This window comes from Papaver somniferum, chromosome 6, assembly GCF_003573695.1.
Source record: "Papaver somniferum cultivar HN1 chromosome 6, ASM357369v1, whole genome shotgun sequence".
In the NCBI taxonomy this organism is placed as follows: domain Eukaryota; kingdom Viridiplantae; phylum Streptophyta; class Magnoliopsida; order Ranunculales; family Papaveraceae; genus Papaver; species Papaver somniferum.
In genome coordinates this window covers 153,641,079-153,713,167 of record NC_039363.1, presented here as the reverse complement: position 1 = coordinate 153,713,167, position 72,089 = coordinate 153,641,079, and the positions used below count along the sequence as shown (strand labels likewise).

The window sequence follows — 72,089 nt, the reverse complement described above, 5'->3', positions numbered from 1 at the left end:
TGATTACCCTGGACTTGACTGGACGTGGACTGTTAGTTGACCCCTTAGACCGTCAGTGACTGTTAGATTGACTCAGTTGGGCCAGGCTCTGTGTAATGGGTTCGTTTAAGTGGACTTGGGCTTCAGACTAGTTATCTTATATTGATGTTTTGGACCACTTATGGTCCGAATTGACCTTTGCTTCTTCTACAAAGTTGTAGACATTCATAAGACTTAGCTAATAGACTATAGAACCAACCTAATGGAATTAGTAAATCTTTAGATATGCAGGAGATGGATAATGAAGATGTGTTAAACCAAAAATGGGCTTAGAAACATTAGACATACTTGTATGATTCTTGTATGAACCTTTTGGCTAGATTATTAATTTTCTTGTGTGATTAACAGTTAGTCTATATTAACAACGATCGATTCAAGGACGAACCAGCGGATCGTGGATCTCGAGGTAGGCGTGGCTTGTCATCAAAAGAGGTGGGAATACATTTGAATCTTTTGTAACCATTGTTGTTTCTTTTACAAAAGTTTATATTAACAAATCATGCATTGTCTGTCTATGCATTCCATGCTTTATTTAAATTGCATTATGATAATTCTGTTAATTTTTCCATGGTTTGGAAAGGACTTAAATTGTTTGTTTGTTATATGAATTGTTATGGGAAATGGAAATTTCCACGTGTGGTATATAGGATACTCTCCTTCATATTTATATCTACATGAATTCAACTTTTATGCTTAGAGTGGGTCATCATGGTCTTGGTGATATCAATAGCTAATAAGTGTGGTTAGCACGAATACTATACATTGTTTGAAGAAGGAGTTTATCCATATACATGTTTTTTTTACTTCTGTGAGGATATGCTCTTTCATATTTATACCTACATGAATTCAGCTTTTATGCTTATTATGGGTCATCATGGTCTTGGTGATATCAATAGCTAATGAGTGTGGTTAGCATGAATATTATACACTGTTTGAAGAAAGAGCTTGTCCATGTTCGAGTTTGTGTATCTCAGTGACTTGGTCACTATTTAATGTCTGGGAAAACATTATTGTTTTTCTTAATATTGCTTATGACTACTTAGAAGTTAAATGTTAATTATTCCCACTTTCAGTTTTCAGAGACAGAACATAGGTGCGCAGCGAAAGACACAAGTGTTGACTCCGTTAATTAGTTAACTTCTGCTATGTTTATTATGTTACTTATTGTATTTGTAAACCAATTGACTATTGTATATGTATCATTTGAGAGAATTTCATGTATATATATTCTGAGCAGGGTTAGTTTTGGGATAAGTTTTGTAGCAAATTTTTGAATTGAATGTTTAAGTATTTGAATTAGATTCGTAGTGCCTCTTGGATTAATCAGCTGCTAGCTTAGGAGGCGCTACAGTGTTGGTATCAGAGCTCACTATTAGATCTTACATGGGAATAAGATAGAAATAGCCAGTGGCAGTTAGTGAAATAAATTAGTTTATAATTGGGTTGGGTTTGTGAGATAAATCTTAATCTCTAAAAGCAATCAATAACTGAAATAATTTTTGAAATGATTGATTGATTTGTTCAGCATATTGATTGCTTGCTTCTTGTTTTTGTGTATATATCTATGAAGTAAAAATTGTAATCTGAAACCAATTGTGGTATAAGTTAGAAATTTTAATAGATAACTAGAAAAAATTTCAATAGATAACTAGAAAATTAGTTAGACGCAATTATTTGATACTTACATAATCTAGCACTGAAGAATAGTGAGGTTTGGAATTCTTGTGTGTTTGTGTTGTCTTTGTTCGTAGGAAACCATCGTCGTGTCTTGCTAACCTGGATAGGCCAACTACAAGCTTGGATTACCATTCATATTAGGAAGACTTGCTTCTATTAGTGAACTGTTGGATCCCAAATTTTGTTTTGAAACTAATAGAGTGCTTTTTCTTGTAATTGGAACCATTAATTTATTAAATTAGAAATGAAGTTAAATTGTGAGGTTAAATTGTAAAGGTAATTAAGATAATAGTTCGACCATTAGTGTTAATAATAATAATAAATGATAATAACATCACTAGTGATCACAATAGAAGTAATATTAACACTTATTAAAAATAATATTCTATTGAACCTTGTCTAATTAAAATCTTATTAGTAAATATATGACGATAAAAATAATAGTTAGGATCAAATCTTTACGTGAATGTAGAGTTAAATTCAAAAATAAAATAAAATAATAATTAATTAGGACTTAGTGTACCGATTGGACTATCGACACACGAATAACGATAATAATAACGATGTAGGAAATAGTTATACTACTGATAATAGTATTTCAATAATTCTGTTAATAGAAAATTTAAAATAGATAATATTTGGAAAATTTATATATAGTATAACGGTAAGTTAAAACATCAGATATTATAGATCTACGTGAAATCAAATTTGAATTAGCTATACGAAAAAATGCATAACAAATATAAAATTACATCAAATTAATAAACTACTAAGTATTAGACTATAAATTTCATCACAAAAAACTTAGATACTTATCTGTTAGAATCAAATTCACCATAGTGAGCATAGAGACAATCTTATTGTGAAATATAAATTAGTCTACTGAACCTAGAGTCACAAATTTTAGTTGTAGAAAGTCATATAGGTTTGTGCCTTGTTTTATGTTGGTTGCGCTTAGACAAGAGATGAAATTATTTAATAAGGTGGGGAGTTTTTGAACACCAGAAGGATAGTTGATTTTCGAGGACGAAAATGAATAAGGTGGGGAGAATGTAAGGACCCTCAAGCTCGTCAACGTTGTTAGACTAGTCAAGAGACGTCTTAGTCGATAACCACTCGTTTAGTTTAACATGAACGTTAAATAATAGAAATTAATCTAACAACTATCTATATACGAAACTAGTATTTTTAGATAGGTCTCGAAAAGTTACGCGGAATGGACTACTCGAACGTGTCAATCAGATACCAGACGAAGAGGTACTCATCAGATTGGTTTGAAGGGCAAAATAGTCTTTTCACAAATATTCAGACCTGGAGTTCCCTTAGCGATGAGAGCGGATGCAATAGCATTATCCTAGATCTTATCTTAGACGGGGTCGAGAGGATAAACTCTTTTTCTTTTCTTTTCTCTTCATTCTTCTTTTCTCTTCTTTTTTCTTCCTCTCTGCCTCATGTTCTTCTCTGCTCGTGTTCTGAGAGAAGAGTTTGTGAAATAGAAGAGAAACTTAAGGGAAAACATGGCGAGTTGGTCGTTGGTGATGATGTTATGTTTTTTTGAGAACGGGATGAAGATGGTAGAGTTGTTACTGTCAATTGAAGATGTGATTCCTAAAGTTAGGGTTTGAGTGGAATTGAGATGTAAATCGTGTTGCTGATAGATAAATAGGAAGAGGATTGTTGTTAATTGCTGCTATTGAGTGGTTTCGATGGTTGAATCAAAGTTAGGGTTCTGTGAGTTGAAGATGATGATTTGATTGAATGAAATAACAGGAAATTAAAGGACGAGTTTGATAGTTTTGAAGAGTCTGATTGAAGTTGGAGTTTGAATCAGAGAAAATAAGATTTAGGAATTGAATTAGGGTTCAGTTGAAGACTAGTGGCGATGGATGAACTGAACTGTAGAGGTTTGGGAATTATTCAAGAGTTTACTGTGTATGGATGAGAGCGAAGAAGATTGTTGAGGGTTGGTTGAACAGAACTTGTGGGGTGGTGATAGTTTTGAGAAGATTTTTTGGATGGATTCAAAACAAAGAAGAATTGATTCAACTATTTGGGGAGAAACTATTTTGAGGTAATTGTTCTTTTAGTTCAGTTAGTAATGTTTTGTTTGTCTTCATTTTGGGTTCATGAGCTATGAGATGTAGATATGAAGATGAATCTGAATCAGTTTGTGATGAATGTTGAATTGGTGAAGAGGTTAAACCTTATAAGAATAATGGTAGCCATATTGGGTTGTGTTGGTGCTTGTAGTTCTGAAGTGTCAATATTAGGTTGGAGTGATGAACTGTAGATGAATTTGATGGTGGAAGAGCAATAGTTGCTGAGATTAATATCGCAAAGATGTTTGTAGGATAGAGGTTCCAGTGCAGGCTTGCAACTGCTCTTATAGGTAAGATAAATCTTGTAATTGCTTTTGTGTATAAGTTTGATTTAAGTGATTATATAAAAGTTTGATAGAATTTAAATGTTAATGAAATAGAGTTGAAATGAAGCCTTGGCAGGGAGAAATAGTTGCTTAGCTTGAGCCTAGCTTAGTGTGTTGATTCTAGTGATGCAACGTTATGGTGCAATTCAGTTTCTGTCTTGTGCAGTGGCTCATGTTTGAACCTTTGGCCTGTCTGATTGAAGTTATTCAGTATGACTCAGATTAATTCTTAGCTGACTCAGTTAGTCTGACTGAGTCGAATCGTATTGAACCACTGAGTTACCTGTCTTGACCCGACTTGACTCTGTTTGACCGATTGATTACCCTAGACTTGACTGGACGTGGACTGTTAGTTGACCCCTTATACCGTCAGTGACTGTTAGATTGACTCAATTGGGCCAGGCTCTGTGTAATGGGTTCGTTTAAGTGGACTTGGGCTTCAGACTAGTTATCTTATATTGATGTTTTGGACCACTTATGGTCCGAATTGACCTTTGCTTCTTCTACAAAGTTGTAGACATTCATAAGACTTAGCTAATAGACTATAGAACCAACTTAATGGAATTAGTAAATCTTTAGATATCCAAGAGATGGATAATGAAGATGTGTTAAACCACAAATGGGCTTAGAAACATTAGATAGACTTGTATGATTCTTGTATGAGCCTTTTGGCTAGATTCTTAGTTTTCTTGTGTGATTAACAGTTAGTTTATATTAACAACGATCGATTCAAGGACGAACCAGCGGATCGTGGATCTCGAGGTAGGCGTGGCTTGTCATCAAAAGAGGTGGGAATATTTTTGACTCTTTTGTAACCATTATTGTTTCTTTTACAAAAGTTTATATTTAACAAATCATGCATTGTCTGTCTATGCACTCCATGCTTTATTTAAATTGCATTATGATAATTCTGTTAATCTTTCCATGGTTTGGAAAGGACTTGAATTGCTTGTTTTTTATATGAATTGTTATGGGAAATGGGAATTTCCACGTGTGGTATATAGGATACGCTCCTTCATATTTATATCTACATGAATTCAGCTTTTATACTTAGAGTGGGTCATCATGGTCTTGGTGATATCAATAGCTAATGAGTGTGGTTAGCACGAATATTATACATTGTTTGAAGAAAGATATTGTCCATATTCGAGTTTGTGTATCTCAGTGACTTGGTCACTATTTAATGTCTGGGAAAACATTATTGTTTTTCTTAATTTTGCTTATGATTACTTAGAAGTTAAATGTTAATTATTCCCACTTTCAGTTTTCAGAGACAGAACAGAGGTGCGCAGCGAAAGTCACAAGTGTTGACTCCGTTAATTAGTTAACTTCCGCTATGTTTATTATGTTACTTATTGTATCTGTAAACCAATTGACTATTGTATATGTATCATTTGAGAGAAGTTCATGTATATATATTCTGAGCGAGGTTAGTTTTGGGATAAGTTTTGTAGCAAATTTCTGAATTGAATGTTTAAGTATTTGAATTAGATTCGTAGTGCCTCTTTATTTAGTTAATCTCTTGGATTAGTCAGCTGCTAGCTTAGGGGGCTCTACAATATCTCTCCACCATGAGATGGTTTTAGCTTGTTACACACAAATGAAATATATCTTCATTTAGATATGGGCAGCCGTACCTAAACGTGTATATTGAGTTGGCTCAACAATAGTTAACCAAAGTTAGACATATGAATACTTTTCTATTAAACACATTCATCTAACACTTCTAGATCAAATGATAATCAAATGAATCTAATTGTGTTACTTATAAAGTTGTTCAATTGTTTATATTCTCATAGAAGTATACAAGACACAATTGAAACAAAATCTGATTTGATTCAAGAGAATCAATTCATGAACATTAAGCCACGGTTTGCAAAGATTTCAATCGTTAATTTATATATATGTATTTTTTCATGAGTATGAAATCATACTCAACCGATTTTAGAACATAAACCAACTTAGTTTGCAAACGGGTACGCAAACTTAAGTTCCGGACATTGGTCACATTCGATAGTTCGTAAACGGGCATGCATATTGTCGTTCCGGACCGCAACTAAGGTGAAACTGTTTGCTAACGGGTATGCAAACTTAGTTCCCGGACTTTGACAGTAAAAACCATCCGCATACTGGTATGCATACTGTGTTATATCCAGACAATGGTTATTTGTTCTAAACTCCCATTTCAGTGATTGAAACATCTTTAGAAGACGACAATAGCTATCTCACACAAACTCTTAACTTATAAGTAATTTTCAAGTGATCGAATGATCAATACGAAACATTCTGAGTTTATATCAAAAGACTGTCTCACACAAATCATGTAAGATGTTTCAAGGAAATTTTCACATGATCATCTTTTGACTCATTGTTTAGTTTCCAACAAATACTAAACTTGTCAAGAATAATGATGAACGTAGTTAAAGAAAAAAGCTTTCCAATACGTATTTCGAGAAAGATATAAGCCAGTTAAACTCGGCTCGAAATATCAATCAAATGTGTATAATGTAAAGTCTATATAGCTATACGACACAGTCTCAATAGGAGATAGAATAGAATAGACTTCTGAGTGATAGATAAGTTTTAGTCTCCACATACCTTTTGTTGATGAATTTCCTCCAAGCTCTCCTCAGTAGATCTTCTTCTTCAATCGATGAACGCGGTGAAGTCTAAAGCTCAACTACACATTCGGTCCTAGTCCGAGACATAGTTATAAGTAGAATAGAAATCAAGACTTATAGTTTTGATCACCTAAACTTGACAAACAAGCTTGAGACAACAACGCTTGCGAATTCGACCGAGTAGTGCTCTAAAAAATACATCATTAAAGAAGAATGCCACATGGGATTTGGTACCAAATGATCCAAGCTACAATGTATTGGGAAATAAGTGCATATATAAGATAAAGTTGAATGTTGATGGTTCAGTAGAGAGATATGAAGCCAGACTTGTGGAAAAATGATATAATCAGTTGGATGATGTAGATTTTTTTGAACATTTAGTCTTGTGGTGAAAGCTACAGCTATAAGAGTTGTTTTAACACTTGCAATCTCAAGACATTGGTCCATCAAGCAGTTAGACATTAATAATGCTTTTTTACATGGTTTTCTTGAGGAGGGTGTTTACATGGTACATCCTAAAGGGTTTGAAGATGTTGATCATCTAGACTATGTATGTAAACTAAAGAGAAGTTTGTATGGACTCAAACATGCACCAAGTGCATGGTTTGAGAGATTCTGGGAGTCTTTGATTGATTTTGGATTCTTCAGATCAACATGTGATCATTCTATGTTCATCTATCAATATGCTGATACAACGACAATAATTCTACTATATGTTGATGACATTATTTTGGCATGTTCTTCTACTGCTCCCAGTGAGAAATTTATTGAATATATTATGAAGATTCATCCAGCAAGGGTCTAAGATTGTTTACCTATACTGGTGTACCTATGGAGGATCCTACTATGTACATAAGTTTGGTGGGTGGATTACAATACATTACTATGACAAGACCAGATATCTGCTTCAGTGTGAATTATTGTTTCACATTTTATGCAATCCCCTACGGATGAACATCTTCTATTAGATAAAAGAATCTTAAGGTACTTGAAAGGTACACTTGGTTATGCAGGATATATTAGTTCAATTACTGCACACTCTGACTGGGCAGGATGCCCTAACACTAGAAGATCTACTTCAGGTATGTGTGTGTTCTTAGGTTCTTATTTACTGTCATGGTTTCCAAAGAAACTACCTACAATAGAAAAATCATCAGTAGAAGCAGAGTATAAGTCCTTGACAGTTGCTGCTGCAAAGGTGGTATGGATATCTTTCTTATTACCAGAGTTGGATGTTTATTTCAATTCTCCTTTCAAGCTTATGTATGATAATATTTCTACAAATGGTCTAGCTAAAAATCCAGTTTTTCTTGCAAGAACTAAACATGTAGAGATTGACTACGATTTCATACGAGAATTGGTCAATTCTGGATTCTTGAAGTGAGTTATGTACCTTCTGCAGATCAGCTAGCATATTTGTTTTCAAAAGGATTGTTTCATTCTATTTTTCTATCCTTAGCTGGCAAGTTTTTTTGTTTACACCAGTATCAGTTTGAGGGGGACTTTAAGGATTAATCTTAGTTGTATGTGTGTGTTACACACTAGTCATATATGTTTGTAAGTGTTGTTATACACACGCAAATTGTAACTGTCTCTTACAACTGTTATAACATAACGTTTATTTTGTTATGTCTGAAACATCTCTGCATAAATACAGAGTTTGTAACTATGTATTGTTTTCTTCTGATGAAAAAAACTTAATAAAAATCGAAAATGATACCTTACAGCGGGTTCTCCACCGAGGGTTGTGCCGACTAGAGTTGCACAAGACCCGACCCTCTTATCCGAACCTGTCCGTACTCGATGAACCAGTAGATTTTTAAACCGAACCCGCCTGTAGCGGGTTGGTAGTTGGTTATGAATATAAAAACCTGATATAAATGGGTTTGTACTTGGTTATGATTCTAAACCCACCCGAAAAACACGATAGTTGGTTTAAACCCGTTATAGATGGAATCTCATCCATCTCTTTTAACTAACTAACTAACTAAATCTACTTCTAACCTGAAAATAGCAGTACAAGTTGTGAGAGTGATCAATGATGATCAGGGTAAGAGACGAGCTCCAACCATGTCCAACTATCGAATTTATGCTAAAGATGTACAAGTTTCAGAACAGAAAAACAAATCCAAGGTTCAATGATAATCAAGGGCTTCCTTTCAATCCCATATTATCTAAGAGAGCTAATTTATACATGTTCTATTGGCTTATCATGAACTATGAATTATGCTCATAAACTGTTTGATCAAATTACTGAACCGGATCTTTTTATACATATACAATTGATTTGAGGTTCAGCTGAGAGTTTTAAGTCATTCAAGTCTCTATTTATTTATAAAAAACTTATTCAAAAAGACATTCAACCAGATAATTACACTTACCAGATTTTTCATGTGATTTGAGTAACCTTAGAAAACTAAAAGCTAATTCAAACGAAAATGCATATGAACCGGGTTAAAGCAGGTTTAAACCAGACACCGACCGGTCCGTAACGGGCGGGTTAAAACCCGAACCGAAAATTAGGCGGGCGGCGTTGGTTATGAGAATAAAAATACGCTATAATTAGGTTGGTATTAGATGAAACCCGACCCACCCAACCCATATGCAACTCTAATCCCGATAGAGAAAAACTGGTGGACCCACGGATCCGCCAAACCAGCACCCCTTGCCTTTCTCTGGTAACAGCTCCGTAGGTCCCACAAGTTTTTCTCTGTCGGGACAACCCTCGATGGGGAACCCGCGGTATGTGTATCAATGCGGAAAATTATTTATAGCCCAAATTAAAAAATGTGTATTTAAAACCCATCACTATGATTCTATATATGAAGAACCCAAAATTAGTTATAATAATTTATGATTACTAAAATACCCTTTTTACTTTAAGAAATTAAATAGATTTATTGGTGAGAAAACGTGATAAAAATCAGATAATAAACCCCTAAAATTACTCTCCAAGAAAATCTCTGCTAATATAACGAGTCATTGATTAATCCCTAAGATTACTCCAAGATAAACTCCCATGAAATACCAATTGATCCTACAAATAATATATTAGAGAGAGTCTAGTCCAATTGACCTAGTCAATTGTCTGTTTGGTCCTATGTGGTAATATAAAATATAGTTTGGTCCTAGGGTGATGTCATGGATGATGTAAATTTCATCTTGTAGTGGCAGAAATACCCTTTTGGATAAGGACCATATATATAGTCAAAAAGTAAGAGAGAATAAATCGTTCTCAGATTTACTTTCTCTCTCTTATATTTTCAGATCTAGAATTTCTTTTTTCTTTTTCTTGTTTTTTTCTTCCTGCTAGAAGCTAACAATGGCGTCTCCACTTTCTTTTCTTTCTTTTTCTTCCTGTTGCTATAACAATGGTGATTCGAAGGTGAAAATCATGTTTATTTGTTGCTGCTGCGGTTGTATATGATGAAAACGATTTACAACGAACTCATCTGCTGTTGTTGTTGAAGAAGATGAGTTTTAAGATTTTTTTCTTCTCTACTGATGATGTAAACAATGAAGATGAGTGTTGTTGATGATGAAGAAGATGAAGATGACGGTTGTATATGTTTTTTCGTCTGTTTTATTGGTGCCGATTTTTGATTTTTTGATGTTTGCTGCTCGTGTTGAAGATCTTGAATTTGATGTTTTTCTTCTGGTGTTGAAGAATGATGAAGACGAAGATGAAGTTAGGTTTTTATATGGAGTTCATTTCTGGAATGAACTCTGCTTTTTTAGGGTTTTATATGGAGTTCATTTCTGGAATGAACTCTGTTTTTTTAGGTTTTTATATGGAGTTTATTTCTGGAATGAACTCTGTTTTTTTTAGGTTTTTATATGGAGTTCATTTCTGGAATGAACTCTGTTTTTTTAGGTTTTTATATGGAGTTCATTTCTGGAATGAACTCTGTTTTTTTAGGTTTTTATATGGAGTTCATTTCTGGAATGAACTCTGGTTTTTTTAGGTTTTTATATGGAGTTCATTTTCTGGAATGAACTCTGTTTTTTTTAGGTTTTTATATGGAGTTCATTTCTGGAATGAACTCTGGTTTTTTTAGGTTTTATATGGAGTTCATTTCTGGAATGAACTCTGTTTTTTTAAGTTTTTATATGGAGTTCATTTCTGGAATGAACTCTGTTTTTTTAGGTTTTTATATGGAGTTCATTTCTGGAATGAACTCTGTATTTTTTATGTTTTTATATGGAGTTCATTTTCTGGAATGAACTCTGGTTTATATAGGTGATTTCTGGAAAAAAAAAGTAGAAATGAACAGGAGTTCATTTTGACGAATGAACTGCTACAAAAAAATAAGTAGAAATTAACACGAAAAGGTATTTTTGTCCATTTAATATTTTTAAATAATTATTGGCCAAACAGTAAAAGCGTTTGACCAAAGGGCTAAACTGACATGGGCCCACCTAAAAAAAGGACCAAACGATATTTTTCCCATGAAATAACTCCCCTAATAATTTTCCTATAATAATTCCCCTCTAGATTCCAACAAAAAAATAACTCAAATTATCATGCATGAGGATTTGGAAATTTTCAAGAATTTTGTGAAAATTTTGATTTTCATTGCCTTGTTAAAATTCCAGTTTCCATAAGTTAGGGATTGCTGATAATCTCAATTTTTAACTTCTACTTATCACTTCTAATGAAAATCGCAACTATTATTAATTGCAGTTGTCGATGAAAATTCCAATTTTCACTTGTAATTTTGCGAAGTTAGTGAAAATTCCATTTTATTAAGGATGAATGATGAAAACCCAAATTTTCACTTATATAACACATAAGTGAAAAATCGGATTTACCTAATAGACAGGTAGAGATTAACAAAAAAATGCATTTGATAGCCGTATTTAATATACAGTAAAAATTAAAAATCTTATCACCTGAGTGTAAACCTTAGCATATCAGTTTACATTGCCAAGCACTTATTAGAAGCTTAGTCCCCAAACGGTGAGTTTATGGATTTTAATTTTAATTTACGAAAGGTGTTCCTGGAGGGAACTATTACTATTTCACATCAAAATTATAAACAAAGAAATTAATGAAATCAAACCAATAACAGATCAATCAAGAGCATTTGATTAAACAGGTCTTAAGAAGGAGAAAGAAGGAGTAACTACAAGAAATTAAGAGCATATTCTGCTTTTAAAATGCGTTGATAGTGCTAAATAGTAGATAAGGAGAGACTTAACTATTCCGGAAATAATGGAAATTTAATCAATTGACGAGTATAAAGGATAAAAACTGAAATTTATGAAAGCGTCTCCAATAGAGGGTGGAAGTTTTATTTTCTTTTGACACATAGGAGTTTAGACCCTCGTTTAAATTAAATCCATCTCCAACAGTAGGTCCGATAAAATAGGAAGGGTGTCAAAATAAATATGAAGGTCTTATTTAGACCCTGGGAATGACCTCCATGTCATCTATTTGACTACTTTTTTAATTATTATTTTTAAAAACGGACGCCTAACTCAGATGGTCATCCCCATTTCCCAAAGTTTCATGAGTTCCAGGAGGTCCCAGGTTCGACCCCCCCTCCCCCCGGCCCGGTGTAGGTTACCCGTGAGGCTCGCTGGAAGGCTGACACAAAAACTTGTTCAATTAATGTTGTGGTACGTTGTTGGAGCTTTACCTGTGAGGCTTCCAACTAGTTAATGTAATACTCTTTATCTAATAATAATAATAATTTTAATAAGAATAATTGTTTGCAAAAGGCTTCCAACTTGTTAAGCTTGAAGGCTTCCTGTTACCGGCGTGTAAAAAGACCTTATTTGCAAGGTTTTATTTTCTTCTTCATCTCGTGTGGATTCTCACCACCAATTTTTTTTCCCTTCTATGTGAGCAATTGAAGCTTCAGATTTAACGTTGTCGCTGTTCGAATTAATTCTGATTCAGATTTTCCTTTTCTTAATCTCTGTGTAATTTTCGAGTTTTCTTTGCTAAGGTTTTTTTTTCTCTGAAATTGAAGAATCGGTTTTAGGGGTTTTTCCTTAAGCAATTTTTGTAGATTTCGAATTAGGGTTCTTGGCGTTGTAGCAAAAGAGGGAATTGGGTTTCTTTCTTATTGGATTAGAGTTTTTGACGAAGTGATTTATTCGATTGAAGATTGGATTATGGGTCCTTTTTTTACGATTGTGTATTTCGTCATCTGCGGAAGTAGGTTAGCATTTTGTGTATCGTTTTTTTCCGAATTATTCTTCATCGTTTCCCTGAGGTGAAACTCTGTGTATGCAGTAGTTTGAGGGTTCTAATTGCGTCTTTTTTTAGAGCTTTCTATTGAATTAGTGATTTGAGGATTTAGCTTCTTCGATTGAAGGTTTCTATGAGTAGTGGTGAAGTTTTTTGGAGCATCAAGTTTGTATTTTTGGCATGTTCCCCTTGTTTGTTTAATTAGAGTTTCAACGAATGGTATTTTAGGTTTTCAATTGGATGTTTTCCTAATTTGAACTCTTAAATTCTCATTCCTTGATTCCTAATTGGTTCTTTGGGTTTCTCTCTTTTGTGCTCACTATGCCTAGAGTTACTTGGTCTAACCAGGGGTAAGTCCCATATCTCATTATACTGATTCACAGAATGCTAGTAAGTTTCTCCAATGTCCTTTTAAGGGGTTTCATGGCTGCAAGAATGGTGTGAGAGGCAGGGGTTTAGTGAGAATCTATTTTTTCAAACATCTTAATGATATGCATCTAGTGAATGGGGAAAAACATGATAGATGCAGGGACATAATTCAGAATAATGGTGTAGTCTATGCTCTATGGGAACAAACTCTTTCACAACTGAAGATGTGGTTGTGCAAGTGTATGCATCTCCAAGCTTGGAAGAAGTGTTGCAGGTCACATGCCAGAGATGTAATTTCAGCTCCTTTCAATGGAGTGGATGTTGATTTTCTTATTCATTGGATAACAAAACCTGAAGAGAAAAGTCCTTATGTTCCTATTTCTAATGTTGATAATGTTGTGCTTAATAATTATGTTCAAGTCCTTGGTGTAGAGTTGTTCGATAAAGTTTTTCAACCTCAGTTGCATACAGTTCGGCATATACCCACTAAATGTATACTTAGTTTCTCTCGAACATTCAAACACGCTCTGGACAAGGTTATACCTAGTCCCTTGGATATTTCATCTTGGATTCAACTGCTCCTGATTCCTATATGTGTTTTGCGTAATTATACTCCCAAGTGTAGTGCAGAAATTCGATCTGGTATGCGAAAGAAACTTCAAGTTTCTTCTATTAATTACGCTTTAGCAAATTGGAGGCATTTTGATGGTTGTGTCTCTTTGATTGTGAGTTTTTTATCTGATAATGATCTTCTATCTAAACATAAGGTTTTGTCTACGAATACTAATCAAGATGATATTGATTTACGACTTTGTAGACGAAAGCTTAGTCAGGGTTGTTATACCGTTTCTATTCGTGTTCTTACATCCAATGGCGTTGCACCTTCTACTGGTGTTACTTTATCTGATTTACAGCTCAAACATCCTTCGGCACCTCCACCAGTATTTCCCATTACACCGATTGAAGTTAATGCTTCTACGGCTAGTATCGATATGGTTTTAAATAGAATTAGAAGTTTTTCTAAAGGTACATCATGTGGCAGGGATGGTCTTCATGCTCAACACTTGCTTGATGCCCTCAGTGGTCATGTGGCAGTTGTGGCGGATGAGCTCCTTGCGTCCATTACTACAGTTGTTAATCTTTTTTTAGATGGTAACTGCCCTCCGTAGTTAGGTAAGTTCATTGCAAGGCTCCACTTACTCCTTTACTTAAACCTGGAGGGGGTACTAGACCTATTGATGTTGGTACTATATGGAGATGGTTAGTTTCTAAGGTTGCCGCATCTCTTGTGAGCAAGGATATGTCTAGATATTTAAGTGATTTCCAATTTGGGGTTAGAGTACCTTGTGGAGGGAAGCTATTTTACATTCAGTAAATCGTATTTTGGAGGAGAAAGGTAGTCTTAACTCCATGTATATGCTTCTAGTATATTTTAGTAATGCCTTTAACCTTGTGGATAGGACTGGTATGTTGCGAGAAGTGAGACTTAAATGCCCTAGTATATCTAAATGGGTTGAATTTTGTTATGCTTTTCCTGCCCAACTTTATTATGGTGCTTCTACTCTTTCTTCTGCACAAGGTGTACAGCAAGGAGATCCTCTAGGTCCTTTACTTTTCTCGCTGATTTTGCACCCTCTTGTTTTAAAGATCTCGCAACAGCGTCATCTTGATTTGCAGGCATGGTACTTAGATGATGATACCGCTATTGGTGATACTTTGCAGGTTTCTAAAGCATTTCATATTATTCAGAGTGAAGGTGCATTTGTTGGGATTCATCTCAATGTGCAGAAAACTGAACTGTTTTGGATTTCTACGGATACAAGGAGTCTGCAAGATAGTATTTTTCCTACTGGTATTGGTAGATCCTCTATAGGAGTTAAAATACTTGGTGGTCCTGCGAGTTTGAATGCTAATTTTTGTAGTCATTTGGTTCTTGGTAGAGTTCAATACAGTTGATGGCGGCAGTTCGTAGGCTCGAAGACCCTCAAAGTGAATTGCTTCTTCTGTGGAACTGTACATGTGTTTCTAAACTTTACTTTACTTTGCGTACCACTGCACCTAAGTATGTGAAAGAAGCGCAGGTTGTATTTGATGATCACCTTTTCAAATATATGAGGAATTTAGTGACTGGTGATGGTCCAGGTTTCAGTTTATTACAGCAGAGACTAGTGTCGTTACCCATCAGAGATGGTGGTCTTGGTATCTACTCTATGTTTGATACAATTCAATACTGTTTTTTATCTTCTCATTCTCAGACCCTGCATCTACAAGGGAATATTTTACACACTATATCTTCAATCTCTACATCTTCAGGATTTTCTGTTAAGGGTCCTACTTATCAACATGCTTTTGATCATTTTGTTCGAGTGGGTGGTAGTGATTCTTCCCAAATTAGCAATCTCATAGTTGTCCCACATCCCATGCATTCACTGGTGGTTCAATATTTTGCAGGAGTGACAGAAAACATGCCTTCCCTTTTCAATATGTCAAGACGTGACTCAGTACTTTGGCAGTGCAATAAAACTAAGCATGCTCAAGATTACTTACTTGCTATTCCTGTTGATGGGCTTGGAAAAAAGTTAGGGCCACGTCAGTTTTGTGCTATTCTTAGCTATAGACTTGGTATTCCCCTATTTGCGGAAAAAAGTATTAGTTTGTATTGTAACAAGGCTATGGATGTATATGGTGACCATGCGTTGTGTGCAAACGAAGTTGGAGTCAAGTTTCGACATGATCTTTTTCGTGACACATTTGCGGATTTTTGTTATAGGGCAGGTGTGCACGCTAAAGTTGAAGCGCCTTTGGGTTTCTTATCTTGTGATGGTGGTGATTTCAGAGCAGCGGATATTCTTGTTTACAATTGGGAGGAGGGCCGAGATACTTGTTTGGATGTGATGGGAGTTTCTCCTTTCGCTGGGGTTGGCGTAGACGCGTTCACACCGGGTCTTTCTTTGTTTAAAGCGGTTGCACGTAAAATATATAAATACCTTGATGTATGTAGAGCCAATGGTTATAGTTTTGGTACCTTGGATTTTAATACCTTAGAGCATCCACAGTGGGCGAGTATAACCAAAAATTTGGGATGAGATCGTAACACAGTGGGACGGAGTAAAGATCAAATCCCAACCAAAGATCAAATTCCAGACCAAATATGGTCGCGACCAAATCCCAAATTCTAATATAGTCGGGCGTAAATTTAAAGTACGCTTGTTGCTGGGCGTAAATTTAAAGTACGCTTGTTAACGGGCGGAGATTTAAATTACGCCCGATGAAAATTCAAATTAAATAAAAAAGAAAAAGAATGAGGCGGACTTTTAAAGTCCGCCTAATGAATGTTACGAAAAAAAAAGGTCCGCCTGATGAAAGTTACAAAAAATAAATAAATGGGGCGGACTTTTAAGGTCCGCCTGATGAAAGTGTAAAATGGGGCGCAGCCATAACAGTCCGCCTGACGAAATTTTAATCATGTACCGTTGCGTCACAACACAGACTAAACCCAAAATTTGGTATTTTTTTTGATCTTTGATCTTTGGTTTTGATCGCACCACTGCAGTTGCTCTTAGGTAATCTTGATTTTGAAATTATAGAGTTTTTGTTGAGGTTGAAAAATTACAAAGCTAGACATGATGCTAATATTAAAGTTCGCAATTTCCTTTTTATTAGATTAAGTTTAGCTATCCAAAAAGGGGTTGGGGCAAAACTTGTTGCGCGGCTACCAACAAGTTTCTTGTAAAATAAAAATAATATTAATAATAACGAACTTCTTTCCTTTAAAAAAAATAAGAAAAAATGAATCACTTTTATCTTTATCCAAATAAACAAATCCTAAAACTAAGACCCCGCACAACTGGAGATGGTTCATGAGAAAAACAATATTCTTTTTGCTACATATATATAACCCCACAAATAAGGACCTAAATAAAAACTCCACATAGGATTTGTAGAATCCACTGTTGGAAATGCTCTTAGGTAGCCGTAAAATATGGAATTTTTTATTTAACAACAATGTCGTCGTACATCATGCAATCAATTTATTGGCCAAAAAAAATAAGTAAATAAATTTATTAGTAACGCTTAATAGATAAAGGTTAACTTGGACTTGTTAAAAATCTAAAAATCTAAATTCGACCTAAACTAGTAATCTTAACCGTAGATTTTACGTTTTGGGCTATAAATATATATCATCCTATTGATGGGCTTAGAAGAGAGAGAGAGAGAGTTCAAATTCGGATTCCTCGGAAATTTCCACGTGTATCAATACCCAATAGAAATTCTTTGATTAAATCTTTCACAACTAACATAAGGAACACAATCTGAGACGAGCGCATTGGTATGGTAGGTTGTAAGGAAGCTAAAACACGTAAGATTTAACAACAATAATTCTATTCAGCCCACCAAGTCAATCCCACTGCCGATGTGGTTGACTTCTTTGTTTTCTTGAGGTTTTTTTTGTAGGTTTTCCTCTGACGTCATGGATCGGTTTGTCTGGGAAAACAAAGTAGTTAGTGTTTTCTCCGTTACCCTATTTTTGGTACCAACTACTTAGAAGAAGTAGACGTAGCGGTACCAGCAACTCCATGTTTAATTACTACTATGAGGCATGGGTTTTCCTTCCTTCGTTGGTTTTGGTTTATTGATTGCCCTTTAAAATGGTATTTATCAAAATGAGTACATACAATGTCTAACTCATGGAGAGACATGTAATCGACGTGATCTCCAGATGCTGGAGTGTGGAAATATGCAAATGTATTTCTTGTTATGTTTGCTTTGGCTTTCTCTTTCGTCTTTCTAACTAACAGCCCGTTCGTTTCAAAGAATTGTATTCCTTGGAATCCAATTACTAGGGAATGCGTCAAATTCCTTGAACCGAACGGGGCAAATGAACTCTATGTATTTGGGAATTTTAATTCCTGAGAATCTAATTTCCTCCAAAATGATAGATTTCCATTGCATTGGTCCAATGATGCAATGGAATTGGATTCCGGGGTAAAAACAAAGGTAATTGAATTACCTCGACCGGATATAAATTTTTTGGATTGGAATCCAATTCCAGGAATTGGATTATCCCATAATTGAGTTCCTAGGATTCTAATTCTCCCAACCGAACGGGCTGTAATATTATTGTTCCAGAATCTGTATGCTTCTTTTCTAGGCGCTCCTAAGTATTTTTGTTGTAATCCACCAATTACCTATAGTGTTGACAGACTTCATACTGTAGATTTTGCAGAATTCATCCAAAATAAAGTCCTTCACATTGACGCATGATTCGAAGAGAACAAAAAAAACATTTTGAATGAATTTTCCTATATTTCATATGCAGTTCAATGGATTCAATTTTCTGCGTACATTTTAGATAATTGGTTTGTTAAATCCACAAACCCAAAATCAAATTTCCATCTCCAATGCTCTTCGTCTAAATGATAATTTCTTATGTGATTCATCACAACTGATTACTTTACAATTCTGGATAACATTTTCCACAACTAGCAATTATATGCTCATAATGAATGTCGTTTTCGTTTTTCTTGTTAGGAGTTCGTAGTGAGAGTTAGAGAAGGAGATCAAAAATACTATCTCACCCGGTGCATAATTAATTTTTAAAAGTTAGTGGTAAAAAGGGAACCCATCTTATCTTCAAGGTTTCTTCATTGGTACTATAGAGAGAATAACAGTGAAAAAACTTATTAATTTATTTCCCCAAGCAAACAGAAAAAAAGTGGCAGAGAAAAATCGAAGAAGGAGAAGCCCGAATAAGGAAGAAAATCTAAGGAATTGGAAAAGTCAATCATGTTAGTGCCATATTAGTGGTGGGTTTGACGGTGAGTTTTAATTGGTAGGCTGAACAGAATTATTGATAGTTTTTACATGAACTAATAGTTTTGCCAGACTAGTTGGCCACCCGTGTTATGCATGGGTTAGCAACTCATTGGAGAATTATTGGATCGATTATATAAATTTAATTTCGTCAAGAACAAATTAATATCACTAAAAACAAAAAATTAATAAGTTCATGAACCTAACAAAAGAAGCCCGAGATAACATTTATCAAACTAATTTAAAAAAAATATAATAAACAAATAACTAAAAGATTAGGCTTGTAATGCAACGGTTTAAAATATATAATATCTTTTCTGGTTTTATAAATTGCTTAAAATTATGTATTTGCTCTAATCTTTATCTGAACTTGGATATATTTTAGATTCATAAAACTTTTTCTTTTTCCTTATCTCTTCGGTCCATTATAACATTATATCTATCACTTGGTCGGTAGAAGTGACTTCGGAAGAGCACATACATCATATTTCTCAAAAATTCTAGTTCAGTGATTTTATTAATATCTTATTAAGGTAAAATGAATAGATTTTCGATAGCTTGATGTTCTACTTTAAAAAAATTTAACATGAAACCAAACTTAAAATAAATTAGAATGTAAATAACATGAAGAGAATTGAAATAGATATAAAATGCGGGTAAATATAGAGAAAATTATTAGAAGCTAATTACCTGCACAGTGCATTAGGATATCTTCTTCTTCTATAAAATTAAATTTGTGCAATGGAATATTTTAACTATCTTAGGTATTCATATAAAAGTGCAATCTTACATTTCTAGGGACAGACCTATATTTACCGCCTATTGAAAAAAATCTATCGTCACTACTATGTTTTGCTGCTCAAGCGTTTTCTTGTGATTTGAATAATGGCTTTTTGTTCTATTTGTTGGTTAGTTATTTTCAAAAGAGATATAGGTGTCTTTTTTTGAAAGAGTAGCATATTGCACTTTTGTGGAGCGAAATCATATTGAACTGGGAATACCCTTCTTTGTCAGTGGTCTTGTTTCTCACGTCTTGAATATCCTGGGCTTGTAGAAGACATGACTGCTCACTTTCCATGTTATCATTGCTCATCAATTTTCTAGTGGGATTAGGTATAGTCTTCTAAATATTGTAATTAATGTTACAGGACCTGCGATCCATGGATGTGCGGTCCAACTAGATTCCTAGGATTGTATATGAAGGAAACTATGCGGTGCTTCTACTTGAATCTCCTAATAAGATGGTTCTTCTCATTCCTCTTATTTTTTTATGTTTCACCTATAATTCTCCTAAAACATGTTATCAAGCACGACGCTCTACCCTGCCAATTCTTTTTTTAAGTAATCAGTACAACTCTGGAATTTATCAACTCTACAACGTTCAAGGGTTTCAGAAATCTATCGTTATTGGAACTGTACATTTTAGTATGTGAAGAGCATACTATCTCGGAAGCCTTACCACAGACTAATTCGGTGCTTCTATATCCCCCTTTTTCCAATCATCGGCTAAGGTACATGTACACCTTTGAGATACCTATGAGTAGCCTGTCTGCCTGATCTTAGTTGTCTGCCATGTCTCTTTTGTGTGCATATATATATATTAATGATTGATTAAACAAGTTTTAATCTGTGTATGCTATGGTATAAATTTTGTCTGTTCTTATTTCAAATTTTGGATTCGTCATGATTTCAGTCCTGTTTTTTTTGTACATGGCGTGTTTGATTGAAGTGCATAGAACCATGATGTGTTTGATTATATTATTTTCTTTTCAACCCATGTTGACATTAATGATATAAATCTTAGGGATGTACGTTCTTTTTTTTTAATTAAAAAAAAAAGAAAAAAAGAAAAAAAATTACTGAAAAGAAAAGAAACATATCCACTATTATTAACTGTTTAATGCTATTATAATGGGTACATTATTTATATGTCCCTACTTTTATAACCCAACAAATATATCCTTTTGTTGTAGGGCCTACGGTCCATATATGTGTGGCCCATCTATATAGTTAGGGTTTACCTTTCCATGTATATAAAGGAAACTATAGCTATGTAATATGGTTGATCCCTAATGAATAGAAATCCTTCTCTTTCTTACCTCTTCATTTTCCCCTACATTTCCCTTGCAAAACGTTATCAACCACGATGCTCTAACCACTGATTTTTTTTTTATTTTATTTTTTCATTTTCATCATCGACTCGAAAATGAGATCTACCTCGTTCCTGGTAATCAAGCACGAGCTCAGCCATTGTTTTTTTTATTCTACTTCTCTGGGTTATTATCAAATCGCGTCGCAAAAGGAAGCTACTGTTGATCGGAAATTCTTTTTTTTTTCCCGTCTCTCAAGTGCAGTCGATATATTAAAGAAAAGGCTTATCATCGAATCGTTGAAAGTAAAGAAGCTCAATTTTTCTTAATCTTTTTATTTCTTCTTTTGTCTGTGATCGATAAAGATGTCTACCGGTGGCTTGATGCACTCCTTGATGCATGTGATTGATTGCTTTTGTGTATGCCTGCAATATGCCATCTGTGTCTGCTCTGCTTTGATTTATTTATTTATTTTCTTTTAGTTAGATCTTTGAATTGGAGGCCATGATGTTTGTCATATGCAATCTGTAACCTATGTCTTATTAGTGAGTAATTATATTTGATTAGATGGGTAGCATGTTTTTCATTCTATTTCTCGTGAGTTTTCTGTTCATCATAAATTTCAACATACGTTTTCGCTTAAACTTGTCTACCACTTTGACAAAGCATCTTTGATAAAACATGATTTTATCCTGTTTAATTTTGATATTTTGAAATTTTATATATGTGTCATTTTGGGATGTTTTAGGATATTACTTTATGGCACTTGGTTTTATATTTTTATCATTTAGTGTCATCTGGTTTAGTGTGCACCCACCGTTTGATTTTTTTGTATGATTTGATCATTGCAATTTAAAATTAACTATCCATCAAATATTCTGATTGTAAACATTTTATCATATTTTAATCCATGACTGATTGTGACATCTGATTACACAAGCATGCATGATCATACTTTCTTTACCTAGTTATATTGACTGATTTTTGAAAACTAAGAATAGAATAACTATTTTGTCTTTAGTGCTATATATATATGAAGCTGTCTCAGTTCATGTATTGTAACGTAAGGATTTTGTTTTTGGAGTCTTTATTTGCATTTCCTTTACTGCAATTCATTATTTTAAACGTATGCTATGTGATGTTTAGAATGTTTCTGTATCTTGGTGTTTGTATATGCCCTACCAATCCCGTATTTTTTTAATTTGTAAATGTTGATTGTAATTCCTCCGCCGTTGATTGATTTTTTTCCCTCTTTTTTCCATGGATGGTTTTCCTGTCCTGCACCGCGGAGGAGATGGTGTTTTCCACGTTCTCTGAGAAAGAAAGAAAATTTCCAAACCAATCCAGCCGAGCCGGGCCGATTCAGCTGGTTCGGTTCCAGCATCTGTTCCTGAATGGTTTTCTGGATGTGCGCAATGAAGATTGTTCTGGTTCTGTCTATGTACGACGGGAACCAAAGCTCGAGGTAATGAGGTATGTAACTAATGGAACATCTATTGGGCTTATTTATTTGTTTTTGGAACATTCTTTTGTCTTGGATAAGTCCATATTATATAAAGGGTCAATTTTAATCTTGAATATGATATTGGTTATAGTTGAATGTTGTATGTTGTTCAATTGGTTGTACCAACTCGATTCAAGTGTACTCATTTGAGATTTAGAAATACTTGAGCAACGTTATTACATACATGATATTTTGTCCCCAAATTTGAATGTTCTGTGGGATGTAATCTATTTGCTCGACTGTTAAAGAATCAGTAGTTTCAAAAGATACATTCAAATAAAATCACATGTATTCCAATTTTTGTGGAGGAACTCACAAAATATGATATGAGTCAGAAAAATTCCATTTATCTACTTCATCTATAATACTAACGAACCGGTATATGTTGAAGTATGATGACAAGAGAATGAATTATTTTTAGTAATATATTAAACCTAAAGTAAGTGGTTGACATGTGTAGTGAGATTCTCTTGGCCTATTGAGATAAAGAAATTTCTCAAATAAAGCTAAATGTAGCAAAATTGAAAATGGAAAGTACCCCGAAGTAATAAGAGTTAGACGTAATGACTCATATAAAGCATGTGAAAAGGGACTTATATATAATGAGACAAAAATGTATTTTTTCCCCAGCAGTAATGACACCAAATAGGTATCAATTGAAAATGGGATCAGATAAAATGTAATTCTAGCTCCTATCATAAATAAAAGAGTTGAAAATGCACCTGGTCATAGGTGTTGGTATATACAATGTAATGTGTACGTGTATCATAGTAACAACCAATTTTCACATCAACTTTAATGGCAACAAGAACTTTGCCTGGCCAATTGAATATTTTATCGAGCGCCACACTGCTCTTTTTATTTTTCAAGATAGAACAAACATGTCTCAAAGTCTCAAGATGTACCAAGAGATAATCACAGCTTGTTAAATTCCCAAGTAATACCCGTGCAAATGGATATCATGTGGAACATCAAAATGATGAGAATGTAATTGATTGCATCTTTTATAGTCTTTAATATATTTGGAAGGAAATATATTTTAGAGAAACTAATGAGTCGATCTAGTGCAATGTAATTCACTATAATATTTGGATAATTGAATCCACATTGACTCCGACGATGAAATGTTGGAAACTGACTCATATAGGCTTTGGGCATAACCATTAAGAAACTTTAGTTGTGACATGATGATTGTTTTGAAAGAACTCATACAAATATCAGTTTATTTGAGTGAACTAAAATGGGAAAAATATTGACAGAATGCAAAGTGACGTCATGTCTCTCAATAAGTGTTTTCTAAATTACTAGATGCACAACCCCCCTTCCCATTATGCTTTTAGGTAAGAAAGCGTATCACTCATTTTGACAAAGTCTTTAGTAAAACAGGATCGAGACCATCCTAAGATGCAATTGGTAAAAAAAAATATCCATATTACAAAGAAAACAACGGTGAAATTTAGAAAAATATTCATGCAGAATGCGGACCATTAAAGTGACTTATGGCTCTGGTGAATATTTTGACATTTTGGACTAGTTATAGTTCCCAAGAAATTTGCGTTTGAAAACTCCTAGCACATATTACACAATGCAAAGTGCAAAGGCTCACCACTCTTGTTAATGCTAGAGAATTTACATCAAAAGGACTTGATGAATATTGCATGTTTAATAGGATCAATATGGAGCATCTTATACCCAATGGTCTCGCAAAGGCTACCATCAAAGGTTACAAATGGTGCCTAAGAAGTAGGTTGCGCGTACCAACCTATCTTTTATCGATTTGGGGATATGCAATATTACACGCATTTTACTTAATTCGTTTTTAGAACCCAATATTAGCCAACCTTTTTTGCGTACCAGTTGGTAACTGGATTTAAGCCTGACACTCGTGTTCTTACGCATTTTTGGTTGCACTATATATGTGCCATTACGACTCCACATCGTACTATGATGGGTCTTCAAAACTGTTAAGTAGTTATGTTGGAAATGAGTTCCCAATAATTATCCGCATTTTAAAACCTTTGGCAGGAGATCTCTTACCGCTAGATTTGCGGGTTATCACTTTAATGAGACAGTCTTCCCGTCGTTAGAGGGAGATAAGAAAAACTATTTTCTAAGGGAACGACAGGAATTGTCGTGATGTGATCCCACTGTGTATCATATTGATTCTAGTACTCCACAAATATAAATGTGAAGTGACAAAGAATAATCGATTTTTCATAATGTACATTGATGTCGTTAACGTGATGAGATCACACATACCAGCTGCAAACCTACCTGCAAGGTTACGAATAAACAGTATGGGGTACACCATAGACTAAGATGTTGCAACTACACTTGGTGGAAGTGTAGTTGAGGCTGTGGCTCCATAAAGGAAGATGGGGAGACCACCAAGTTCGATCAATGCTCACCTAAAAAGGAAGTAGATGAGTAAGGCATGACCTAATTTGTATTATTAATAAAATTATCTCATATGATTGTCTCTGACTATGTCCATGAATCAATAATGGAGGACACTACGAAGTTTAATGATTCTAGAGAACAATGAAATCCTGACGGATTATGAGAATGCACATGAGTCAATGGAAGGATCATGCGTGCACAGTGATGATATAATCCATAAATATTTTCTCTAGAAGTATAGCACAATGATATCAAACCATGCTTTATTTTGATTAATTTCAAATAAATAGAATATTTGGGCTACACAATCCAGATAGCACTTAGTTCTTTGGCAAATATACAGGTATTCTTTTTCCATTCGATCGAGAATAGTTTTTCCTAAAGGGTTTTGTTACTCGACAATGTTTTTAGCGAGACAACACTAAAATATCAAGTATGTTGAATGTTGAAGACATAAAGATCGTGTTGACAGTACTGAAAGTATCTGAATCAAAGAAATCAAATGCGATAGTCTGTTAAGCAACGTAACTTTCAGAATCAACAACAGGGTTTTATAAACACCAAAGTAAAGTGTGATAAACTCCTTTTGACTGCATTAAATTAACGAAAATTTTCTGACATCAGGGGGAGCATCTAATGGTGTGTTGAACTATTTTCCTCACCGGGGTTACTTTTTCCCACAGGGTTTTGTTACTCGGTAAGGTTTTCAATGAGATAACAACAAACATGGGGAATGTAATTTCCCAGCTAAGGCTATTGTATTTCCCAAGAGGATTTTCTGTCTTAGAAGTTATGAAGCAACTAGTAAACTTCAACAAATAAAAGTGATCATCTGCAACAGATCACCTTTACTTGCATCTCACACATTGTACGCTTTTCCCTTCGTCAAGGTTTTGTCACACTGGGTTTTTCCTTGTCAAGGTTTTAATGAGGCAACGTATATGCATCTAATTATGTTCTAAGTTTGATTAATATTGTACTATTTTCTTTAGCTCAGGTTTTTTCCCTATGGGTTTTCCTGACGAAGTTTTAACGAGGCAATTAACTTAGATCATCGATCTTTGAAGATCGTATTACATGTGATGAACTACATGTAAAGTAAGAGACAACATGTGAAGTACTACATGTGAAGAGTTGTACCAAGGTTTTATCCCACTGGGTTTTTCCTTGTCAAAGTTTAAATGAGGAAATTGATTTCGGCGCAAGTCATCAAGAAGAGAACGACATTTCAAAAACTACATTCGAAACACTATATGTGAAGCAATGGATATGAAGTTCTATTGGACCGCACAAGGGGGAGTGCTGTAGGGCCTACGGCCCATATATGTGCGGCCCATCTATATAGTTAGGGTTTACCTTTCCATGTATATAAAGAAAACTATAGCTATGTAATAAGGTTGATCCCTAATGAATAGAAATCCTTCTCTTCATTGCCTCTTCACTTTCCCCTACATTTCCACTGCAAAACCTTTCCCAAAATAAATATATCCTACTAATTTTAGGAATTAAAATACGGAATTATTAGATTACTATAATGCCCTCCATATATATTTCACTTTATACAAGAAACAGACACATTAACTTTTCATTTCAGTTACTCGGTTCTCTCACCTACTCAGTCTTCTCTCTCCCTTGTTTCCATCGTTCACACATTCAAGATCTGAAAACTGAAAAATAACTGAAATTCATGAAATAAATCCACTAACCGCTGCTCATAATCGACCATTAATACAGTAGCCGTTACGAATAACTTATTTCTACTCTCTCTGATGAAGAACAGAAATTGAAAAACAGGAGAAGAAACTGAAAAAAGAACAGAATCATATATCTTTCATCGACAACAGAAAGTGGGTAACACATCAAGTTTCATTTCGTTTCACTGAAGATTTCAATTTGAACAGGTAAAAACGCTTTTGATTTTGGTCTTATTTTGTTAGTTTTGATTTTTGGCTATCGTTCTTGAGATTTTTGTTAGATTTATTCAGATCTGATATTCTGTATGTGACTAAAACAAGCATGATTTGGTGATTTTGAATGTTTTGCTTCTAATCTTTGCTTCAAATTGTTGTTAGGTTGAATATGCTAGTTATGTTGATTTTGAATGTTTTGCTCAGATGCTGAAAAATGTGAGAAGTTGAAAAATGGTATTTTTCTAGGTTGAATATGCTAGTGATCTTGTATGCAAATTTGTTCAACTGGTAAATGATTGAAAAATGTGATTCTGGAGGTTTGGTTGGTTTAGATATTTTTGTTCAATTTAGGGGATCAATAGCAGTAGTTGATCCAAATAAAAATTGGATCAACAGTAGAAGTTGATCCAATTTAGTGGATAAACAATAGCAGTTGATCCAAACAAAAATAGGATAAACAATACAAGTTGATCCATTGTATGCAAATTTGTTCTACTGTTAATGGGTGAAAATGTGTTTCTGAAGGATTCTTAGATATTATTGTATCAACAGCAGTAGTTGATCCAAAATGAAAGGGATCAACAACATAAGTTGATCCAATTTAGGGGATAAACAACTGCAGTTGATCCAAATAAAAATAGGATAAACAATATAAGTTGATCCATTGTATGCAAATTTGTTCTACTGGTAATGTGTTTCTGAAGGATTCTTAGATATTTTTGTATCAACATCAGTAGTTGATCCAAATAAAAAAGGGATCAATAGTAGAAGTTGATCCAATTTAGGGTATAAACAACAATAGTTGATCCATAAAACTGAAATGTTTTCTAGTTATGTTGTTTTCTAATATGAAAATATGAATGCTAAATATAATAATTGTTGAACTCAGGTTGAGAAGACATAATGAATAGGAGATCACCAAGGATAATAAAGAAGAATCAAGATGAAAAGGGCACGCAAGAGATTAAGCAAGCTAAAGAACCAAAACGAAATGCGAAGAACAAATAGATAATTGAAGAAGAGGCAACAAGAAATAGGAAGAACAAGAATACAAATGAAGAACAACAACGAAAGGTGAAACAAAAGAAGAAAGTTGAGGAAGAACCAGAACAATCAGAATCAGAATCCGAAGAAGAAGAAGTGCAAGAAGAATCAGATAATCAAGATTCGGAAGAAGAGGAAGATAAATCTCAAAAAAAAAAACAGAAAAGGGAAAACCGAAGAAAATCGTCAAAGGTGAAAACATTTGTCCTGGTATATCTAAGTTGTTTAAAATATCAAAAACAAAATGAAAATGATTGACTTTCATGTATGCAGGCGGGTCAAGGGCGAAAGCAAACGAATTCAAAGCAAAACTGCAACAAAAAGTGAAAAACAAGAAGGTAGTTGTAGAAGAATTAGAAGAATCGGAATCAGAATCCGATGAAGAAGAGCAACAACAATCAGATGAAGAGAATGAAGGATCGGAAGATGAGGAAGTAGTAGAAGAGGGCAAACCAGAGACAGAGCTCAAAGGTAAAAAGATTGACTTGAATACTTGTGCTGGTATATGAAATATGTTGTTTAAAAATCGAAAATGAAAATGATTTGAGTTTCATGTATGCAGGCAAGTCAAGAGCCAAAGAAAAGAAATTTAAAGAAGGTCTCCAACCATTGGTTGAAATGGGGAATTTTTTTGGGGAATTTTTTATGCAAACTGTTTGAAGTAGAAGATGCAAATAACAAGAAGAAACCGATACTTGCACAAGCACTTAAGGAATCTCCATACTGGGGCTTAATCAACCCATTTTATGTAACAGACATAAGTGGCCTTATGAATGATAAATGGTTGAAGAAGATTAATCTTGCAATGCAGCTGTTGATGAGTGCATTTAATAAAGAAACCAAAAAGTTCAAATTTGGAAAATTCGAAGAGTGCTCTCTGGAAGCAAGAGATTTCTCTTTGATATTCAAGATGAGAAGACTGATAGAGAGTGAAGAATTGAAGCAACAACTGAAACCGAAGAAAGGACTTGACTACAGCGAATTCTTAAATAAAAAGTTCAGACCAGATAGACCAGCAGATTGTCCAGATCCAATATTGAAGAATGAGGTTGTAAGCAAACTGAAAAAGGCAGCAGAAGACGAGTCTGATCCGGTGCATTTTGTGAGACTTTTCTCTATATGGTTATGTACAGTTTTCTTATTCCCAAATACTGGAACGACAAGCTTCCCGAAGAAATTGTTGCCTCATATCTTACTGATGGACAAAGTGTCATGGCCAGACCACGTTGTGGAACATTTGATTTCAAACATGGAAAAAAAAGAAGGACAAACAATTAACTATCGCTGGCTGCACAACTCTCCTTGTGGTAAGAAAAAACGTTAATTTCCAAAAGTAAAATGTGTATTATTGTAGAGAGTGAAATGCATACTATTGGATAAGACTAACCTTGTTGTTTATATTTTGCAGTGTTGGTTATGTGAACATACTAATAAGTACATCGACAAAAGGGAGAATTTTGAAAATGCAACTCTGAGATTCCTACGATGGAACCAACACGCATTGTGCAAGAAGCTTGTAACTGATTTTAGTGACAAAGTCAAAAAGACGGAAATCAATATGACTTGGCAATACAACAAATCCTGGTTTTAGCAACCTTCAATATCGAATGTGCTCAACGGATATAAACGTTGCACAGTTAACAACGTTAATATCCGTTACGCACAAGATTATCCGCTGCACAAATTATCTATATTTCATTTACTAAAATAAACTATAGTGGTGCAACGTATGATCAAGCCTACAACCGTTGTACAGCCTATGGTGTTTTTGTAATATATAGTCTGTTTATGGGCTTTTAGTAGGTTTTTTTATTTATTAATTTTCTGATACATTAACTTTTATTTCATTTTATTTTATCTCATAACTCGGATTTTCCTCTCTCTCTCAGGAACAGAACTTTTTCTCTCGGTCTTCTTTCAAAGCCTCTCTTTTCATAAACAAAAACAATTACGAAATCTGCTTTGATTTCAACCGAAAATCCGAAAATCAGGACCGTTTCTTCCAAAACCTGGTATCCTAATCAAAACCCATGTATCAGAAATCTGGATCCACATTATGAGAACTTGAATTTTTTGGAAACCCTAGAGTATCTTGTTCTTGAAATCAATAAAAACCCCTCAATCTAATAGTCGATTATGCTTTTATCAACCAAAAGTTGATTGATTCTGACCTAATTTATCATCAGGTACAAACCCCAATTCTAGTTTTGTTTATTTTTGATGATGTGGTCTGATTTTGACTTAGTTTTGTGATTAGTATCTCACAGAATTAATGCTTTTTTATCTTGGTAGAATTTATTTTGGTAAATATTTTGCAATTTTGCGTATGTTATTTGTGTTTTTATATTGCTTCAAAGCATGTGTAATTTTTAATTTCATTTTTGTGAATTCTTAGGTTTAATTTAGTTTGTCTTGTTGAAGTTGTTTTAGATTTATTTTATTCAAAACCATGTATATGGAAGTTGTTTGAAAGTTTTAGGTTTTTCTGCTTTGTTGCAGTTGTTGGTGATGTTGTTGATGGAGGTTGGATTCAGGTGTTAGTGGTTGGTGATGTTTTGCTTGTCGTCGTTGGTGGTGGTCGGTTCACAGTTGTTGCCGTTATGGGTGGTTTTTGGTGTTTCCTGTGGTAGTTTTGGTGATGAAGTTTTGACCTATTCTTGTTGGTGTCTTGGTGATTGATCTATTGCAGTGTGGTTATTTAGTCTTCATTTTAAGATGATATGATTTTTTGGTGTTCTGTAGTGTGAGGTACATGTGTATGAATTCAAGAAGAGACAACCTAACAAATTCGCCTACATCGTTGAAGTTCGGTCCATCGCAATCTCAAATTAGACCACCAAGTGGCATGCTTTTGCGAATGCTTTCTCGGGCCAGTGCGAAAGGGGTAACTGATTGTGGACTTCCATATCACGCATTAAATAAAACAATTATTATTGTATTCCAGGCTATAGGTTTGTTGCTGATAAGGATATTTTGGAGCAGATTTGTTACGAATTCTCTGAAAAAACCAACAAGTATACAGTTAGCTCTTTTGTAACTAAGGCTGCTAGTAATGTCAACAGTTATATTTTCCTTCCTTTCTCTAGTCAGTGGACTTTCTTATTAAGTAGGTTAAGTGAGCTATCAACAATATACACCTTGGTTTGGAGAGGCCACTATAATTTATTGTTATCTCATCCATCTAAGTATTGGGGTTAACCTTTTTCAGAATTATACTTCCAGGTACACGTGATTTTATTGTTAAATTTTATCCTTCTAGGTGTATAGAACTTCCATTTTGATGTTGGATGAATTTCTAAGCCAATGAATGTTTTTGTTGCATTTTGGACCACCTCATAGTGTTTACTTATCTCTCTTTACATCAGGTTGCCTTACAGCACAAGCAGTGATTCCTTTTTTCTGATGCCAATAGAGGTGCTGCCAACTGATGAGGTTGTCTGTTTCAACCTGCTGTAGGTTGCACTAGATTACATTGGTAAAAGAGGATCCACTGTGGGTGTGACAAGAGAAAAGAGGATCAAGTATGTTTCATTGACAATACTACACTTGGTTATTGTTGTATCTGATTGGATTTGTATATGCTCACACATTTCCTTGGATATCTTGGCTTTCCAGGTACGCAAAAGAGATTCTCCAGGCAGCTTTCTATTTTAGGTATGTTTTAACATCCAGTCGGTCCATCAAGCATTACTTATTAAAACTAATAGTAATGTTATATTAAGAATGGGTCTGTGGGTCATGTTAAGGAATATAGTTAGCACTTTTCCTACTACCACTCATATCAAAACTTCAGGTTGTTAAAGAATTGAAAAGATGTATAGCAAAGAATTGACAGATGTTCATCGAAAATCGGACTCTGGTTCAGGGAGTTGTTTCACGTGTATTCTTCCATTATTATGCATTCAGAAATTCTCCGGAAGTTCTTCAGCTGCTCCCCTAGATATATCATTCATTGACTGTTGCTATGTTCTCCCGGTTGAAGGCCTGAGGATGATTGAGACCATTAGAGAAACAAGAGGCTGGACATTGCTGGTCCTTCACTTGGAGGCCTATTCTGAATGGTTTGTGATTTGCAAAATCCTTGGAGGATTTTAAAATTTTAGAGTTATGTGTGATATTTATCAATCATAATTGTTCTTTTGGAATGCAGATATTCAGGAAGTTGACTAGGGATGTCAGAGGCTACGTTCAGAAGGTTCTCTTTACATGGACATTGCTGGTCTTTGCTTATGTTGCCTCTGCATGGGAGAGTGTGTTGAGTAATGGGTCTACACCGGCAAGTACCACCAACCCTCCTCGAATAGTCACTCCTAGCCTATAAAAAGGGTCCAATACTTATCCTGTTGGTGGAAGTCGTCGTGTTTTGGATAATGTGGATAGGACTTATACTCATGTCATGTCATATACAAATATGGAGTTGTTCTTTTCTTTTTCAGGTAAGGACTTTCATTGCACCAGTTTGTGACTTTGATGTTCTATCATTGTAACTGGTGATGGTTTTCCACTTATCACTGTTTTTCTATCTTTGTTTACGATGTTTCAAGCATTGATGTTTAGATCAGGCTTCGGTATTGTTGGAGTGGCAATGATTGCAGTTCAATTCCTTGTGGAGTGTTGAAGGATTGCAGTTTAATTCCATGCTAACCGGTCAATATTCCTATCCTCAACCAACAATCAATATTTACTGCTGTGTAAAGTAGAGACTTAAGATTTTCGAAAATGAAACAACATCAAAAACCAGTGATTCATATTTATTTTTCAATTCCGTGCTATAGCTTCCATTTGTTTTTGACTTGATTTGGTGTATATTATTGTGCAGTTGCTCAATTCTGATAACAATTTTGTTTCTGAATTGATTTTTGCAGTTGATTAACTGCCTCAAACTATACTTATCTTGCTACATTCTATCAAGCTTGAGCAGAGTGAATTTGGCTGCAAACGACCTGCCTTAGATTCTTCCACTCATTGAAAATATCCCCTCCACGAACTGTTGATTTCCCATGATTAACTAAACACGACAAGCGATGAAAAAGGTATTTATTAACTAAACTACCCATTTAGATTCTATCACGAAAATGTCTCATGTAATATACCGACTTTGATTTTAAAATCCTTCGCGGAAAGGGTGAGTTTTTGTTTTTCTTTTCTTTATTCAGTAAGTTTGTGGATTATGTTCGTCCTCTACTGCATCTTTATTCTTTTCTGTTTGCTCTGAATGTGCAGATTAGTGTAGCGAGTCAGGAGCCAGTTATTTTCAATTGCTCAGTCGAGGAAGACTTTATCCACAATCATCAGTCGCCAACAACTTATTCTTTGTGTAGAAAATGCAGCGGTAAGCATTTCAGACTTACTCTATACCTACATGTACATGTCTTCTGATCTCAAGACATGAAAACATTTGAGTACTCAAGTATTTATTTTTGTCTAACTTGGGTAATTCAGTATCTCTAACTTGGGTGATTCAGTTCGCATATCAGTTCTCGCCTTAGCTGTAATTTCACAAGTTCATAATCAGCTAGGAATTTGTGTTGAGGAATCATAATGTTGCTTACAATGAAATTTATACTAGTTGATGTTTAGAGCTGTAATTTCACAAGTTTTAATGCTGATAATTAACCTCTTAATGTTTTATTCAATTTGATTGGCACTCTTCTACACTGTAATTCGGGAGCAGAAATCTGCCGGATTTTTGTGCCATCGGTAAATTTTTTTTACCTGAAAATTATTGTGCAACGTATATAAAAATGGCAAAACTATGCGTTGCACAAATCACCTGAAATGAGCAACCAATGTAACTGCCACCAAATAATAAAACGTTGACAGAAAATCACAATGGGACCCACAAATGTGTTATCTATAAATAATAGACGTTGCACAAATAAGAAAAATATACTGTTGCACCATCTGATGTGCAACGTTTATAAAGGTTGTACAAATCATCTGTGCAACGACAGCATGCGTTGCACACCAAACGCGCAACGCCGTTTTATGAACATTTATTTCAGTTGCACAAATTATGCGCAACGTTTATAAACGCCACAAAATGGCTGTTTTGGTGTAGCGTGGTTCCACTGTCAAGTATTTTTGTTTTACTATATTTATCTTTACTATTACAATTTTACCATTTTTTTTGTGGATCAACAATGGAAGTTGATCTAAGTGAATGGGGTCAACAACCAATGTTGATCCAGTTTTAGTGTCAGTTTTTTGTGGATCAACAATGGAAGTTGATCCATGTGAATGGGATCAACAACCAATGTTGATCTAGTTTTAGTGTCAGTTTTTTGTGGATCAACAATGGAAGTTGATCCATGTGAATGGGGTCGACAACCAATGTTGATCCAGTTTTAGTGTCTACACTATTTTGATTTCCTCCAATTATCAGTTTTTTGTGGATCAACAATGGAAGTTGATCCATGTGAATGAGATCAACAACCAATGTTGATCCAGTTTTAGTGTCTACACTATTTTAATTTGTGTTGATCATGCTTCGCAGTTTCATCAAGACTTTGTTGATTCAGTGTCTGCTGAGCTATTTAATTGACCTATTGGCACCTGCAAGAGAACTGGAAGAAGAGAGGCATAAGATAAAGGAACAGAGGAAGAAAACATCCTTCTTGATTGTGACAAGCATGAGATTCATTACATGGGGAAGGCTCAAATTAAAATGTTTATCCACATTACGATATTCTTAAAAGAGTTGTATGATAGGAACAAAGACAAACTAGAGTTGCAAGCTGGAGAACCGGAGCGACTTGCTGACATTGACAAGAGCATAAAGGAATGGCAGGAAGAGGAAAGGATTTTTCAGAAATCACTGAATAGAAATAAACCAGTGTATAACGGGAAGGAATTTGAAGGTTTGGTAGTGGAAGATTTGTTCACACAGCAACAACAAGGAGAATCATATGGAAAAGGAAATCAACATGAAATGAACTCTGCGGCGAATGATCAACCAACAGATAGGAATGAAACAAGAGTAAACATGGAAGTCGAAGATTCAGTGGTTGTGAACAATGAAGACACTCAAGAAATGAACGATTCATCGGGAACTAAAGATGGAACTCCAAGTACTTTTGGAACTCAAGATAAGTGTTGGCAGAAGGGTTTTGAAAGTGGAATGAAGTTTTCAGAAAAACCAACAAGTAGCAAATCTGTGGAGAGTTTGAAGGACGGCTTTGATGCAGGAAGAAAACTAAAGCAAGCTGATGACTTAGAGCTCAATAATGTGGTCGAAAACATTTCAGAGGCCGATTCGGTGGTCGAAAACATTGCAATATCCGCTGGAATAGTAGAAGAGAAAGATGACATACAAATGGAAGTGGTTGTGTTTGACACTCCTTCAATTACAACAATAAAACCTGATGAAATCTCTGGGTATGTGCATACAGGTACCACACCGAGTTTCGGTGCAATAATGGATGAGGTAATGCGTAAGGCAACACAAGAAAAAGAAGAGGTTGAAGAGCAAACTGAAGATGTTGACACTACATCAGGAGCCGCAATAGGGAAGGGTTGAAGCAATTGTTTAATTTGGATGCAATTGAGGAGTAAACTGAAGAGGAAACAGAATCATAGGAACAATCAGATGATATAAAAGCATCAGAAACACAACAACTTCAGGTCAGTTCTCTTGTGAAATGGGTGAAGAAGGGAGAAAGGCCGAAGAGAAAGACGTATAAACTTCAAAGTCAAACACCTCCTGCTAAGCGTAAAAGGGTACAAAGGAAAGGTGGAAAAGTAAAAAAGAAGAAGCAAGAGGAGGAGCAAATTGAAATAATTGACATCGACAGTCAAATTGATGTCACACCAGCGGAATCCAAAAAACTGATAAAGCCAAAAAAACTAAAATTGTGGAAAAAAAATGCAATGAGAGCGAAAAAGAACTCATCCAGCCATTCTTTGAGAATGCAACTGAATGGTATGTACTTCACCTCAGATCACATAGTTTTTTTTCTTGGGTTATGCTAGTTCTTTTTAATAAGATATTCATTTGTTTTTTTGTTGTTGTTGAAAATGCAGCGACAAAGCTTACAGTTTTATTTCTGCAATCATGATTTGGAAGTAATCATCAATGGGAAGCAGATACAGTGTCTACTGAATAATCAAAACATTCGCGGTGAGATTGTTGATTACTACATCAACATGCTGAAATTAAAGATGGAATCGCCGGATAAACCAGAATACATAAACCACATTATTCTCTCAACAAATGATTATGTAAGTAACAAAAAAATCTTGGTTTGTTCAAATGCGTCGTAATAATCCTGGTGATTTTTTCTGTGTACAATGGTAGTTGAAATTTATGTAGGTCTAGAGAATGATAGGCGCATGAAATTTACTGGTTACTATATGTTGTTCTCTAGTTAAATTCTAAGTTAACCAGTAAATTTGTGGTCTGATTATGAATGAATGTTACAGATATGTATAGCTTGAGGAGTTTACTAGTAAATACAGATAGGACCATGCAAATTTTCCGTTTGTTTTGTATGTCAACAACCATTGTTGATCCATATAGGTTGGATCAACAACCATTGTTGATCCATATATGTTGGATAAACAACCATTGTTGATCCATATAGGTTGGATCAACAACCATTGTTGATCCAAATATGTTGGATAAACAACCATTGTCGATCCAATTAAGTTAGTCTGATTATGAATGAATGTTATATATATGTATAGCTTGAGGAGTTTACTAGCAAATACGATATGATGTTCATTTTATGTTGTTCTCAAGTTAAGATATCACAGTTGCATTTTCCTTTTTTTTTGTTGATAATGTAGCTTTTGTTTATAATGTAGATGATCCATAATATGACAAACTAATATATTTGAAAAAATATTGATACAGCCGTTATTGGGGATCGCAATAGCCTCAAAAAATATGGCAAAGGTAGAGAGATGTGGGATTCCAGAAAAGCTGAGGAATAGTTACACAGGGAATGCTGAAGACACATACCTCATTATACCAATATGCTTGACTGATAAGGACGGTGTTGGATACCATTGGGTGGTGCTGGCATTGGTAAAAGGAAAATGGATAGTGTACAACTCTGGAAGGCGCAACCCGGCTTACAATTGGCAATATCTTGTGATGATAGTACCACTAACTAAATGGCTGAATGAAATGGGCCACAGAGATCCAGAGACATGTGTTGATATTGAGACAAGCTTTTCACACTACACTGTACCAGCACAAGACTGATGCAATTGTGCATTACAAACTTGCATGTACATGAAGAATTTGGTAAATCGTGGAAACTGTGAACACCTATCTGAAATCACAAACTTAGATGAGAAGTTGAACAAGAAGAGAGTGAAGATTGCAGCAAGAATCTTGGCAGAATTTGGTTCATGGAAGAAACCGGAACAACTTCCTGATTCAGCTACTGAACTCTATTGAAGTAACCGGAACAACTTCCTCAATGCAAATGCAAGACTCAATTGAACCAGTAGTTGAACCAGTAGCCGAACCATTAGAGTGAGCTTGATCTCATAGTATGTTCATGGTATGTAAAGAAAATCTAACTGTAGTTTTAAACATACTTATCTTAGTAAGTAAATCTTATTGATGTAGGTCTGATTATGAATGAATTATTATGAACCATCATGAATGAATTATTATGGATGTATTTGTGGCCTGATTATGAATGAATGTTACAGGTATGTATAGCTTGAGGAGTTTACTAGCAAATACAGATAGGACCATGCAAATTTTTTGTTTGTTTTGTGTGACAACAGCCATTGTTGATCCAATTAAGTTGGTCTGATTATGAATGAATGTTACAGGTATGTATAGATTGAGGAGTTTACTAACAAATATAGATAGAACCATGCAAATTTTTTGTTTGTTTTGTGTGTCAACAACCATTATTGATCCAACAGTTTGGATCAACAACCATTGTTGATCCAAATAAGTTGGAACCCAGGAACAATGTTTCCACACTATAGTGTCAACAACCATTGTTGATCCATTTGAGTTGGATCAACAATGGAAGTTGATCCACAAAAAAAGGATCAACAAATGCAGTTGATACCATTTATATAAGTATGTTTCATGTAAAATTAATAAACCTGGAACCTGCCAACTGACATATACTTGAGAAACAAAAGAATAAAATTCATAACAACAATATGTCATTAAAAAAAAACAATAAGTGCAAACCAAAAAAGCATAAAAAAAGAAAAAGAAACACCCAACTAGTAAGAAACCTAAAACAAGTTTGTTCGGAATACGAAAACACCACAAAAACTTTAGAACAACATCCTCTTCAAGGAGTTGACCATCCTGGAATGAGACTCCTTGCGAAACGTTGGTGCACGAGGATCCAAAGGAGCTCTGCGACATGTTTGATGGTTGTGAAAGGTCAGCATCCCACATTGGCCACACTTCCTCTTCTTGCGCACCTTTTCACGAGAACCCATGTACCTAACACCTTTAGGCCTTCCACCTTGTTCTCGACCACCATTGGGAGGCAAAACATACCCCTTTTCATTAATTCCAGGTGGATTTTCAGAGTCCGGAATAGGATATATGGGTCGAGAGAACAACCTTCTATAGTAGTCATAAGTATAATAAGGGCTACTGTAGTTGTACGGTTCATCATTTCCAATCTGCAACATTGCTTTCATTGCATGAGTGCAAGGAAAGCTATGTTTTTGCCACCATTTGCAGCTGCAAGTTCTAGAATCCAAGTCGACAGTATGCGTTCCTGTTGGAGAAATGATCTCAGATACTTTCTCACTTGTTCTCCGAAAATTGTATGAACGACAATCGTTTATCCTCTTGTTAAACCTTGCTTGCATACGAGGAGTAAGACTTGTAGTCCACTTGTTAGACTCCACTAACCTATTGTAATTCTTCTCCATTACCTTAGCACGAATAACATCAACAAGCTCAAGTGATGGAAGCGTCTTATCATGCTTAATAACGTTGTTAAAACACTCAGCAATATTAGATGTGTTCTCACCCCACCTTTCTCCTAGAAATGCATGAGCAACCCAATTATCGAATGGAATCTTCATCATCCAAGCAATCACTGAATCCAACTTTAGATTACTCATACTCTTCGCAGCAACATAAAAATTTTCCTTTGTTAATGCAGTGTAACACTCTTCGAATAACTTGACTGCAGTTTGTCTACTCCTGCCCTTTGGAACAGGGATATTTCCTTTCATATGGTACAAACAGAAAGAATGGAAAGCATTTGGGAAAACTTCAGGCACATGCTTCAAAAGGCCGATTCCACGATCTGATATGATGGTCAGTGGACGATCTTCAAATAATACCCTTCAAATTGGTTAAGAACCATTGCCAACTCTCACAATTTTCACAAGGAACAATTCCAAATGCAACTGGACAGATCTCTACAAAAACCAAAAAACAAAAATAAGTGACAAAAAACAAAAATAAGTGACCAGTAACTAGTGTCAACAAACAAAGTTGATCAATTTCAGTTGAATCAACAGTGGAAGTTGATCCATTTTAGTTGGATCAACTTCCTTTATTGATCCAATAAATCTGTGTAAGCAATCATATTTTTGGATCAACTGTGACTGTTGATCCAATAAATTTGTGTAAAATATCACCAATGAGAGGTAGCTAAAGCATGAATTTCCATGCAACCAAAAAGAAAGTAGTCTAAACTAACCTAAGCTACATATAGTATTACGTCGCACCTCACTCGGGGGCTACACCACCTCGTGGAAGTTTAATTCAATGTAGAATGTGAGAAACCTAAATAAAAGCTACATTTATCAACAAAATGAATGCATAATAATGGATCAACAGTAAAAAGTTTAAACATTCATGGATACAAAATGAAAAAAAAGTAAAAGGTAAAAAGTCATACCTTGGTTACCAGTTTTGCCGCAAGCAACCATAAGACCACCTTTGAACTTCCCAGTGAGAAAGGTATAATCGATAAATAGCATCAGACGGCAGAAATTATTGAAACCAATTACGGAAGCTTCAAAAGCAACGAAAAAAATTTTGAACCGACGTGTCACACTATCATACTCAAAATTCACGATGCTTCCAGTACTGTTCAATTGCATTTTTATACCAAACAAAGTCTGAATAAGACTTGATGTCATCACCCCAAAAAATTCGCTTGGTGAATTGTAAACCGTGGTATGCCTGACTATACGTGAGGTCAACTCCATATTCCATTCGGAATAAATCTATAACTTCAGAAGCAGTCTTCTTCTTCTTCGATGCTCGTAAATCATCTGCCAATATATTCTTCATAAACGATTTTCTCATCCTAACTTTTGATGGGTCTGAACAAGCTAAACTACATGAATGCTCTCCAATATATCTCTTGCATTGAAATACACCTTTTGTATTGGCTAGGAGAGAGGCGTGAAATCTCCAACGACAATTTTCCTCCTTTTTGAACTTGCACTCCACAGTGTATCGTACAAAGTCACTCTTAACTAATTTGTATTTGCGACCACTATTTATTTCATATTTTGTAACAGAATCCTTAACTTCTTTAATACCACCTTCAAACAATTGACCTACTCCAGTTAAGATGTTGACCCAAGCATCATACTTCTTTGGGACCTTTTTGATCAAACACGCATCATCAGTGACGTCTTCCACTACAACTACCTCATCGCTTGAAATACAACTTGATGATGACGAAGAAGCAGGAGCAGGAGTAGAAGAAGATGATGAATAAATAGAATCAACACAAGTCCTTAACTGGATTTCAAACTTTACCAAGTCAATCCCTTGTGAGATGCAGTAGTGAATGAAAAACCTCAAATCCAAATCGTGATTGATGACATTTGAAATCCTATCTACAGTGTAACCAAAAAGAATGAGGTCTTCAGGAACATAAGGCCATCTTTGTTTCACCACACTTATCATATCCTTGACAGTAGTTGATCCTGAAACAGGAGACGGTCTGATTGTAAAATTTGACCTCTACAACAACCATCTTTGGCCTGCAATAAACCATAACAGATAGTGGTATCTAGAAAATATGGATCAATAATAACAGTTGATCCAATAAATATGGATCAACAATCACAGTTGATCCAATAAATAAGAATCAACAATCACCGTTTTGGATCAACAATCACATTTGATCCAATAAATATGTGTAAACAATCACAGTTTTGGATCAATAATCACAGTTGATCCAATAAATCTGTGTAAGCAATGATAGTTTTTTGATTCAACAATCACAGTAGTTCCAATAAATCTGTGTAAAATATCACATTTGACCCAATAAGAGGTAGTTAAAGCATGAATTTCAATGCAAACCAAAAAAGAAAGCAGTCTAAACTACCCTAAGCTACATATAATATTACGTCGCACCTCACTCGGGGGATACGCCCCCTCGTGAAAGTTAAATTAAATGTGGAATGTGAGAACCTAAAATAAAATCTACATTATCAACAAAATGAATGCATAATTATTAACTACATCTACCGAAGAAATAAAAACACAAAATACAAACATTTTGTGTTCAGAAATTTGGGTCAACAATAACAGTTGACACAAATAAACTAAAAATCATCTCAGTTTTTGTATCAACAATCAAGGTTGATCCAAAATAATATCAACATCTCATCAAAAACATAATCAGTAGTGTCTAAATTTCATCACAAACAAGATTCTTCAACATTTCAGCATAAACATAAAACCAAAGTTGATGAGCAGATCTAAAAAAATATATATATATATAACAAATCAAAAAATTAAAACGTACCTGTTTAAGAGATGAATAAGGATATCGAGATCAAACTACATCAATATAAACCAATCAATCTAACAGAATAATCACAAAATCAATCTTCCCACATAAATCACGATCTTTGCAACATCAACAAAATAATGAAATCAATAATAAGGACATATATATATATATATGAAACGAACATGCAATCATCAAAAAAAACTTTATTAATCTTCAAATAAACATCAACATTACCAATTTGTTTGAGGAAAACAGATCTAGTGGTTTCTGTTGATTAATAATAATTGAAAAACAGACTGAAAAATCTCTGATTCTGTTGATTAATATGAAGAACATGAAGGAGGAGAAGAATAATTCCAATATCTGTTTGCATCTCTTGTCGATTCACAGAAAAAAATTCAAATTTTTTTCACGAACTCAGCTCTCGTCTGCAACTGAAACTCTCTCTCTCTCTCTTTTAGTTTTTATTCCCGTTTATAACTGAAATTTGGTTTTGTAATTGAATATATAGTGGGGGTATATTTGGAAGTCCATAATTTGGTATTGGGCCCATGATGGGCTTGTACAAGGAAAGTGACATATTTATTATGTGATAAGAATATTTGTATAGACCATCATAAGTAGGAACAAATATTCAATTACCACTGTTATAATGCTTTACTCTGTCTTTATTATTACTTTTCTTTTTCCTTTTACCACTAAATGACTTAATTGCAACGTCTAATTAATTTTGTGTCCTCCGTGATTGCTCTATGTACATGATGCTCACATCGGCGTTATCACTATGTTGTCACTATTTATTTTCCCTGTCATATTTATTTGTCTGCCAACCTTAATTATTTAACTTATTTAATATTATTAAAAACTATGCGTAAAATCTGTCTTGCTACTGGATTGTATTTGTCCATACATGGATATTTCGTCGTATTTATTATTTCTACCTCATAAGGTTGTATGTGTATGTGCTGGTTCCCGTTCATATGTTTACCCATAGAGAGTATATGGTTCTATTTATTTTTATATCTTTTTTTGGTAAATCCAAATTATATTAATAAATAGCAATATGTACAAAGAGATTATAAGAAAAAGAGGTCAAGAGACCTCAAAAAACTCATAAGCTACTCGAATCTATAATAAGATACATCTGGATATTCAATACTTGAAAGGAAAATAGGTCTATTAGCATAGCTTAAACCTTCTCCATTTCGAAGTAAACAACCTCTTTTAGCCATTATATCTGCAACAAAATTCGCCTCCCTATAAGTATGCTCAAAAGTGATCGAATCATATAAACTTTGAACCTGAACCCAAGGTTGCATAATTAACCAAGGGATGGAATCCTTGGAATAAGCCTCAACAACGCTACTTGAATCTGATCTAACCAAAATATGCCGCATCCCTCATTGAGCTTCCCACTCCAAGCCCACAATGATGCCGAAAATTTCCGCCATATAGTTGTTCGTTATGCCAAGTCCAATGCTCATAGCTCCAACCACGTTACGATCAGCATCTCTTGCAACAGAACCCGCACCTGATCGCCCTGGATTTTCCTTAACAACACCATCACAACAAAGAAGCAAAACGTTCCTTGCAGGAGGCTTTCAGTGACACTCAATTGGCTGAATATTCTTCACCCTTCTGTGGAGCACTCTAAAGAAATTAAGGATGCACAAATCAGACACAGAGTTGTGCATATAGCTTTTAATCCAAACTGAATGTTCATGCACAAGATGAAAAATCCTCTTCTTGAAAAACTCCAAGTTTGCTGTCTTCTCATAAATAATTTTGTTACGAGTAAGCCACAATTCAGCACACACTATAAAGTTTATAACCAACCAAAGATCTTTGATAATTCGACTCCTCCCTTTTAGCAGCCTTGTAAGAAGTAATCAGATTAAGTTGAGGAATAAGATTAAAAATATGTGAAATCCAGTCCCAAACTTGCACAGCCAAAGCACAAGACCATAAAATATGGTCTAAAGATTCTTCCTCCATCTTGCACAAATAAAATTTGTTCACCCGGCTAATTTTGAAACGACTTTGAACCTTGTAAAGAGTTGCACAAACTTCACGCTCAATCTTCCAGTTTTGAGCCGCAAGGTTAGGGTGAAAAACCTTACGCCATAATAGAGAGTAAACATCTGCCAACGCATATTTCTTGCGAATCAAGCTTTTGGCAGAACTAACCGAAAAATTACCTTTCAAATCTGGCATCCAAACTCTGAAATATGCTCCTCCCAATGGTCTTGGTAAATCATCCAAGTTAATACCAGCATTAATTAAATTTTGCATATGAGAATCAGTGATAACCTATTCATTGTTAACAAGTAAATCACTGACCTTTATAGTGCTGTCCAAACCAACTTCACCAAGAGTTTCGGCAATAGAAGTATATCCATACCAAATATCAAAATAAAGAGAAGTAGCGCGACCATCACCAAGTAAAACTTTAGTGTTATTATCTACCTCCTTATAGACTTGCTTAATACCTGGAAGAATAGAAGACTTGACACCATACTCCTTAATTCTATCCTTCTTATTAGTGTACTTAGCATAAAGAAAACGAGCCCATTTCTTCTTATAAGAACGAATGTTCCACCACAGCTTCATAAGAAGAGCCTTATTGGTAACAGATAATTTTGTAATGCCTAATCCACCTTCCTTCTTCAGGAAGCAAAATTTATCATAAGCAACTACAAATTTACGGCTCACATCAGCGTCCCCTGACCAAAGAAAATTACGAATAACTCTCTCACATTGATCAATAAACTTACGAGGCCATTTATAAACAACCATGTTGTGAATGGGGTAACTAGCAATCACCGAGTTAATAAGAACCACTCGATCTTGAAAAGAAAGTAATTTTCCCTTCCAAACCGAAAGTTGATTCTTAATTTTGTCGATCACATTAGAAATGTGACGATACTTCACAGCCCCTGGCATGATTTGAATACCCAAGTAACGATCCGGAAAAGTTGAGACTTCCATACCCAATAAATTCGTGATAGTTCTACACCGACTCAAAGAATTACCACCATAATAAACTTTGCTTTTTTGACGACAAACTGTCTGCCTAGAAGCCGCTTGATATTTACCAAGTAAATTCAATAAACTATGCAAGCTCTTCATGTTTCCCTTGCAAAAAATCATGATGTCATCAGCAAAGAAAAGATGAGTAGGCGAGATACCTTTTTTCGATAACATATGATTCATACTCTTGTTGAGGAAAAGCTTGGTTAGGTTTCTACTAAGAACATCTTTAATCAGCACAAAAATAAGAGGAGACAGAGGATCGCCTTGAGGCAAACCTCTATTGATGCTAAAAATGCCTTCAGGACTGCCATTGAGAAGAACTGAAATACGGGCTGAGCTGAGAATGGCCAAAATCCAAGAGCACCAATTTTTAGAAAAACCATACCTTCGAAACACCTCCAAAACAAAAGACCAGCTGACCGTGTCAAAAGCTTGAGAAATATCAAGCTTAAGCCCCACATTACCATCCTTCCGTTTGTTTTTCAGCTCATTCACCATTTCAGAGGCCACCCTAATATTCTCATGAATGTTTCTACCCTTCATGAAGGAAACTTGTTCTTCCAAAACAAGGCTATCAAGAACACCACCAAGTCTTGTGGCAAGAATCTTAGTAAAAATCTTAAAGAAAAAATTACTAAGACCAATGGGACGAAAATTACGAAGCGTGTTAGCACCTCTTACCTTAGACAGAAGGATCAAAAGACTCGAATTAGACCCCTGAGGAATAATATTATGTTGCCAGCAATAAGTAATTGTATTGAAAAGGTCTAGGTGAATCACATCCCAACAATGCCTGTAAAAACGACATGGGTCTGGCGCACTATCAACACCCAAGTCAAAAACAACGACTTTAATTTCCTCCAAAGAAGGAATCGCATCCATCACCACGCCATCCTCCACAGAAATGCTCTCATGTCCATAATGAAAAAGACTATCATCAATAGGTTTCTCAACCCCATTGAATTTAGATTCAAAAAATTGAACCGTATAGTCCCTAATTTTCTCATAATCCGTAATATTATTACCATTCTCATCAACCAGTTGAGAAATCACATTACTACTCCTACGAGTTTGAATGTTTGCATGGAAAAAAGTAGTATTACTCGCACCCTCAACCAACCACTTGTTCCTTGATTTATCTTTTAGCATAATAGTATGTTGCATACGGACATTATCAAGACAAATTGTCGCCTCCTTCACGGAATTCAGCTTAGCTTCATCTGTTGGGTCCTCATCTGAACACGAAGAGCAACTTCCATTCTCAGTTTTGCTTGCCTCAAACGAGCATTAACATTACGAAAACCCCTCAAATTCCAGTCCTTAATAGCAGCCTTAAGTCTTTTCAGTTTGTAAGGGAAAATATAAGCAGGAAATCCAATCACCGGTTCATTCCAATTATCCATCACCATGCGCATGAAATCAGGATGTGTAAACCACATCTTTTGGATTCGAAAAGGAGCACGCTTAGGCCTTGAGTGAGAAAACAGAAAACCAACAAGAGTGGAATGGTCGGAAACTTCTCTTGGAAGAGCTTTACACCTCTAGTTCTCAAATTTTGCTATTCAAGCTTCATTAATTGTAGCACGATCCAGTTTACAAAGAATTCTACACACACCCGATTGACCATTAGCCCAAGTATACTTAGAACCCAAAGAATCAGCCTCAAACAGGTAGTTGTCATCCATCCAATCACTAAACTCGTTAATGACTGAAGTTCTTGGCTCACGGCCACCTTTTTTTTCATCATTGCACAAAACACAATTAAAATCTCCCATAATTAACTAAGGAGCATTTTATCAAATGAAGAAAGTTGCTGCCATAACCTTGTTCTAGTAACTTGAAAGCAGCTTGCATGAACAAAAGAAATATACACACCTTCTAACTGAATTGTAATAGCTTGTCTACTAGAGTTTACAACCACCGGAGTAGCCATATCATTGGACCAAAAAATCCAAATATTACCTTTAGAAGACCCTTCAGAATTATGAATAACATCTTTTTTGTAACCATCTACGTGAAGATTTTGCATAAAACGAAAAGTACAATGTACCTAAGGATCGGCTAGACAAAAAAATTTAGGCTTAAATTCTTTAATAAACTCCTTCAACTTGCATTGGGCATTGAACCGTGCAATACCATTGATATTCCAATACATGACATGCATTAAAAACCAATTTTGGAAGATTTATTAAGTAACTTCAAATGTTCACCAGGCTTTAAACGTGGTGAAACTCCCTTTGAAACTCGGTTTCCCAAAACAGAATCATCAGTTTCCTTATCCTGGCGGGACTGAGAAGTATTTGATGCTTGATTCCCAACCTTCTTAGTACCATGCTTGTACTGCTTTTGTAAAGACAACATCCTGTCCGCAGCCGTATCAGTTAAGGCCCCAGATTCTTCAACACCAGTAGTTACGCCATTAGTATTAAATTGTAGAACATCAAATTTATTTTTGGATAACAATTGGTCAGTTATTAACGCATCACAAAGAGGAGTCGGAGTTGACGCTAGCGACCTATCAGGATTAGGAATCCTAGTTCCAACCAATCCTGACTTAGTTAGAAGTGTTCTAGTTTCACCCACCAGACCACTTTGAACTAAAAATGTGTTTGAATCAACAATATTTTTAGGTCTCGCCAATTCAACAGATGCAGCTTCAAAAGCAGCTTTGGTCTTGTCAAACTCCAACTGCTTAGTATTCAACAACTCAGCAGTAAACTCCAAATTCACAACTTCAGTATCCTCCACCGTGTTTGAAACAACTTCAGGCACCACTGGAATATGTGGCGCATTCTTACCTTTCCTGCATTGAGAAACCTGCCATTCCTGGCCAGCGTTTGCATTACCACCAGAAGTTTTCTCACCAGATTGCAGCTGCTGGTTATTTTCACCAGTACGTAACTGTGGGTTATTACTTCTGTTTGAACGAGCAGTAACATGTTGTTGGTTAGCAGAATTACTCTTCTTTCTGCATTTCCCATCACTGTGACCAATGATCTTACAGTTCGTGCAGAATTTAGGTCTCTTATGAATATCCAATTTCTGCCAAAAATCCAATCCTCCCACTGTTACATGAATAGCTTCAGTATTAAGCTCCGCAAAATTAATATCAATCAGAACTGATGCGTAGTAACCATATTCATGATATAGCGTACGCTTATCCACCACAATAGGAGTTCCTAGTGTTTAGCCATAGCCGGCAACGTTTTTTCCAGCCAAAACTCCATTGGTAGTCCAGGAAACTTCACCCACATGGTAGCATGAGAATTTTTTTGTTTTTGCGGATCAAAACTAGGGTACCATTCCAAAAGGTTGAGCTTCTGATGGTCAACAATCCAAGCCTCAACATCAAGGATTTTATTTTTATCTTCTTGAGATTTCAACTTGATAATAAAAAAGCCTCTAACCATAGGGATGAACTGAACTCGATTATCAACGAGCTGCCATTGTTCCTCCAAGTTTTTCTTCACGTTAGAAAAGTTTATATCCTTAAAATCTAGTCTCCCAATGAGACTGAATCTCCAAACCTCTTTTCCCTCTTCATAGTATTCTTACGGAATCACCACATCAAGCTTCCCATCTTTAATAGTAGGGTTAGGTAATGTACTCAAATCCACAGATGTTGATGGAAGAGTTTTCTTTCCTAGAAGTTTTTCAGCATAAATAAGCTGCTTAGGCTGTGAAGGATCTGGTTGATCCCCCATCTCAAATCACCAAAGAGATGATCCAAGATGTGAGCGCGATTTTTTTTTTTAAAATGCGAAACCCTAAAATCGCCAGAGCAAAGTTAGGAGAGAGAAAAAAACATTTGTTTTTATACCAGTCGCATGTTTTGACATAAAACGTTGGTCTGCCATATTTGTATCGGACGTCTCCGTTTCCTAAGTCCATGATGCTCATTTTTTCTTCTATGTTGAGTATGAATATGTGTTTTGTCCGTTTTTGTCAAGAAAAAAAAGAGAGGGAGAATTTCTTTTGTTGTTCATCTTCAATAGTCATTACCACCCACTATTCATACTTTAATTAACAAATAAAAAGTCATGTATGTTACTGTACTATAATTTTTGTGTGGTACAAGTTATATCTATGATTACATTTTATAACTAATGTATTTTTGGTTTTATGCTGTGATTGATTTTATGCATCTACTGCGTCCGTGGTAATCCTCCCGGCTAGGGGAGAAGGAAAGCATGTTCGTAATCCTTTGGAGAAGGAGTTTCTGTTTCCAAGATGTGTGTTTCTCTCCCGGTCCACCGACCCGATCCAGACCAATCCAGTCTCCATCCGGCTCAGTTCAGTTCGGTTCGGTCCGGACTAGTACCCTCGGTTCAACTCAGGCATGTTCCAGCCGAGCCGGGTCCAACCTGTTCCCCTGTTCCTGCTGTTCATGTTCCTGTTGGTGCCTGGTTTTGGGACGTGCGTGGCTAAAGCTGTTCTGGTTCTGTCTATGTACGGCGAGAACCAAAGCTTGAGGTATGCAACGAATGGAACATCTATTGGGCTTATTTATTTGTTTTTGGAACATTCTTTTGTCTTAGATAAGTCCATATTATAAAGGGTCGGTTTCAATCTTGAATATGATATTGGTTATAGTTGAATGATCTTTTTTTTTTGTTCAATTGGTTGTACCAACTCGATCCATCAATGTAGTTATTTGGGGTTTAAAAGTACTTGGATTGTTATTGCGTACTTGATATTATCTCCCCAAATTTGAATGTTTCGTGGAATGTAATCCACGTGCTCGACTATTAAAGAGTTAGTAGTTTCAAAAGAGTTGCAAATAAAATCACATGTATCCCAATTTTTGTGGAAGAACTCACAAAAGATAATATGAGTCAGAAAATTTCCATTTCTCTACTTCATCCATGATACTAACGAACCAGCATTTGTTGAAGCATGTGAAAAGGGACATATGTATCATGAGACAAAGATGTAATTTTGTCTTCGGTAGTAATAACACCAATACACAAGTATCAACCGAGTATGGGATCAGCTAAAATGTAATTGTAGCTCCCATCATAAATGAAAGAGTTGGAAATGCACCTGGTCATAGGTGTTGGTATATACAATGTAATGTGTGTATCATAGTAGCAACCAATTTTCACATCAACTTTAATGGCAACAAGAACTTTGCCGGGCGAATTGACTATCTTATTAAGTTGAGCTAGATCCAATGTTTGTAGTTATGGAATGAAAACACGAGACATAAATTCTCTAAAGCACTTGAGATATATTGGGTGACACGTAATATATATTCACTCTAAAGTACTTGAGATGAATCCCACTTTTATTACGTAATAAGTCCACACCAATTATTAAAACTCTCAAGACCCTAGTGTCCAAATCATAGTTGTTTTTCTTCCACTAGCTTAAGGAATTTAAACTAGTTGTTAAACTATGTCCTTATAATGTAACTAAGAGGATTGGATCATCGAGCGAAGCACTACTCAAAATTTGTTTTCAAGATAGAACAAAGACGTCACAAAATCTCTACATGTACGAAGAGATAATTACACCTTGTTAAACTCCACAAAAACCCATGCAAGTGGATATCATGTGGAACTCACAGTGATGAGAAAATAATTGAATGCATCTTTTATAGTCCCTAATGTATTAGAGAAACTAGTGAGTCAATCTAGTGAAATGTAAGTCACTATAGTATTTGGATTACTGAATCCATATTGACTCCGACGGTGAAATGTTGGGAATGGACTCATACAGGCTTTGGACATAACCATAAATCCACTTTGGTTGTGACATGATGATCGTTTTGAAGATACTCATAGAAAAATCAATTTATTTGAGTGAACAAAAACGGGAGAAAGATTGACAGAATGCGAAATGACGACATATCTCTCAATAAGTGTTTTCTAAAGTACTAGATGCACAACCCCCCCCCCCCTCACTTTTTTCACAAAGTCTACAGTAAAACAGGATCAAGACCATCAGTAGACAATCCATATTACAAAGAAAACAAGGTGAAATTTAGAAAAATATTCATGCAGAATGCGGACCATTAAAGTGACTTATGACTCTGGTGAATTTTTTGACATTTTGGACTAGTTCTAGTTCCCAAGAAATTTTGTGTTTGGAAAACTACTAGTACATATTATACATGTAAGGGCTCACCACCCCTTGTAAATGCTAGCTCGTGCATATCAAAAATACTTGATGGTTATTGCGTATTTAATAGGATCAATGCAAAGCACCCTATACCTTATGGTCTCGCAAAGGCTATCATCAAAAGGTTACAGATGGTGCCTAAGGCATGGTTATGTGTACAAACCTACCTTTAACTTCTTGGGGAATATGCAATATTACACGCATCTTCACTTATTCGTTTTAGACCCACAATTGGTCAACCATTCTTTGCGTACCAGTTGGTAACTGGATATAAGCCTGACATTTTGTGTTATTACGTATTTTTGGTTACACTATATATGTGCCATTACAAATCCACATCGTACTATGATGGGTCATCAAAATGATTAAATGCCTATGTTGGACAAGAATTTACGACGACTATCCGCATTTTAAAACCTTTGGCAGGAGATTTCTTACCACTAGATTTGTGGGTTGTCATTTTAATGAGACAGTCTTCCCGTCGTTAGGGGGAGATAAGAAAAAGTAGTTTCTAAGGGAACGACAGGAATTTTCGTGGTGTGTTCCCACCGTGTCTCACACAATTCTCGTACTTCACAAATGTAAATGTGAAGTGACAAAGAATAATCGATTTCAGAAAGTGCACTGATATCGGCAACGTGGCCAGATCACACATACCAGCTGCAAATAATCCTGCAAATTTAGAAATCCTCAGTATGGGGTACATCATAGACTAAGGTGTTGCAACTATACTTGGTGGAAGTGTAGTTAAGGCCATGGATCCACAAAGGAAGATGGAGAGACCACCATGTTCGATCAATACTCACTTAGAAAGGAAGTAGATGAGTAAGGCACAACCTAATTTGTATCATTAATGAAATCATCTCATTCTATTGACTCTGAATCACAGAGCGCGTTTGCAGTTAGATAGAAGTAATCAGGCGGATGTGGTATACCCGTATAAGTGGCAATTGATTTGGAGGGGAAAGACAAGTAAGGTATTTTTCCTTGCGTATTCAAAAGCAAGTTCCTGATTTGGAATTATAGCTAACTATGTTGATGTTACAGACATGATGGATCATACAAGCTACTCTAAATCCAAATTTGGGATGAGAAATCTGGGGAAAGATCGACCAAAACTGAGCTTGTGGTATATTATTCCACCAGTTTGCATATGTCTAAAGTTGTCAGGCAATTTAACAAATACATGCATCCTGCTAGCACTCTCATGGTTGGTCGAGGTTCAGATGTAAGTAAATGACCAATTCGTCTAAAGGTAGATGACGAAGATGTGTCGGGAGATGAATTTCCCTTATATAAGTACAATAGACGCATATTGTACTTAGCAGAATGTACTCGACCAAATGTTACATCCTCAGTGAACTTGTTAGCTAGATATAGCTCAGCGCCAGCGCAAGTCATTGGAATGGTATAATGAACGTAATCATATACTTAAAAGTAACCATTGACATGAGTTTGTTTTATCCCTGTAAAAACATAAAAAGGAATGCTAATGAAAGTGCAATCCAAAATTTGTTGATTATGAAGTAACAATAATCTCTTCTCCAACGAAAGTAATCAGGAGGAGATATGGTAGACTATTTTCTAGGTCATTACAAATATTCAGTTTCGAAAAGTACATGACTAAAGAAATTTTCTGGAACAACTCTGAAAGTAATTAGGGGGAGATGCCGATATCAGGGGGAGGATCCAAGGATATGATGTCTACATATTTTACTTCGAAATTGAAGTTGTGTTGTACTCTTTTTCCCTTCTATCGATAATAGTTTTTCCCAAACGGTTTTTTTGCTCGACAAGGTTTTTAGCGAGACAACACTAAAAAGATCAAGTATGTTGAATGTTGAAGGCACAAAGATCGCCGTTGATATTACTGAAATTATCTAAATCAAATGAAACGTGATAGTCTGTTAAGCAATGTAACTTCCAGAATCAATAACATGGTCTTATAAACATTCAAGTCACCAAAGTAAAGTGTGATAAACTCCTTTTGACTGTATTAGAATAATGAAAATTGTTTGACATCAGGGGGAGCATCTAATGGTTTGTTGAACTATTTTCCTTCACCGAGGTTGCTTTTTCCCACAGGTTTTTGTTACTCGGCAAGGTTTTTAATGAGACAACAACAAACACCAGGAATGTAATTTCCCATCTAAGACTATTGTCTTTCCACGAGGATTTTCTTCCTTAAGAGTTGTGAAGCAACTAGTCAATTTCAACGGACCATAGTGATAATCTGAAACGGATCACCTTTACTTGCATCTGTCACGTTGTACTCTTTTCCCTTCATCAAGGTTTTATCCCACTAAGTTTTCTTTGTCAAGGTTTTAATGAGGCAACATATTTGAGTCCAACTATGTTATAAGTTTGCTTAATATTGTACTCTTTCTTTAGTTCAGGTTTTGTCCCATTGGGTTTTCCCTGACGAAGTTTTAACGAGGAAATTCACTTAGACTCATCCGTATTTTAAGATCGTATTGCATGTGATGAACTACATGTAGAGTACGAGACAACATGTGAAGTATTACTGATGTAATTTTGAAGTGGTAAGTAAAGTGTTCGTTTCTCGGACTTGTTGAGACTGATTTCAGATTTAAAAATAGAAAACAATAAAAATAAAGAAAATATATACACAAGGTTTGTCGCAATGTCGAGAGATTACTGAGACTCAGGATTCCACCAAACCTCATATCATGTGGTTCAAAAATAAATTCTTAGACAATTATAGCTCTTGTTTATTGACTCTAATTCTTTACCAGGGTAGATTTTAAAAAGATTAACTGTAAATCACTAGCATGATGCATCAAAAGCACTTAGACCAAGCATACATCATCATACGACTTCACAACTAATTAAGAAAAATCATAAAACGATTAAATTAATGCAAAAAGTCTTAAAAAGAATTAAACATAATTACCACACGCATGAAATATGGCTTTCTCCGTCATCCCAGTGTTGGGGTTTATCTCCTCATATTAATCACTTGCTCAAAATACATGTTTATTGCTCAAAAGTTGATTAAAAGAGTGAAAGGTGTAAAGAAGCTGATTTGCAACAGCGTAAAAGTGTTACAGATCTCTGGTACAAAGAGGAACAATGATTAACTGTTGTATATAAACGTTACTGCTCTGACTGTTCTGCGACTGTTTCTCATGCGTCAATGTTCTTCGTGTTCTTGAGTTGTGCAGCAACAGCAACAGAGTTTGATAAAACTATGATTTCTTCTTCTCTGGCCCTCCTCAGGTCCCCAAACTCCAGACTACTCTGTTATGACTCCTTCTCAACCTATATATAGGAAACAGGTCCAAAAATACTCGATAAAATCTCCCCTACCTTTCACCAAAATTTACGGAGTTATCTTTTTTTTTATTTTCTGCCAAGTAACGATTCTTTTTTTCTCCCAATCCTGTTCACGCGTTTTTTGTAGAGTCCGAGATGGTCAAAACTCTTTCCAAAGATAGGATTTGATCAATAGGGAATATATCTTCGCTCACTCCTCAAGTTACTGCCGGAAATAGATCGCCTCCTCTGTTGTAGCCAACTCGGTTTTCTTCACTTACACGGCTGCTGAGTTGTCCAAAATCCTTCCAGATATGAAATAAAATCTAACATAGGAAATATCTCGCCTAAATCCTCATGGAACTTCTAAATTTGACAACAAAAATCTCAGAGAACACTTCTCTGCCCTGTTTACCGAGTACACGATGAAATCTGCCTTTTTAAACGTAACCAACTTCCTTACCAACTCTGATTTGTTGTAACAGGCTTATACGAATCCTAACCCATGATAATCTCCGAGAAATACTTGTGAAAATTAGTTGCAGAGAATTACGCACAAAACTCAACTTTCTTCCCGCCAAAAAATCAGTTTAAACGTGTGGAAGAAGCTATGCCCCCTATCCCAGCAGTGGGGTGCAGATAGCCATAGGGTGCCCCTTAGTAGCTGGGTGCCCCTTATCCAAAATCGAGGGTCCGTATAGAAGGTTCCTCCGGGTGCTTTTATCAACTTTTCGAGCCAAATTTCTCCGCACAAGTGTATTTCTCCAAAAACACCTACAAAGACATAAAATAACCAAATAAGCACAAAATCGAGCACTAACAATATATACAATTGGGATCAAAATAGACACATAAATGCGTCTATCAAATACCATCAAACTTATTATTTGCCAGTCCTCGAGCAAATCAAATCTAGAAAATAAAATCCTAACTCACTGTCGCAGGCATCGTCGATTGCATTTAGCATATGCAATAAGCCTTTAAACCCCTAGGTGTCTCTAGTGGCGGAGTGTTGTCTCCGAAGGGCTTACCAGAGGTATACCCACAAAAACTTTATACTCCAGACCCTAGCTATCTGCACAGAACCTTAGAAGGCACTAAAGAATCTCCTTGGTTGGCATACTTATTGACTACAGGAGGAAGTACCCTGATGCGAAATTCCAATTGTTATACACGAGTTTGCACTCAAGCATACTAAAATTCATATGTAAGTGACAGAGCTCTACTCAGATAGTCGCACTATGGACATCAATATCCGGAGTCAAAACTAATCACATGGATAGATCAAGAAGATGGATATAGAAAAACATAGATGGTTTTGATGTTTACTAGGTGAACGGTGTTTCTCATATCTGTCTGAAGGCCTCCGCTAAAATGAACCTATCCTAATGGACTGAGATACTAGTCTGACTAATATCAACAAACTGGCATATACAAGGGAACCAGTGATTGATAATTCTAACTCTAGGACAACACACTGGCATATACAAGGGTACCAGTGGTCGACTTTATTGAATTTATTCCGGTTGGTCTGATGGTCTGGTCTCAGTTTCTTTTTTTTTATTTTTTGTATCTCAATCACTCTAATTCACCCTAGCATTGGTAACAACTTGAATCGTGAGCCCCACCTAATCACTTAGAGAAACATAGTTTAAAAATAAAAACATAAGTGAAAAGGACTCAACGAGATATGGTGAAACTATCATGTTATTTCTAACACTTGAGCTCTGCGCTTTTATGAATAAACTCTTTAGATGTTGCCATCTAGTCAGATTGGTTCCTCAACTCCTACAACCAAAATGCTTCCATCCACTTAGATTGGTTAGTGCTATCCTTAATATGGATAAATGTCTAGGCTGTGGAGTTTAATTATGCAACTAAAAAGTTTCTCATATACCCCCAAACTTAAATCTAACATTTTCCTCAATGTTCCAAAGGTGAAATTAAAAGCATGAACAAGGAGAAACTGTTACCATTTGAAGCAAAAGAGATAAGGAAAGATATTACCGTGTCGCATGAATATTTGGTTACCTCCCAAGAAGTGCTGAGTTTAATTTCTTCAGCCAGACTAAGAAAGGATTAGTCACCTTATAAAATCATAAAGTAATAGCTGAAATATCTGTGGGTCATCAAAACCAAATAGAGCTATCACAAGTAAAAGGAATCTGCAACCTTTCAAGAAAATAAATAAATAAAGCACACCCTTGTCTAGTTTCCTGTTTAAGACAACTACATCTAGCTGTGGTTCAGGTTCAGGTTCTATAACTGGGTCCAAATAAAATATTTTCATGGGTTGCATTTCCTCATAGGTTAGATCCAAATGTTCAGGTTCTAGAGTCTGGAAAAACTCAAATAAAAACTTAGAAGCATATAATAATAACCTGAATAATTGAGGATCCTCTAAGTCAATCATATTTGACTTACACAGCTGACCACAATGAGAGTGGTGATCTTCCTTAAACAAGTATGTCGACCCTAATCTCCTAAAGTAATTAGGTTTAGTCTCAAAACTTAATATTCGACACATTTGGAAATCAAACATTCCCACATTTGGAAGAAAAATATTTGGTGGGAAAATAAAGTCAATCTGGGTATCATAGCCTGGGTAAACCACATCAACCAGAGGATGGGTTTCTAATAACTGAAATTTCTTGTGGACATCACTAGGTTCAGGAAAACGTGTATGAAGATAATCTTGTAAAATGTTTGAGGCACATATGTCAAGTCCCAAGTGAGGGACCTATATAAGAGTTAAATCACATGGAGAATGATAATCACCCCCAAACTTAGAGTTTTCAGTGTCTCTAGAAAAACTAGTCACAACTTCCCTAATTTCAAGGTCATCTAATTCATGAAAATGGTCAATTGATTCTTCTAAGTCAGGTACATCCTCACTCATCTCGACGAGTTCATTTTCTTTTTCTAAGTCTATTGTTTCTAAATCGCTAGACTCAAAATATACTCGTTCCTCTAAACCATTATTAGCTTCGTAATCAAAAGGACATACTACATCGTCTAAAACGGGGGTACCTCTAGTCAAATCCTCGTCCTTTTGAATAGGTGAATAATTATTAAAATTATTTGGATTTGAACTATAAATAATATTATTATTAAGCTCAGTTGGAGTAGCAAATTCCTGATCACTATGCCTATTTATTTCAAATTCTTCATCAACACTATCCTCATCATAATCATTATAATAACATGAAAATGGTTGAACCTCATCTAAACAACAAGTAGTGTTACCAATTATATCCTCGTCTTCTTGATTATGCAAATAATTATCCTCATTTTCAAGGGTACTATTGGAAACACTATATCGGAAATTAAGACTATTTTGAGCAGTTCTTTCTTGGGCCTCTAACAACATTTTCTGAGTCGACTCACATGACTTCCTGATTTTATCTAGGAAAGAAGGTTCACACGTTTCATTGCTTTTATTCATAACTAAGTTATTCATCTCAGCTGAACTATGTGTCGACTCAAGTAACTTTTGTGTCGACTCAGATAACTTACATGCGGACTCTAGTAGAGAAGAATCGTACGACCAATGGGCGTATGGATTGTAATTGGGCTCACCATGTCATGGACCATAACCTTCAAAAGGCTGATGTTCCCAAATACTATTCACACTATGGTCAAAGTAGTAACGTCCATTTTGAAACTCAGTCGGATATTCGTTGTATTGGCTATTGTAATACCAGTTCGGCATTCTATTGCAGGGGTGTGAGTTGTCACACAAAATAAGACCCACTGATAGGGGATTCATGGGTGGATAGAGTCTTACCTCCCGTACCAGACGGGCGATGAACCGTTGAAGTCGACTCAGGCCACTGACTCCAATGTCAGTGTACGAACCCGAGGGGCCGAGAAAGTATCGTAACTGTCGTCCTTCCCTGCAAATAGTTTATATTTAATTTTTAACTTTTCCTTAGGGTTTCAAAATAATAATAATGTCCAGTCCAAAAATAAAAAAAATAAAATGTCCAAAAAGGAAAAGAAAAATTACAAAAATAAAACCTATTTACAGTTTCTAAAAATAAACAAAATAACTATATACAAAATCTTCTTCTTCACTCCTTTCGATTCCTCTTTTCTTTCCTTCTTGGCGATGCTTTCCTTTTATAGCACTTTTTCTTTCCTTGTAGCTTCGCTCCAAATCTGAAAAGAATCGAAAAATACCAAAACGCGTAAAAAGAACAAAAAATAATAAAAAAAAAACCTAAAACAAATCTAAATACAATCCGCGTCGGCGGCGCCAAAAATTGATGTAATTTTGTGTGTAAGTAAAGTGTTCGTTTCTCGGACTTGTTGAGACTGATTTCAGATTTAAAAATAGAAAACAATAAAAATAAAGAAAATATATACACAAGGTTTGTCACAATGTCGAGAGATTACTGAGACTCAGGATTCCACCAAACCTCATATCATGTGGTTCAAAATCAATTCTTAGACAATTATAGCTCTTGTTTATTGACTCTAATTCTTTGCCAGGGTAGATTTTAAAAATATTAACTGTAAATCACTAGCATGATGCATCAAAAGCACTTAGACCAAGCATACATCATCATACGACTTCACAACTAATTAAGAAAAATCATAAAACGATTAAATTAATGCAAAATCATAAAAGAATTAAACATAATTACTACACAACAAACACGCATGAAATATGGCTTTCTTTCTCTCTTCTCTCTCCTCCGTCATCCCAGTGTTGGGGTTTAGCTCCTCATATTAATCACTTGCTCAAAATACATGTTTGTTGCTCAAAAGTTGATTAAAAGAGTGAAAGGTGTAAAGCAGTTGATTTGCAACAGCGTAAAAATGTTACAGATCTCTGGTACAAAGAGGAACAATGATTAACTGTTGTATATAAACGTTACTGCTCTTCTGCTGTTGAACAACGAACTGTTCTGCGACTGTTTACCGTGCATCAATGTTCTTCTCGTTCTTGAGCTGTGCAGCTGCAGCAGAAACAGAGTTTGATAAAACTCTGATTTCTTCTTCTCCGGCCCTCCTCAGGTCCCCAAACTCCAGACTACTCTGTTATGACTCCTTCTCAACCTATATATAGGAAACAAGACCAAAAATACTCGATAAAATCTCCCATGCCTTTCACCAAAAGTTACGGAGTTATCTTTTTATTATTTTCTACCAAGTAACAATTCTTTTTTTTCTCCCAATCTTGTTCACGCGTTTTTTGTAGAGTCTGAGATGGTCAAAAATATTTCCAAAGATAGGATTGGATCAATAGGGAATATATCTCCGCTCACTCCTCAAGTTACTGTCGGAAATAGATCGCCTCCTCTATTGTACCGAACTCGGTTTTCTTCACTTACACGACTGTTGAGTTGTCCAAAATCCTTCCAGATATGAAATAAAATCTAACAGAGGAAATATCTCGCCTAAATCCTCATGGAACTTCTAAATTTAACAACAAAAATCTCAGAGAACACTTCTCTGCCCTGTTTACCGAGTACACGATGAAATCTGCCTTTTTAAACGTAACCAACTTCCTTACCAACTCTGATTTGTTGTAACAGGCTTATACGAATCCTAACCCATGATAATCTCCGAGAAATACTCGTGAAAATTAGTTGCAGAGAATTGCGCACAAAACTCAACTTTCTTCCCGCCAAAAAATCAGTTTAAACGTGTGGAAGAAGCTATGCCCCCTATCCCAGCAGTGGGGTGCAGATAGCCATAGGGTGCCCCTTAGTAACTGGGTGCCCCTTATCCAAACTCGAGGGTCCGTATAGAAGGTTCCTCCGGGTGCTTTTATCAACTTTTCGAGCCAAATTTCTCCGCACAAGTGTGTTTCTCCAAAAACACCTACAAAGACATAAAATAACCAAATAAGCACAAAATCGAGCACTAATAATATATACAATTGGGATCAAAATAGACACATAAATGCGTCTATCAATTACATGTGAAGAGTTGTACCAACATTTTGTCCCACTGGGTTTTTCTTTGTCAAAGTTTTAATGAGGCAATGAACTTCGACACAAGTCATCAAGGAGAACGACAATTAAAGAACTATGAAAAGACGAGGGTACCAAATATACCTCAAACTAAAACTTTTCCACCTATAAGTCCTTTCTCCGAAAGTGATTGTCAATGGACTGAGTCGAGACAATACAACAAATCGGTTCACACTTCGTGTGATTGTCTATGGATACTAGATCGAGACAATATGACAACAAGATAACTTGTGTGATTGACTATGGATACAAGATCGATACAATGCAACAACGAAGTATGTTTACTTGATAATAAGTTCGGACTTAACCAAACACAATAGGATTGATATCAAGTAAGTAAGAATTAATATTTGTGTAATTTACTTTAAATTATAATAACAATAATTATAATTGCAGAAAATAAAAGTAAATGACACAACAAGATTTTGTTAACGAGGAAACCGCAGATGCAGAAAAACCCCGAGACCTTGTCCAGAATTGAATACTCTCAAGATTAAGCCGGTATACAAAATCAAACCAACTTCGTATAGTTGAGACCAAGCAACTAAACCTATAGTTCACCTACTTCCGTCTGTATTACCACGCCTCCAACCTGTAATAAGTCACGTACTTGGAACAATTCCTTTGGTTCGTATTCCAAACATGAAAAGGAACAACAAATCTGTTTGGTATCAACTCTTTTCAACCAAGTGATGTGAAGTCGACAAAAGGCTCTTCCGTTTATCTCACTAAACTCCTTTCTCAGGTTCTTAGATCTATCTTATTATCAACTACCAAAGTAATTGTTAAGATTTTGCAATTAATACTTTTAATCACAAAGAATTGTATTGATGCCGATCTACACAACTAATCAATATAATCTACCACATGGATAAACCGATTATAGTTGGAGCCTATTTTACCGAAACAAGTATTGTGCACACCAAAGATTATGAATCCAAATCAGAAATCTTCAAAGTCTTTTTTGTCTTTAAATCTTCTTAGATCTTCAATAAACACCTACAAAAAATCAACTTGAATCTCTTGTGATCAATCACGCACAAAACAGGGTCTGTTAACAATGGATTATCACAAGACATCTTTAAATCTAAAAACATTCGAAACATCCCCGTCGAAACTTTGATATAGTTTGAGTGAATCCTATATCAGAAGAGAAGATTCTCAAGCATAAACAAACTAGGTCCACTCAAAGTTCAACCACCGTAATCAATCAAATCAATCGAAAACAAAAGATAAACCGCAGTTATCTAGTTTCCCACCAACGGTACTAATAGAGCTTCTCAAACCCAAAAAAGTCTTCAAACTGAGCGGTCGTAAGAGATTTCACGTAATTAGGTTACTCTCCTCTCCGAATAGGCGGTTTCACCAGTAGCAGCACAGCTGAGATAGTTTTGCTGTCTTTGAGAAATAGTTTGCTCGAAATGCAAACTTTCATATTTATAGACCAAGGACGTTTGTACTCCAAGGAATTTCTAAAACCGAAAATATTCTCAAGATATGCAATATATTCCAGATTCGGTTTCCATAATTCCTGGAAATGCTTTGTCCAAACATTGACCTAAAATCTTTTGGAAAATCTCCAACTAGTAAATGCACATTACTAATTTTAATTTTCCTAAAATAAAATTAAAAACCTTAAATAAAAGATTCTTAATTTATTTTATTCGATCCGGGATTTTCTTCCTTTAGCTATCAAGGAATAATTTTGAACAATTAAAGATTAGCGTTACTGCACATGTTTAGAGTATGTAGACATCCTTACTTTGTAAGTCCTCTTTCATACTTACAATCTTGAAACCGATTTGCCACACTTCAAAACAAGTTTAGAATTGGTTCATCTGACTTTCAAGAACTATGTGATTGATCAAGAACACTCAATCACCAAACATGGGTTTCACGGTTCTACCAAAACAAGTTTCGGTGCTACCTCCATGAGAGTACTTTGCATAGTCACGCTAGTTACCAAAATTCGGTTGAATAGGCACTAGGATCGGTTCCCGACATATATATGGTATCTAACTTGTACTTGTTGCACATGTCCATAGGATCGGTTCTCTTTGCCTAAAAACATGTTGCACATGTCCATAGGATCGGTTCCCCTTTCAACTAAAAAATTGTTGCACCTCATACAAGGATCGATTCCCCTTTGTGATAGGTTGCACCTCTTACTAGGATCGGTTCCCATTTACCCAGAGTCGGTCATACCAATAACACAAAATCGATCATACCATCTCAGGTGATTACTTAAGATCGGTTTCACTAATAAAAGTCCGGCCTTTGTGAATAATTTTACCAAGAACATAAACAAGTCATGAGCGGTTATACTAATCACACATATTGGTAGTTCAAAAGATATGCAATGAATAACAATACCAATAATGCCTGATGATTTCTCTTTCGATTCACAAAACAAGTTCATGAATTTACTTCCTTAAAACAAATGTAAAACATTGTTTCCTAGGATGAAATCTTCACCTTATACCCATCCATAATCACAATGACATTCAAACGATTATGTCGATGTATTATGTACAAAGTTTAATGGTTAAGCAATAAACCTCGTATTGTATTCCTTAATACCATGTCTAACTAGAGTATAATCATTCATGTTTCGCAGTTTTGTTTTCAATATGCACGACTTGAAAGATACGTTAGAGAATGAAAAAGTTCAAGTCAGATATCACTAACCTCAAGTGGAAGGATGATGTGGTCGTTGTAGCTCCTTGCTTCTTCACTTCTTCAAGTCTTCGCAATACTTGTAATATTTCATATCCTAATACTTTCAAGCTAACCTATACGAAGTTGACTCTAGTACATAATCAAGCGACTCTTTAAATGAGTTTTGGCTCACTAAAATATGACAACCAAACTTGACATACCAACGCTTGGTGGGTTCAACCGATCTATGCTCTAACAATCTCCCCCTTTGTCAGTTTTAGTGACAAAACTCTTACATCACATGGATAAACAAATTACAAGAATTCATTACACATATGCTTGATTCCCGAATTCAACAACACAATAACCTGTATACATTCAATCCGTAAATGTCGATGTTGACATTATAATAACAAAGATAATACTCCCCCTAAAGGTAAGATAGGTAGATTTTCAATCCGCACGTCTTTGTTATTCCCTTTGTAGTCCATATAACTACAAGTATCATATGATATGTTACTCCCCCGTAGTCTATGCTTTCACTCTTTCGTTAGATAAACGTTTAAGCACCAATGTCCTTTCCCTTAGTGATACCAATCAATATAAATCAATACCAGTATCACTTGTTTGCTCCATATATTTCTCCCCCTTTTTGTCATAAAATGACAAAGAAACGAAAAAATAAAGGACAAACCGAAAGGATCTTAAAAATCTCAAAAGACTTGCAACCTATAGAGTTAAGCATGAGGGTTACACATACCATTTTTAATAACCAATATCAAAACCGAAGCTACAAAGTAATTTTATTTTGATATGTTACAAAGGAAACAATTGCCCGAATTTTTTTCCCCTAATAGTTTAGCAAACCAAAAATCAACTAAGCACCTTAGTTCTTTTGCGAAACCGATTGTACAAATATAATCACTTGTTCGATAAGACCAAAATAAAGATAACTCTACTTTTCTCATCAGGTTCTAGTTATCCATATAACTTAGACCTTTAACTTTTAAACAAGACAAGTACCTAGGTTAGTTAACTAGCATTTCTTGTTAAGGCATTCGATTAGCCTTGAATAACCGAAACCTCCACTTTAATAAGTCTAACTAAGATCAGAATTAACTTAATTATTCTTATCATGAATCGAATTGGACTAAACAATTCACCCCGTAAACCTTTTCTTTCGTTAAGCCATAAACAATTCATACAAACTAAATAAATTAACTTGCGTAATTATTCACCTCAACCGGAAGCAATTGAAACATCATAGACATTAAAGCACCGCAATTGCACCGCAATTTTGTAAGCCTAAACAATTGATACCAAACAATAAATCAAGATAACAATAGTTTTCCTTAACCGTAAACAATTGAATCACACACACATTCATACAAAAATAATGGAATAAAACATCAATTGTACCTAAATTTTGTAAAGCAACAGATATACGCAATAAAATCAGGATTTTCTTAAACAGGAAAACGATTAACTAACAAACTTGTTACCTCAAATTTCGCATCCACTTCTCCAATATGTTTGCATCTTCTTCCAGGGGGAATTGATATCGAAATATCATTATGTTGTCATCCTTATGCAAGACAAATGAATAACAACAACCAACCTTTACCAGAGAAAGGTTGAAAACCAGTTTTTAACTATTGCAAGCAAAAGTTGAAAACCCCGAAACACATATGCTTTTATGCTAAACCAAACGATTCAACATATTGTGACTTTTTTACATATTGTTTCTATCAGAACCCCTCATGATTCTTTGATAAAGCCTACTAACATCGGCTAGAGCTTAATCCTGCTAAACCAAAAAGTCACGCAAGCCATAAGGGTTCATAACATTATGAGATCGAATATAAAGGTAATAAAACCGAAATCAAACATTTCCATAATCATACATAGAAATAAGATAAAGCAATCAAGCACATGCTATGTGAATCAAAAACTACCACAAGAAAAATTATAAATCAAATAATTTTATTCATAAATAGATAGTCTTATTCCAAATAGACGTTACAATTATTGAAAGAAATCAAAAACTGAAGTCTATTTTTCAGGATTAAGTATTACAACATATAACTTAATCAAATGAATCCTGAATTTTTTACAAAAATATCCGCAGAAGAGAGTATGGAGGTGGAAAAACCAATCACTGAAGAAGAGGCATGGATGATTATCAAGCAATTCAAAAATAACAAGTCCCCATGACCTGATGGTTATAACATGGAGTTTTATAAGATTGCATGGGAGGTGATCAAAGTGGATTTCATGGTAGTTCTAAGAGAGTTTGAATCTAACATGAAGTTAGATTGGAGAACAAATGTTTCTTTCATAAGTTTGATTCCTAAAATAGAACAAGTTGGTTCTCCTAAGGATTTTAGACCAATCAGCTTAGTCAGCAGCATATACAAAATTATTTCAAAGATTCTCACTTAAAGATTCAAAAAGGTACTACCAAAACTAATCTCAGAGAATTAAGGGACTTTCATAGCAGAAAAGCAAATTTTAGATGGCATTCTAATAGCAGGTGAGTTAATTGATTCAAGATTTAAATCAAAGAAACCTGGAATATTATGTAAGATGGATATTCAAAAAGCTTTTGACAATGTTAGTTGGCACACCATTAGTCATGTTATGCAATGCTCTGTATTTGGAGATAAATGGATCAAATGGATGGAATGGTGCGTGTGTTCTGCAAAACACTCAGTGTTGGTGAGTGGAAGCTCAAATTCAAGATTCAAGCCTCAGAAGGGTTTAAGACAAGGAGATTCATTATCCCTTTTTATCTTCATTCTTGTAGCTGAATTCTTCACAAAAATCATGAAGAATGCAGTACAACTAAATATGATTTCTGGATTTTCAATAAACTCATTTCAGATTTCACATCTCCAATATGCTGATGACACTTTGGTCTTCTTGAATGCCTCAGAAGAAGAAGCTGACAACCTAGTGATCATTTTACAAATTTTTGAAGCAATCACTGGCCTTAAGATGAATTTTCAAAAAAGTTCAGTCATAAGTATTGGTGCAGACAACATGGTAGAAGCAATGGCTGAAATCTTAAAGTGTAAAGTGGAGACTCTTCCTCTAAAATACTTAGGAATTCCAGTGGGAGCTAAGTCTAGAAACTCATACATTTGGGATGTTGTCATTGAGAAGTTCCAAAAAAAATTAGCTCTTTGGAAAAGGAAGTTCTTTTCAAAAGCAGGAAGAATTGTACTCATTAAAGCTACATTGTCAAGTCTGCCATTATACTATATGTCCATATTTCATTTGCCTGTGAAGGTGGAAAAGAAGCTCAACCAAATAATGAGGAACTTTCTATGGGGTGCAACTTCAGATAAAAGGAAAATCATTTGGGTTGATTGGGAGAGAGCATGCATATCTAAAGAAGCTGGAAGACTGGCATCAGAAATCTACGACTCACCAACAAAGCTCTGCTTGCTAAATGGTCTTAGAGGTTCTCAAAAGAGAAGAAACAACTTTGGAGAAGAATAATACAGGAAAAAATGCACACTAAATCTGAAGCTATATGGGATAAACATACTAGTAAACCACAAGGAAGAGGAATGTGGAAGAATATTCAGAAACAAAGAGAAGTAATTGAACAATTATCCATAATCAAAATCAGTAAAGGAAATGCAATGTCTTTTTGGGAAGATATTTGGGATGGAACTCAAAATTTAAAAACTAGATTCCCTCTCATATATAAACTAGCTTTAGCAAAAAATTCTTCCGTCAGGGATATGATCAAAAATAATACATGGGATATAAAGCTTAGGAGAAATCTTCATCAACCAGAAATGTCTCAGATGCTTGAGGTTCTAGGGACTCCACCAACTCTAGAAGATGAACTGATATGCACTGCATCTGGAGGCTTCAGCCCCAAAACTTGTTATAAATGGCTCATACAACAACTTCCTGCTACACCAAGTGATGTTCCTTTCTATTGCATTTGGATTCAGTTTGTGCCACCTAAAGTGTAATTTTTTATGTGGACTGTTGTTCAAAACTCCATTGCAACAACAGATAATCTAATGAGGAGTGGATGCCATATTCAGAATGTAATGTGCTCTCTCTGTAATGCACATTCTGAAACAGTAAACCACCTGCTACTACATTGTGAGTATTCACACAAAGTCTGGATTTATTTCTTAGGAGGCTATAACATCAAATGGGTTCAATCTAGGACTCTGAAAATGCAGCTACAAGCCTGGAAAAATAGAAGAGGAAGAAAGGTATGGCCTTTGTTGATTTTTGCAATCTCTTGGGCACTATGGAATGAAAGGAATAGCAGGGTTATGATAAGGCAAAGACACAAGAATGAATCAGAAATAATCTTGGAGATTAAACAGCTCATATATGTTTGGGGAGATAAACAAAAGATTTTCAATTTTTTTACTTTCCTGGACTTAACCACTCATTGGAAAGTGGTTTTGGACAATAGATAATTTGCATCTGTGTAAATATTTTGGGGACTCAGTTTACTGGGCTTTTTACCATTTTCTTAATACATCAACCTTTTAAAGTCAAAAAAAAAAAAAACTTAATCTATAGTGGTGATCTTGTTGTTCACTGAGGTTTCTTCAGTGTTCAAACTTTTGAAGAAGCGTATTATTTGGGCGTCACATTCCAATAGAGGGGCTTCACATAGATTTCTAGTGAGTAGAAAATTGGTTATGGGGTGTCTTTGACACAATACTAAATGTCTAAATTATCCTACATATAAAATAAAAACCTAAAAATTAAAATTAAAATCTAATTCTAATTCAAAAATATGCTCATCTTCTTCTTCTAAACTTCCTCTTCTTTATCAACCATAAATCCTTCCCTCTTTTTTTTAATTAATCGATGATTAGAAAATTTTATGATACTAAAATCAATATTAAAGATGCAGAAAAAGAATACTGATAAAGATTGCAGTGATGATAAATAACATTATCCAATTAATCATCAACCATAAAATCATTACCTGAATCTGTTACGTTAGCGAGTGCAGAACTCCAAATCATAAATTTCCTTGGATTTATGAATTGGCGGTTAGTTTTCCAACCGTAATTGGTTTACAATTGGGTTCGTATTAGATTAAACCTAATCGTAAATAACCCGGAAACTCTTCTTTTTTACCCAGTTATCTTTCGTGTAGGTTTAGGGTTTACAAAATTAACCGTAACTACTTTACGGTTGGGCTGGACCTAGCCGTAAAAAATTCTGGATCCTCGAAATTTTGTCCAAGTTTCTTTTACGTTTATGGGTTTTAACGGTCGGGTTTTTTGTTGTTACAAGGAAAAAAAACCAGAGCCAACGAGACAAACTTCAGAGGATGACAATTTTCTTTGCCAATTCACAACCTAATATTAAATGCAATAAAAACTATTCCGAAAACGAGCAATAAAGTGAATACGCATGTAAATTTAAAATTTCCATTTTATAAGAGGGAGGAAAACAAATGCAGTAATGATGATACTACATGCAAGCTATCTTTCCTTTTATAAATGAGTATTAATCACAGAGTTCACTGAGTTCGGAGCTTGAATGTGTAAAGATTGATTTGATAACGTCCACAACTGACAGAAAGGGAGTGAAGATATAGATGGATAACGGTAAAGATCGAGCCCCCCATTTTGTGAGGGACAATGAATAAATGCTTATGAGACAACCATTGATGAGTGTTTGTGCTGATTATATCTGTATGTACATAGAGTAGAATACAAATTGGGTTATCTAGTTAAACAAAATGTAGTTCATAACCGTCTTCTCTCATTCCACCTTTTCCTTCTATCCAATAATACCTTTCCCAGTCAGAGATGGCGTTTTACAAATGGAGCATATGTTCTTCACCGACATCCACTTGTTTATGCAGTATACATGGTACTCATGCGACATGTCCGCAATCTAAAGTCCTAATCTTTTCCTGATTCTCGACTCAATCTGCAATAAACATTTAAAAACCCTTCAAAATTTGTATAAACTAGTAACAATTTGACTGCATAAGGAGATAAGATTACATCTGAGAAATGTACTTTGAAGACTCTAATAATCTATATAATCCACTATATAAAATGACACTACCAATATAAACAGAAAAACAATTAAAAAATGTAGCATGATTGAATCTGTTTTAAAGCTAGTCATCCGGGCCGATATTTTTCTGCAACTCGACATCAACTTCAGTAGATAATAATGGGTCTTCTTCGTTATCTTGCACAGAGAAAGAGAGTTGAAGACTTTGTTCTCACCAAAACAACAACCTCTAATGAAACTTAATTCAATCAAAACAGATGAAACTGAGAATTTACATGTTTGAGTAGTTTATGAATATGCCGACAATAATAATAAAAGTTAAAAAAATACCCGGCCAAATTACACCAAGAACAACCGGATATTGTTGGAAGATATTTTGGTAAACTATTGGTTCATGGTTGTCATATTTTTTTGTGATGTATCAAGCCAGGCACTACTTTACCAGTAAACTTGTATGCGATCATTTAGAAACTTCTTCACAGATCCTATATATAATGTTTGCATTCACACTTACAAGTAGTGAAAATGCAATTTCTAAATTTTCGTATAGCATACAAAAAGGAAAAATACGTATATCATTTTGAGATTAAGATGGATAACAACCTTCATCAATCTCAAGTTGAGTGTATGACGAGTATAATAACTATAACTTAAACTTGGGTAAACAGAGAAAATTACAGCTAGGTATATGAGAATTCTATCCAGACATAATTAGTTTTCCGAATTCAAACCTAGCCATAAAATATACTTGCAAATAATGAGTTCGCAGTCTTTTCTCAACCAAGATTAAACACGACCTCTAATCTCGTCACCACTACCATTTATCACAGCGGAAACCATGGATGGCAGCAACTAACATCTCCTCTTATCTTCCATCGATCACCATCACGGTAATGGCAGCACCTATACTATTTAGTTAATACATCCCAAGCTTTCTATCATCTTCAACTGCCCAATGATGTGACTAAAGCTTAAAATATCATAACGAAAATAATCACCACCGAATCAGATCAATCACCAATGGAAATGATATCAGCCCACCCAACCCGATCTTCAAACCAGTTATCGCTAGGAGTTTTTCTCTTCTTAGCGGTATATAACAAGAGTATACATCTACGGCTGGAAAAATGGTATCGATCCTAGCCGTAACGAAAATCGCAATCTAATCCAACTCCAAATAAGTAATGTAGTCTAAATCAAAATCAGTAATCTAATTTAACTGAATTATTTAACCTAATTAAATAATTATCACTAATAAAACATGAGTAGTTTAGCCATTATGAGAAATAATTGGATATGGGGTTTTTGAATTTACTTCATAATAACTTTATTTTGTCTTATATGTGAAGCGACTCTATTGGAATGTGAAGCCCCAATAATAGGCTTCCTTTTGAAGCATGTCTTAAGAGACTTGTTTGCACCACTTTCTATTTTCCGAGATCTTCAATTTGAAGCTTCAAAACTCCAAGTTCACCTTTCATCTCTTTTATTTTATCTTTTAGTTCACCCCGATCTTGAACCAAAGTAAAGAGATTTTCTACGAGTTCTTCAAACTCATGCATAACACTACTCATATCATATGTAGGTAACCACTTGGTAAAATCTGAATCATTGATAGCAAAAAGACATGATTCTTCTTGTAACACTGTGAGTTATAGGAGACATTCTTAATACAAAGTTTCTTCCAAGGGAAGACAATAACCCTAAGAGAAGATGATTTTTTTTTTTGAAACGGGGTTTCCGAAAATATACACAATATGTTTTCGAACTTCTCCTTAAATATCTCTTATTACTGAAAATGGAAACTACCATTAACATGTGCCCTTTATTTTTATGTGTTTTTCTCATCCAAAATTAAGAGCACAGAATGGGATGAGAGTGCAAAATTTCGATACAACTAAGTTGCATCGGAGTAATCTTTTTCTAGCTTACATCGAGTATCAGAAACAAAGTTCATGTTTCTCTTCGGGAATTTGTGCCAAAAGTAATTTCTCCCAAGACGATGATATTTTCTAACTCTAGAGATATGATCATGAGGAGAAACTGTACTGACGTGAGAATTTTCAGAGATAGATAAATCTCTCTTAATTCTTTCAATGAGATTTTCATAAGATTTTCTCATTCGAAGGATTTCCTTACGATACACATCAGTATGATTGTCTGAAACGATTATCGGAAATTCCTGATTGTTTCTTTTGGCAGAGATTCTCTCTTTCCCATTATTCTAGAGTCGTTCTTCATCAAAACAAGAAATATTTCGATATGGGTGAGGAAGAACCTTTTTCCAGAAGCGATTATCAACTCTTTCCCCGATTCTTTTGAGTTGATCTTATCAGGTAGTGGTATAATTTGTCTTTCTAATGAGGAATGATTTTTCAGTTTTTTAAGACAAGAAACTTCTTTCAATATTTTTACCACCGTATGTTGAAGAAGTATAAGTTTCCTGTCAAGTGACTGAAAGTTGTATTCCTTAAGATAACTTACACGGAATCGGTTCAGAGTTTCCTTTGCATAAGTTTTTTTTTGATCATCAGTAGATCTAGAAGATGGTTTCTCATCCTCTTCTGACTTGATGTAGTTAGGCAAACTACCATCATATTGATATGTTTCAGATGTGACTAAACCGGTTTTATCACAGTCTATAAAATTCGAGCAAGGACTTTTAGTTTCCTCAACATCAGAAGAAATCACAACATCATCATTAGTCAGAGTCATAGGACGTGTCTCTTTGTCTAGAGATTTACCAAGAGCTTCTAGTTTGACAGTGAGATCCATATTCTCTTTGGTCAGACTATTCAGTTGAATGTCTTTATCTCTGATCTCCTGTTTAAGAAGATTTAACTTGTCTTTAATACTAGTACTTTAGAAGACAGAGATTTTATAGGCTTTAGGAGTTTTACTAACTTTTTATCAACATCTTCTCTTTCATCAGAGATAGACATAGATGTTTTCGCAACTCCTGGATCATGAGTCAATGAAGCAGTAACATCTTCAACTTTTGAGTATTCATACTCTTGCATATGTAAACTGAATCATACATAGATTCAATTCTTATAGGTTGGATCGCACCAAACACGGATTGTTAGATCTTTTCGTGTTTCTTGCTTTGATACCAATTGAAAAGAGAGGGTACCAAAATATACCTCAAACTAAAACTTTTCCACCTATAAGTCCTTTC

At 35.2% G+C, this 72,089-nt stretch overlaps 1 protein-coding gene and 2 long non-coding RNA genes across 17 annotated transcripts; all 3 read left to right on the top strand.

The window, feature by feature from the left end:
- Positions 1-3,138: 3,138 nt before the first annotated feature.
- Positions 3,139-5,656, top strand: LOC113289845. The gene is made up of 3 exons (XR_003331161.1): positions 3,139-4,105; positions 4,846-4,929; positions 5,406-5,656. It is a non-coding gene; the product is annotated as an uncharacterized LOC113289845 (long non-coding RNA).
- Positions 5,657-29,963: 24,307 nt separating this feature from the next.
- On the top strand, positions 29,964-37,730 carry LOC113289844. 15 transcript variants are annotated; one of them, XR_003331160.1, is made up of 12 exons: positions 29,964-30,278; positions 30,592-30,718; positions 30,835-31,613; positions 31,708-31,746; positions 31,999-32,153; positions 32,243-32,528; positions 32,637-32,739; positions 32,958-33,125; positions 33,316-33,424; positions 34,589-36,013; positions 36,115-36,312; positions 36,947-37,730. It is a non-coding gene; the product is annotated as an uncharacterized LOC113289844 (long non-coding RNA). The 15 variants fall into 15 exon arrangements; XR_003331159.1 differs by having other exon boundaries at positions 30,592-30,727; XR_003331158.1 differs by having other exon boundaries at positions 30,592-30,751.
- Positions 37,731-66,396: 28,666 nt separating this feature from the next.
- LOC113291692 lies at positions 66,397-66,873 on the top strand. The gene has a single exon (XM_026541194.1). It carries the CDS (start codon positions 66,397-66,399, stop codon positions 66,871-66,873), a length of 477 nt encoding a protein of 158 aa, XP_026396979.1.
- Positions 66,874-72,089: the final 5,216 nt, after the last annotated feature.

Bases quoted from the DNA above. Each gene is read 5' to 3' on its own strand.
- LOC113291692 (XM_026541194.1), top strand. From the start codon at position 66,397: ATGCACACTAAATCTGAAGCTATATGGGATAAACATACTAGTAAACCA.